Source organism: Lactuca sativa, chromosome 7 (genome assembly GCF_002870075.4).
Source record: "Lactuca sativa cultivar Salinas chromosome 7, Lsat_Salinas_v11, whole genome shotgun sequence".
Lineage (NCBI taxonomy): Eukaryota > Viridiplantae > Streptophyta > Magnoliopsida > Asterales > Asteraceae > Lactuca > Lactuca sativa.
In genome coordinates, this window is record NC_056629.2 from 152,252,986 (window position 1) to 152,308,505 (window position 55,520).

General features: G+C 36.3%; 1 protein-coding gene across 1 annotated transcript; it reads right to left on the reverse strand.

The window, feature by feature from the left end:
* Window positions 1–25,339: 25,339 nt before the first annotated feature.
* On the reverse strand, window positions 25,340–28,589 carry LOC111904239 (amino acid permease 6). Its single transcript, XM_023900019.2, has 6 exons — window positions 28,459–28,589; window positions 28,149–28,382; window positions 27,825–27,918; window positions 27,380–27,737; window positions 26,627–26,854; window positions 25,340–25,847 (listed from the first exon to the last, which is right to left on the reverse strand). Exons 1-6 carry the CDS (start codon window positions 28,544–28,546, stop codon window positions 25,437–25,439), a joined length of 1,413 nt encoding a protein of 470 aa, XP_023755787.1. The 5' UTR covers window positions 28,547–28,589; the 3' UTR covers window positions 25,340–25,436.
* Window positions 28,590–55,520: the final 26,931 nt, after the last annotated feature.

The following is a 55,520-nucleotide window of genomic DNA, read 5'->3' on the forward strand; positions in this document are numbered from 1 at the left end:
ACTGCACTATTGTTGTCACATAAAATCTCTATTGGCTCCTTTATAGATGGTACAACTCCAAGGTCTCCAATGAAGTTCTTTAGCCATATAGCCTCCTTTGTTATCTCGCTTGCTGCTATATACACTGATTCACAAGTGGAATCAGCCACTGTATCTTGCTTGGAACTTTTCCAAGTAATTTCCCCTCCATTTAGGGTAAAGACCCAGTCCGACTGAGAACGGATGGTATCCCTATCAATTTGAAAGCTAGCATCACTATACCCTACTACTTTCAAGTCATCTCTCCCACCAAGGGTAAGGACCCAGTCTTTAGTCCTTCACAGGTACTTGAGAATGTTCTTTACCACTCTCTAGTGAGCCTTTCCAGGATTCCCCTGATATCTGGTGATCATGCTCAAAGCAAAGGCAACATCAGGACGAGTATAAGTCATAGCATACAAGATCGAGCCTACAGCGGAAGCATATGGTACTCGACTCATCTCAGCTATCTCAGCCTCTGTACTCGGACTCTGAGTTTTACTCAGTCTGGCATTACACTGGATAGGTAACTCACCTTTCTTGGAGTTGTGTTGTTTAACCTTTTCAACACTTTGTCCACATAGGTGCTTTGACTAAGTCCAGTTAATCTTTTTCTCATGTTTCTCCAAATCCTTATCCCTAGGATATAGGCAGCTTCTCCAAGGTCCTTAATAGAGAAACACTTCCTAGGCCAGGACTTGACTTCCTACAGAGTTGGGATGTCATTTCCTATGAGTAGTATGTCATCCACATACAGTACCAAAAAGCTAACTATACTCCTACTAGCCTTGACATATACACAAGATTCATCTTTGCATCTCGAAAAGCCAAACTCTTTGACTTTCTCATCGAAACAAAGATTCCATCTGCGAGGTTCTTGTTTTAATCCATAGATGGATTTCTCAAGCTTACACACTCTATTAGGGTACTCTGTACTGACAAAAACCTCTGGCTGAACCATGTAAATATCTTCAGCCAGCTTTCCATTAAGGAAAGCGGTTTTGACATCCATTTGCCATATTTCATAGTCATGAAATGCAACAAAGGCTAACAGAACCCTAATAGACTTAATATTGGCCACTGGTGAAAAGGTCTCATCATAATCAACTCCTGGAGTTTGAGAATAACTATTTGCAACCAATCGTGCCTTGTAAGTGAGTACACTACCATCCATGTCGGTCTTCTTCTTAAAGATCCATTTGCACCCAACTGTCTTACGATCAGGTACATTGTCAACCAAGTTCCGAACTTGATTGTCATACATGGACTGTATCTCGCTATCCATAGACTCTTTTCATTTAGCAGCCTCAGGGCCTACCATGGCTTCCGTGTAGCTGTTAGGCTCGTCCAGATTTACCACTGTGTTATCACTGATACGTGTATCACCTTCTGTAGTAATATGAAAACCATAATAACGCTCAGGTGCATTCCAAACTCTGGTGGAACGCCTCAGAGGTATAGATTTTTCAGTCGGCCCAACAGGAGTTTCCTCCTCAGGTTGAGGGCTAGGGGTTAAGGTTCCTTCACCACTTCACTCTTGAATTTCCTAAAGGTCAATTTGCCTCCCACTGTCTCCTTGGCTTATGGATTCTCTCTCTCGAAAGCTTCCTCTTCTTGCAACAAAGACCACATTATCATTGGGTCTGTAGAAGATGTAACCAAAGGATTTCTGTGGGTAGCCGACGAAAATACACCTCTCACTTCGAGGTTCGAGCTTATCGTGAGTCTCGCGTTTCACAAAAGCCTCACAAACCCAAATCTTGATGTGGTCAAGATTGGGAACTTTTCCAGTCCACATCTCGTGAGGTGTTTTGGCAAGCTTCTTTGTAGGGACTAGATTAAGGATATGGGAGGCAGTCTCTAAGGCATACCCCCAAAATGAGTTTGGTAGCGAAGCTCGACTCATCATGGAACGAACCATGTCCAACAAGGTCTGATTGCGCCTCTCAGCTACACCCTTCAACTGTGGTGTCATAGGAGGTGTCAATTGTGAGAAAATCCCACATTCATTAAGATAGTCAAGGAACTCAATACTAAGATACTCACCACCTCGATCGGATCGAAGCATCTTAATGTTCATGCACAACTAATTCTCCACATATTGCTTAAACTCTTTGAATTTTTCAAAGGTTTCTGACTTATGCTTGATTAAGTACGCATATCCATATCTACTAAAATCATCAATAAAAGTCACATAGAAGCGATTAGCATCTCTTATGGTGGTTCTGAAGGGTCCACACACATCTGTGTGTATGAGGTCCAACAAACCTTCACCCCTAGCACAACTTCCAGTAAAAGGTGACTTTGTCATTTTACCAAGCAAGCAAGATTCACAACTATCATCCGACTTTAGGTCAAATGACTCCAATAATCCATCCTTTTGGAGTTGGCCTATGCGTTTCTTGCTTACATGTCCAAGACGACAATGCCATAAAGATGCTTTATGTAAGCTAGTGGAAGAGTCAATACACAATACATTATTTCCTAGGTTATCTACAACATATACAATTTCATACACACCATCAGAAGGTAATCCTTTAAAATAAAGAACATTATTAAAGAAAGCATCAATACCACCATTATTATTATCAAAATAAAAGGTAAAACCTTGTTTATACAATGCATGAAAGGAAATAACATTTCTTTCCATTTCTGGCAAATAATAACATTTATTCAAATCTAATGTAAACCCGCTATTTAGCAATAAGGAATAAACTCCTATCTTGGTGACAGGTGAAGCTTTCCTATTCCCCATGATCAAGTTTATCTTTCCATGCTCCACATTCTCACTTCTTTTTAGTCCCTGCAAATCAGAACATATGAGAATACCACAACGTGTATCAAGGACCCAAGACATAGAATGAGGTGAGTTATTAGACAATATAGTGTGTATACCTGCATGGTTGGGTTTTACTTTCCCATCCTTAACATCTTGCTGGTACTTTCGGCAATTTCGCTTCCAGTGTGACTTTTCATGGCAATAGAAGCATTCAGCCTCATTAGGGTTAGCAGAAGGAGTGACAAAAGCTTTCTTGGTTTTGCTTGAAGAGGAGCCTTCAATGTTCTTACCCTTGGTACCCTTAGAAGGGTTCTTTCTCTTCTTCCCTTTGCCATGCCCGATTGCCAAGACATTGGCCGCAGTTGGAGTAGGAGGAGTAGTAACACCCGACTTGCCTTTAAGACTACTTTCTGCAGTCTTTAAAAGCCATTGAAGTTTACTAAGTGTAACTTCTTCCTTGTTCATGTATTATGTCATTCTAAATTGATCATAACATGAAGGTAAGGAGTGCAAAATGATATCTATTTCCATCTCCTCAGGAAATTCAACATTTAGTTTCTTCAAACGATCCACAAACCTTTGCATTTTCTGCATGTGGATCGTGATGGTCTCACCATCCTTCATTTGGGTAGTTATCATGGAGGAGATAATTTCATACCTTTCTTGACGAGAACTTTGATGGTATCGGTCCATCAAATCCATGTACATCTTAAAAGGGTAGTGGTCCTCATGGGACTTTTGGAGCTCAACTGTCATAGTGGCCATCATGATGCATGCTACTTTAGTAGCATCCCTTTCATGTGCCTGAAATACAGCAATATCCTCTGGAGTAGTAGTTGACTCATCAATCTCCTTTAGCTCCTTATCAAGGACATATTCTTTGTCCTCATAACGAGTGACCATCCTGATGTTTCTGATCCAATCCATCAAGTTGGATCCATCACAGATGACTCTCCTACAAAGATTCATAAGAGAGAAGGAGCCACTTGGGTTTTAGCCAAAAGCATTGTTATTGGAAGACATCTGAAAGGAAGAAAGAATAAGTTAGATTAGATATAAAGATAGTCCTTAATAAAACACCCAAATGTAATATTAAGGCTAGCACCCAACAAAATATTTTATAACTTAGAAGAGGGATGCCGTAATCTAAGCTATAAGATATTTGAAGGTAGGTGAATGACGATTCACCAATTTCCACAATGAAAAATGAAATATTTAATTAGGTTTTAATTGGTTTAGAAACTCCTAGATTCTTTGAGATTCATTGAACTTTTCAATAACATGTTTCGATCTCGAGTGTGCCCTTCAAGTTTTGTGACTGGGATGCCGAGGATCACAAAACAAAGTGTGAAGTAACCATGCAAATTACTTGGTACCCTTAATGTAATACCCCTCAATTGATGTTTCAGTTACCCACACACGCTCCATTGATACTATGATAAACATTAAGTCACCCTTTTCCTACCTTGATAAGTCCATGTTAGTGTGCCGGTTAACCACGCTCCACTAACGAGTTAATCAAAGTGCAAAGTTTAATTTCATGGATTAGTACCTTATTCACATTTTCCTAAAGTAACTAAGATTGGGAATTTAATAAAGGTTTAGTTACTTTAGTATATTCATCATACTTAAATGAGAATTATAGTCCTTGTCCTACCTTTTCGGCTAATGACCCTCCACTGATCAAGGAAACGGTGGGTGAGAATGGACACCCATTAAGTTGACATTTTATAAGCAACAACCTTATACCCCCTTATAGACTGGGTTCGTGAATAAGGCCTACTAATGGTAAGAAGACTTTGTTCTTATATATATATATATATATATATATATATATATATATATATATATATATATGTATGTATGTATGTCACACCCCAAATCCAAGAACGGCGGAAACGTTCCGGGGTGGAGGACGTCATGTATAGTATCACGACAGCGTAAAGTAGTAAACAAGCAACAACATCATCCATTGCATTATAAGTAAAGTTTTAATACATGTGTGTTCTTTCATTGTAATAAGACACCAAAATATACAATCAAAATAAAAGACGAGACTTGTATGTGCTCCGTCTTCTCAAAACTTGGCCATCGTACCTGTCTACTGGTGACCTGAGTACAAGTTATTTTGAAAGCGAGTATCAGCCTAAAGCTGGTGAATTCATAAGTATTTAAGTGTCATTTTCATGTTTTGGAAAGCTGTTATGAATGCCATGTAAATCTTTCAATAAGCAGTTGATATAAGTATGAAAAACCCTAGAAAATCACTTATTTCCTACTAGTATGAAATGTAGTCTTCCACCAAGACCTGAATGTTTTGCTATAAAAATGATAGTTTTTCCTTTTGACTATTGCAAACAATACTTAATCTAACTCATCGTTTATGTGAATGTATCACAAAATAAAGTAATAGGAAGAATGTAATAATGTAAGTGTTATCCTTTTGTATTAGGATTAACACGACATCACGGTAAGCGAAATGTATAAACTTTGAACATTTGTAGATTGTTCAATTTTCCTCTGTAGCTGCAGCAGGTGGGAGGAAGGGTTAGTCACATAAAGGTACTCACAGTATAAGTATTAACCGTAGGCATTCGTAGATGTTCATCAACCTCTATAGCAAATAGTAGGCCCAAGGAATGGTTAGTCCCGTAAAGGTACTCCTAATATAAATAATAACTGTAGGCATCCGTAGATGTTCATGAACCACTGGTGCTAACAGCTGCGATTCGGAATGGTTAATCCCGTCTAGACATCCTGTTGAACTGGGATATGCAGGACAATTTACACAGAAGGTACTAATAAATCATCCTTGTAAATCGAGATACAAGCATTCATGTAAGTGTATACAAATAATTGTATATATGTAAATGTATTCATGTAAGTGTATCGATGTAGACGTATTCATGTAACTTGTAATGTATAGTATAGACTCATGAATGAACTAACTCTGGTGTGATTCCTTGCAATAGGAATTATGTTTTGTATCTTCTAACTATCCCTATAATAGTTAACTGGAAGGTATTTGGTTGTCCAAACAGGTTTATACACCCTTGCTACACAAGAGTGTGGGAAAACTGAATGAAGGATGAAAACTATAAACATCAATACATATAACGAAACATAAGTGTATAGATCTAGTTTTGTTCAAGAAGGTAAAAATGGTTTTGTAAGACATCTAAGAGTTTTGAACAATAATTAAGAGTGACTTGATGTCATTTTAAATAAACATTTCAAAAGTAATACATTTGATAACAAAGTATTTTTAAGATAGAAAACCATTTCATGCATCACATTTTGTAGTATGTGAAATCTGCTGGATGAAAACACAGTTATAAAATACATATGACTGATTTAATAACATGTTGTTTTCTACTTGTATTCCCCCCCCCCCCCCATTAAAGCATTTAAAATCATTTAAAACATTGATTAAGGGGTATGAACTCACCTGTAGATGGTGGTTTTGATGTACTGAATGATGTAGGATGGCTAGGTGACAAGTGAAGACTTCTTCACACTCAATGATCCTAGTTAACATATAATCACACATATATGTACCCAATTAGACTTTAAACCACTAATTGACAAAGTTAAGACATCCCAAGGCATGTAAAACACCTTATATAAGTGCTACATGCCATTAGGATTGCATCTATGTGCTAAAGGACCTTGCTAATGTGTTTGGGGTTCAAGGGTAAACTCCCTTGGAGTTTACGGTTTTGATGGTCGTAACCTAGGGAGTTTACGGCAGTAAACTCTAGAGTTTACAGTCGTAAACTCTACTCCTATTGATCATGTGTTGTTTTGTGGTTTAACAAGCCTATTGAAGCATTTCTACTAAGTGATTTGGCCTTTGGAAAGGACTAGGGCATCAAAAACACTCCTTGGAGGAGTTTACGGCCTCATGGACTTTTCCCTTTGGGTTTACTACCGTAAACCGTCATGGAGAAGGGTATTGCCATGTTTTCAAGTCCTTGAAACAATTAGGTAAGTGTATAAACTAGTTTCTAAGCCTAAGGAAGGAAAATGACCAACTTAAACACACTTTAGGGTCTTTACGGTTTTGGGAGATCCCCAAACCGTGAACACCTATAAATGTTGGTTTTTGATGTTTTTCAAGGCTTAAACACAATAAGGAAAGGTTTAAACATGTCAAGGATGGTTTAAACATCCAACTAGGTCTTAGATTTGTGACTTAGCACACTTTGGTGCCTTATATGGTGTTTACGGCCCAAGAACCTTCTTGGACCGTGAACACCTTGTTCCATGTGTTCTTGGCATATTTTCTTGATGCTAACTTGTAATACTAACTCAATAGGATTCAAGGAGTGAAGTACTTACTATAAGGAAGCTTGAAGTATGCTAAAAGTCCAAGAACACTTAGTGTGTGTTCTTGGTGTTTTTGGAAATCTAATCAAAAACACAAAAGTGAATGAATGAATAGATGCACAAACACTAGATTAAGTGTTTAATCAACTTGAAATGGATAGAACACTTACAACTTAGGAGATCTTGAATTGTTTCTAGTTTGCTACTTGAGAGTGTTTCTTGAGTTTACTCTTTTGGGAGTTTACTCTTTTGGATAAATGGGGAGTAAACTCATATTAACTAGACTTAGGGAGTAAACTCATGGATAAGCATGAGTTTACGGATTTTGGTATGATTTTTCGACCCAAACGAAATAGTTTGGCCGGGAACTTCTAAGACACGAGGTGTTTGCGGTTTTCGAAAATTCAAAACCCGAGACGGCATTTTCTCACACTCGTTCGTTTAAAGAATAATATTAAAATAATCAAACGAACTCTAAATTTGTTAAAATAAGAAATGATAACATTAAATTATAATAAGAAGTGATTTACTTCTAGGGTTTGACCGAATGAAAATTCCGGGTTGTCACAATATATATATATATATATATATATATATATATATATATATATATATATATATATATATATATATATATATATATATATATATATAATTAACTTATAATGTTATAAAGTATAAGGGTTTAATTTTAATAATCAAAATTCTAAAGGTTGGAACTAAAGTTTTAATATGACTTTACTTATTCCAAAACTTGAGGGCAAGTTTTGTAAACTTTCAAAACTTTACATTTCTCATAACTTATGAGTTAATTGAGTATTAAAACGAAGAGTCTTCATTTTTATAACTCACGTGTTCTTATAATTGTTTTTAATTAAAGTGTGACATTCGGTTTTCCATAACTTGAGGACAAGTTATGGACTCCATTAAAACACATAATGATCAAGAATTAAACTACCAAGGAGGTTACAAATAATTGCTATGATCATCTAATCTCATAAGCTCAAGAACATGATTATCAATAATTCAAGAATCAAAAATAACTTATATAAAACTTGTAATTTTTGATAATATCCATTGTAAATAGATTAGCATAAAAATTACACCATCTAAAACAAGTTTTATAACACCAAAATAGTTTAGGGTAATGTTTCTAGTCCATTTCCAACAACAAAACTCGAAAATTTGGACACTACAGCCTCTACTCGTCGAGTGCATGAACAAACTCGACGAGTAGCATGCATTTCTTCATGGACTCGTCGAGTCCCCCCATGGACTCAGCGAGTTTATATGAGCAGTGAACAAAAATTTCGATTTTCAAGCTATTTGCATCAAGTATCAAGTAAACAAGCCTTGGCTTTGATACCACTGATGAGTTTTGAGCATTCTAACACTCCAATGGTGTACACGTAACCCTAGAAACCTTGGATCTATGTTTGACTAAGATACATGCACATAATTATTTTTCCAACGTTCTTATCCTAACTAGCATGGCATGGGGTACTTGAATCAAATAAAGCTAGTAGAATTACTTACCTTGTAGTAGTAGTTGATTGCTTGGAGTTTAAGAGTCTAGCACCAATAATGTGGATGCCTCAAATGGAAGTCACAAATCACCACAAACTTGGAAACTTGAGAGAATAGCTACAACCTTCTTGAAATCGGCCCTCTTAGTTTACACACATCAACTAGTGCAATTTCAAGAACCAAAGCCTCCTTTATATAGTGTGGTGGATTAGGGTTACATCCATGTAAACCCTAATACCCATGTCTTTTCATTTCCATGAGATCCATGGGTTAAATCTCCATGGAGTATCCATGCAAGGCTAGCCGATTCCAAATAAGCATTAGCCCACACTATATAAATACAAGAGCCCATATTTAATTAGTCATACATTTGATCTCTAAATTAATTCTTAATTAATTATAGATCAACACTAATTAAATAATATGATTTTATATTAATATATATTAGAACTTATAATATATTAATCAATCATAACTTATACTATTCTCAAAAGATTATCCATAAATTGTTCGGTGAAGTGCAACCCAAATGGACCATGCCGGGTCGGATCAAGTACATACCAAATATAGTTATGGACTTAGAAACTATATCCAACACATGCCATCTATGGTTCTTGTGGAAACTATACTGAGAAAGTAGTGAATATTACCAAGTTCTATCATGGAAAACTTTGAGACGAGCTAATGTAATGTGCATCAAAAGCTGACGTTGAGACCGTATAGAGATCCCTGAAGAAGATATACATGATTGAAGAATTTAAACTAGGCAAACAAAACTCAAATCCAAGTAACATCTTCAATTTGTCTTCAAGTTTAGTTTGGTTACATAGTTGAAACAACTTTCTGGTAATCGGATTTTATTCATGGTTGAAGAAGTTGAATTAGTCTTCCATGGATACCTAAATAGATTAACAAAGCATTATATTGGGATTCAAAAATTGGATCTGGCTTTAAAATGTATTGAAACAGCTGCAACAGAAGCTGAAAACACTAACTACTTTCCCCACATTGACAATATTGATGTGTTCATAGAATATTTTGAGAGAGAGAGAGATAAATGTATTGAGTGCTGAGAAGGTAACAAAGATTTTAAACAGAATGAAATGTCTTGAACATACAAAAATAACATGAAGTAGTTTCATTTCTACATGGTAAATCCTCTTATTGACAAAACGAGATGAATATCCTTTCCTAATTTAAGTTGATTTTATTTCCTTTTGTATATTAATTGTAATTGTATTTATAACATTGTAATTTTTTGTATAATGCATAACAAGATTCGGTTATACCTCTTATATGGTATCAGCCTAGCAGATCCAATTTTTTCTCTCAAACCTACCCACGCTTCCCTTCTTCTTGTTCTTCATCCTGATCTCGATTTCCATGGCTGCCGACTCAGGTATCTTTATGACCACTCTTCTTCATAATCTCACAATCAAATTATCATCTTCCAATTACATGTTATGGAAGAATCAAGTTTATCCACTCCTTTCTCATCAAAAACTTCTATCCCATATCGACGGTTATACTTCTCCCCCCTCTCACACCATCACTGTCGAAGGAAAGGAGTCTTCTAATCATGCTTATACCTCTTGGCTTGAAAAGACCAAACACTCATGCTTCTCCTTCAATCCTATTTAACAAGGAATCCATGGCCGAAGTCACAAGAGTTCAAACCTCTCAAGACTTTTGGAAAACTCTCGAGCGAGTGTACAACCATTACTCCGTCGAACGCACCCAGAATCTGTGTGATTCTTTGTGTCAACTAAATAAAGGTAACTTATTTGTATCCGATTATGCCAAGAAATTTAAATCTCTCTTTGATCATCTGCAAGCAATTGGCTATCTCGTTGACCTTATCAGCAAACTCACTGGTTCCTATGTGGTCTTGGTCTCGCTTTTGAAATATTCTCCATTGTGCAGCGTGCTGTTCACTCGTTGCCTTCCTTTATCAATCTTGTTTCTAGGGCTGAAGGGCATGATCTCTTCTTTGTTTCTGTTCATGGATCTACCCCACCTATCGTTTCCTTTAATGCTCAACAACAGTCCTCTACAGGATGTGGATCTGGTTCTAGAGGTCGACATGGTCGAGGTTTCTCCGGTGGACGAGGACGTGGTCATCGTCCTCCTTACTACCATTTAAGAAGAATCGATGGCCATTATGCATCTTCCAGGTCCTAAAATTGCCACATTTAAAAACATGCTTCCTCACAAATCGATGTTAATCTTTCCCGGGCCTTCAAATCCACCTGCAATATTTCTGATCAATCTCTCGATTGGTATGTTGAATCTAGAGCTATGGCTCATATGGCTCCCTCAACATATCATTTAGATCATGCACAACCATATACATATTATCACATGGTCGTTTTCGGTAATGGTAATGTTCTCCATATTTCTCATATTGAAACTACTCATATTTCTCCTAATATTCCTTTGAAAAATATTCTTTTGGTTCCACACCTTTCCAGGAAACTTCTTTCTATCAGTCAACTAACAAATGATTACCTAATTGATGTCTTGTTCTCTCGCAACTTATTTAATCTTTAGGACTGAATGACAAAGAAAGCACTCGGCCACGACAGACGAGCATGGGCTTTACATTCTCAGCCCAACATTTCAAGCACTTTTGACTACTACCTACAAGGTATGGACATCTTTTGAAGTATGGCATATGAGACTAGGTCATGCAAATTATGATACTATTTATATTTTGAATAAGACTGGATGTTTATTAGTCACTTCTATTTTGCCTAAACCGGGTATTTGTTCTTATTGTCAACTTTATAAATATCTCTTACCTTTTTGTGTTGAATGCAAAATGGGCTTTACATGCTTTAGATATGGTTCATTGTGATTTACGGGGACCCGCACTAGTTTTATCTAATGATGGTTATCGATATTATTTTATATTTATTAATAACTTCTCACGTTTTACTTGGTTTTATCATCTTAAAGCTAAAAGTAGTTTTTAGCAAGCTCTAAAATCCTTTTTGGCATTTGTCCAAACTCAATTTTCCATCAAACTCAAATTTTTTCAAAGGGATGGTGGTGGCGAATTTCTCAGTCATCAAGTTCAAGCTTTATTTAATGAGAATGGTACTCTTCAACAAATTTATGGTCCTTACACACCTTAGTAAAACGGTAGAGCTAAAAGAAAGCACTGACATGTTACCGAAACATGCCTTGCTATGTTATTTGGTGCTCATATTCCTGCATCTTTTTGGGTTGAGGCTTTTGCTTCTGCAACCTATGTTATTAATCGCTTACCATCTCGGGTCCTCAACAACAAATCTCCTTTTGAGCTACTTCATTGCGTTCTTCCAAACAATGATAATTTAATGGATTTTGGGTGTTGAGTCTATCCTTATTTGATAGATTATTTTGATCTTAAACTTGCACCAAGAGTATTTCGCGTGTCTTTCTTGGCTATGATACATGTTACTAAGTATATCGATGCATGGATCCTACAACTTCGTATATCTTTATTACTCGCAATGAAACTTTTAATGAGGCTTGTTTTCCTTACTCATCCATCGTTACCTCTTTGGCACTTGACCAACTTTCAACCATTATCTATACTGAAGTTTTACCATCCATGTCTTCCACTCCTCCTGTCAACTCGTCAATCTCGCAAAACGCCACTAATTCGTCATGTTCTGTTTGTGTTGACTCTCTGCTTCATCAGCCTCCATTTCTTGACCCATCATCCCAACTTGAGGAAGCCCATAACGAAGAAGCTCATTCTGATGATGAACTTCCAGTCGCACCTCAACATCAACCCGCGGAGGCCCATATCCCCGAGGCCATTATACCTGACACTAATATTTTACCTACACATTCCATTCAAACCCGTTCCAAATCTAGGAATTTTCATCCCAAATATCGTGCAAACATCTCCATACTCAATACATCTAATTTGCATCATGCTCTTTTCATAAGAAAAGAACCCAGTGGTTTTAAAACATCCTCCAAATAAATCCCTCATGGTTTCAAGGAATGCATGATGAAATTCAATCACTTCATAATCAACAAACTTGGGATCAAGTTGATGGGTTTTAGCCTTAAGAACATCCTATGTGCTCATACAAACCCTAATGCTTGGATCTAGGTTTCTTTATTGTACATGCAATTCATCCAAGACTATAAACCCTAGATCTAGTATATGATAATCAATATAGCATATAAATTAGGGTTTAGATCATACCTTGATTGTTATGTAGCAATAACAATCTCAAATCCTCCTTGTAATGACTTTAGAAAGCTTAGAGTCACAAATGTCACTCCTCTAATGGTTCACAAACACCAAGAGCAAGAGGATGAAGAAGAGAAGAGAAGGAGGCTGCCCAAAACGTGTGGAAACCCTAATCAACAAGTTCACCACGTTTTTGGGGCTTAAGGGTCTTATATATACATGTAGGCTATTAGGGTTTTAAACTAGGAAACCCTAAACTAACTGCTTAAGCCCTAAGCAGCCCATGAACCCTTCTCTAATAAGCCTTGGACGATTTCTAATGGGTTTCCCCATAGAATTCGTCCAACCTTATATTATAAGGTAATCCATAGCCCAGTTGCAATTATTTTATAATTACAATTCCAGTACCTTAAGTTTAATTAATCTCTGTTAGTCACAAAAATTAATTATCAATTAATTCTTGACTAATATTAATCAAACAATATGATTTCTCCTTTAATATATTATTCTCATAATATATTAATAAATCATATTTAATCCTTTCTCTCCATAATTCATCCTATCAAGTTGCTTTGGTGAAGGCAACCCAAAAGGACCATGCACCATCGGGTCAAGTACATACCAAAATAGTTATGGACTTAGACTCTAATCCAAATGTCTCCCACTTGGATAAGTCTAATAACTATTCTGCGTATGACTTCAGATCCTGATCTGCAACCGTAGCTTTCCAAAACCGCTGTCAACTCTGATCTTATCAGATACGCGTGTCCTTTTGATAAGGGATCATATATTCCTCCATTCTAGATATCGTATAGATATGAGACATGAATTCTAATCATTTTCTCTATACTATTTCCCGACTTCCGATTTATGACGACTGACAACAGACTACAATTGAACACATCAATTTAGTCCCGGCTTGGCCAAGCGCTTAGGTGCCATCACTAAATCATCGAGGGGCCCAAAGATATTGCTTTTATCCTACTTTGGATAAAAGGAACGGATAAACTTTGATTCAATGCTTGCTTGCACTTACTCACCGAATCACACACAACAATATGTTTTACAACACCAAGTTACTGGTGTGTTTGTAACAGCCCGGATTTCCAGGTATCTTTATTGTTTATGATTTTGGTGTTTTGAGAGGGGACTCGGCGAGTTGGAGCTCAGACTCGCCGAGTAGGGACGCGATTCTGGACGCGGGATTCGCCTGGACTCGGCGAGTCCAGGATATGGACTCGACGAGTCCGCGCTATTTAATGAAACCCTAATTTCTCGGGTTTGGGACCTATTTAAAGGGCCTTATGGCCGTTATTTGTACCCAGCAGTCCATAGAGAGAAACCCTAGAGTGCTTTAGCGATTTGAGAGAGAGAGGAAGCATTTCTTGACCTTTGTGTGTTGTTTAGCAAAGAAGAGGGAGGTTCTAGCCAAGAGGAAGTAAAGGAGGTTGCTATTCTGTGGATTTGAAGCTTAGATCATCGATCTAAAGGTATGATTTCGGCTCATCTTCTGTTTTGTGAAGTATATTTGGATTTAGGGTTTCTTGTGGCCTTTGTTGGGTTGATTTGATGGCCAAATAGTCCCTTGCTAGTGATGAGGCTTTGGATCTGGATCCATAGAGGTCCAGAGAGCTTCATTCATCAAGCTTTATGAAGAACAATGGAGGTTATGACCTTGAGTTGTGATATTTGTTGATAATTCTTCATATATGGACATATAGAGGTTGTATGTACACCAAGTTTGGGGCTTTACGTGGTGAATCAGTCTAGGAAGGCCAGATCTATTAATTGATGGAACAGATCTGACCTTAGAAGCGAGTTTGTGTGATTGCATGGCATGGACTCGCCGAGTCCGATCAGCAGACTCGGCGAGTAGCTTGAAGATTGCCTTGGATCGGCCAGTGAGTGGTCCAGTCGAGTCATGGGTTGACTCAGTGAGTCAGGGCGAGTAGGGAAGGGTGGTCAAGAGGACTGAGTCGAGCTGGGACTCGCCGAGTTGTTCTTGAGACTCGGCGAGTTGAGTCGGGGTGGCCCCGCGATTCTTCCAGGTGGAACTCGTCGAGTCAGGGGTAGTACTCGACGTGTAAGAAGGGAATCCTAGAGAGTTGGTGAAAACGTCTAGACTCGCCAAGTTGCCCTCGTGCACTCGCCGAGTCCGGTCAAAGTTGACCGTTGACCGTTGACTAGAGTTGACCTGTGTTGACTTCTTAGGGATAGTTAAACTTAGAGATAAAAAGTGTTAATTAGAGACATATGATGTTATAGGAGGATTATAGCTCGGAGGATCGGGCACGAGGGATTTCAGGATTTGTGAGTCATCGAGATACGCGAGGTGAGTCTTCTCACTATACTTTACCTTGACTAGGTAACCAGAGTTATGTGACAGAGTATTGTATGCTATATGTTGTACTGCATTATTTCTATGTGATTATGCTGTGCATGTTTACAGAGTTGGAACCGGAAGGTTCCTAGAGTTAGAACCTGAGGGTTCACAGAGTTTGGGTGTATGGACCCATAGAGTTATAGCCTCGAGTGGCTAATATGTGTTTTATGTGTGGTATTTTAGGGAACTCACTAAGCTTTGTGCTTACAGTGTTAGTGTTGTTGTTTCAGGTACTAGCGATGACCGTGGGAAGGCGCTGGCTTGATCCGTACACACGCATGGGATTTTGTTATACTTGTGATCTTGGGATTTTGTATAATGTAAATTGGGATTTAAACTTGATGATTTTATGAAAATTTAATGGGAAATGTTTTTATATATTATGAAAAATTATTTTGTAATTTACGGTGTTACAGCGTTTACATATTATCAATGTGCAACCGACTCGTAAGATACAACTCACACATCTCGGTTTCAAGAATATAAGATGTTATCGTCTCACCAATCACTTGTGATACAATTCATGAAGTGATCCAAGTGAGCGTGGGTTTAATCCAATGCTCAAATCATATTTATAAGCACTCATGAACGTTGCAGCAAACATTTGCTTATGTCTAATGCTCTTTAGACAATCCACACACCAATTCACGACAGTCTTCATTCATATCTACTTCCAACATATGAACGACTGTGGCCCGTTTGAATAATTTGACTGTTCTGAACCAATTAAATTATTCAGGAAGTCAAAACATGAAAAGTGAAACACAATAGTAATACTAATCCCATATGGCCTCAAACCTTTGAGTATAAATAAAACACCTTTTATTTATCACCATATTGATTACTCATTATTTGTTGTTTCGGGTAATCAACTTCTTACTTTACTTATTACAACGCTTGTCCCATGGTCTCGGCGTGCACACAATATTTACCTACGGTTCTTACTTTGTGAAATAGATCAAATGAACACATTTCCAATCATACTCATTTCATAATTCCCAATCCTTATTACAAGTGTAAGAATATCAAATTCTTGCCACTTATAGAATATGTTAGATTCTAACATTTTATGCAATGATCCTTTCGTAATTTCACTACACTAAAGTCACAATGACTATTGCCAATGAAATTATAAAGTCCTCTATCGGAGATTGTTACAAGACAATTCCATAGATGTGATGTCTCTCACTCAAAGTACATTCCTTTGAACATCCTTTTGCATAAAAGTTTCTAATCTAGACATTGATTCTTAATATCCAACTCCCAATATGGAAACCTTTCCATACTTACCATATGACAACTCATTCTCAATAGAATCTTATCTATTCATAATAATGTCGATATGGTCCATCCAATATTATGCTTCCAACTACTTACAAGCGACCAATCCTCGGCGAACTTTGGATTGTCCTTTGATAGTTGTTTAATGATCTTAGTCAAAACCGATTCTTGTCCTTTTCCCTCTAAATGTGCTAGACATTTGGAAAATTTTAGAATGGTCAAATAATATAGCATTTGCAATCGATACTATACCCGAAGCATATGGGACACGATGCATAATGTCTTACATAAAGATTTGATACTTTATCAATCTTTTGCCATAATATTTTATGTGCTACGTTCTAACAATTCGAACTATGAAGAGGAATGCTGTAATCATAATCGAAATTTAAGAACACACTATGTATCCTTGACTAAATTTATTAACATTCCACAACCTAAGTCTTTATATTTGAAATGAAGCATAATATTCTCTCCCTTAATTATGGAAAAAACAACTATTCCATCCTTACAACTTTACAAAGTATGACTCTTGTTTTCTATAATTAATATTGCTAACTTGTAATACTTTCCTTAATAATCATACAATCATAACATTTATGTTCCCAATATCATGATGATTATTATAAACATAACACTTATGCTCCCATTAGCTTTGACATGTATTCAGAAACAGTTTAACTTTCAGAAAAACAATACCTATTCAATTTCTTAAGTCCATGTTTCTAATACCTAATGCTTTGATAATCCTTTATCTAAGCTCATACACCTTTGCCTTAGATAGCTCTATGTGTGTCTAAACAATTCAGACTAATTGCCAAATCTCACAATTCAAATTATGGAAAGGGATACCATAACCATAATTGAATTCGAGAACCCAATTTTCACAATCACTATCTTCTTAAAATCTCTCTTAGTGGAAGCATTTCCTCACAGTCATTTTAATGAAGGAGGGAATCTTATGACACTTAGATTTTAATGGTGTATGTGTTCCTATTCATGTGAATTTGTCGAAACCGAAGTTTGCGACAAATCCAAACTCATATGGACTGAACTTCTAAATCTTGATTTCTTGCCTTATGGTAACACGGCTACCCACCATGTCTTCCAAGTAGTTAAGCAGCTCACCCTTTCCTATCAATGTACTTTTCATTGATTAAAGTCCTTGCCTTTTATGCATTCAAATGAGAACTCATAGGGCTTACATGCATAATTAACTCAATTGGAACGACACAGAAACAAGATAATGTCAACACGATAGGTTGTAAACCTCAAGTCGTGTGCTAGTGATGATCGATAAGGTTTATTCTTGATTAGTTCTTGAAACTTTTCGAGATCATTAAGACTCCCACTGACTCCTTGACATATAAGATTCTTTTGTCAATAAATATTTCTTGACAAACAAATATTCAAGAGTTAGTGTAGCTTTTATCAAAACATTTCATAAAATTGGTCCTAGCTGGTCTTTGTCTAATCCAAGACATCACAACTTTCCAATTTCAAATGTGCGAGAATAAAAGTTTTTCAATTCCACATTTGCTGAATGTTATAAACCTTCTTAAGACTTGTCACTCAATGTCACAATCTTAACTTTAAGACATGTTTTTGGAACAAAGTATGATTGACTTCTTGATTTAACCATTTCTTCAATTCTTGATTCCTCTTCTCAGACATACAATTGTACTAAGACTCACTTGGAGGATCAATTGAGATATGGTTCTTAATCATTAAGACCTATCATAAAACATGATAAAAGGTACTTTCCCTTCTTCTTAGAATAGAGAAACTTTTATCTTTCTGCCTTCTTGATTCTTCTTATTCGTTCTGTTATTGATTTAAACCTTATCCAATCAATTCAGAATTACACTTAATCTTATAAGTATAATCATATTTACTAAACCTTTAGTAAATCATGAAGAATATCTTTGTTACTCTTGTGGTGGACTTGATCAACACGTAACTTTGTGTACTCGATCTCCTAGTCCTTCACTTGACACTTTGTCAACGAATTAGTGTAATTTCCAAATATGAAATTTCTCATTCATCGTGCAACCAAGTTTCTGTCCAATTGAAACTTGGGTGATGAGAAACTCTCCCTATTTGGTGAATTCTCGACATTTCCACAAACAACATAATTAAGAATCACATCCACTCGTTGTAGAAATATATGAACATCAATTTTTCATAACGATTTCATTGCAAGGAAATAAATAAATAAATAAATGAGTCAAACTAAAATTTATTTTATTCATAAAAAACAGCGGAAAACATTTGTCCTTACAATGCAAAATCAATTGAAAAACTATGTAGTCAAAAAATTCCAAACAATTCTATCATAACTTTCTAAGCTCAAAAATCTAATCTTCAAGTCCATGCGATCGAGATCCATTTCTTTGTGATTAGACTCATCTTGCTTTTCCATCAAGCTTCATCTCTTTTCACTGATCCTGCAAAACATTCAAATGAAATCTTCTCACATCATGTATTAAGAATCAACGAATAGGAACTTAATGGAGTTAGATAGTGGATTTTACCTGAAGCACAGCCATACTCTTTGACTCTCCCATCTTCTGGACTCTTCAGGCTCTTAGGGCAGACTTGTATCCAACGCCCTTTCTCTTGGCAGCATACGCAGGTCGATTCTCCTAGAACGTCCTTGGAAGCATGGTGTGTTGACTTTCCCAACAAATATGCTCCATTGCTTTGCCAAATCATTTCTAATTCAGTAGCAATGAGCATGTAGGTTAGGTCAATGAGGTTTTCGTCATGATCCATCATATAATACTTTCTTTTGAACTCATTATATGATTCAGGGAGTGACTGCAAAACCCAGTTCACAGCCAACTTATCAGGGAATGACGCACCCAACATTATCAACCTATCGATGTGTGATTTCATTCCTAGAACGTGGGCACACACAGGTTTACCATCTTCATGTTTCATTTCCAATAGGGCTTTAGTGACATTGAACCTTTCAATTCTTCGATCTTGTTGGTTAGGGAGAATAATTGGAGGAGGTGGAGGAAGTGAAGCATGATTTCTTGTTCCTCGATCGAATCGTGGAATATCATCTTCATGTGGAATGCTTGTTCCACGGGATTTGGGAAGACCATAGTTGTCGTACTTTGACATCTACAAAACGGGAGAAAAATAAATTCAAGTTAGTTGATAGATTGTGTCCTTAATAAATCACCCAAATGAGATATTAAGACTAGGACCCAACACAATATTCCACAACTCGGGAGAGGGATGCCGTAACCCAAATTGCAGAACATTTGAAGGTAAGTGAACGACGATTTACTAATTTTCCACCATGAAAAACGAAAAACTAATTAAGTTTTAAATGTATTGAAAAATCCTAGATCCTTTGAAATTCATTGAACTTTTCAATGGCATGTTTAAATCTCGATATGCCCCTCTAGTTTGTGACTGGGATACCGAGGATCACAAAGCGGGTGTGAATAACCATGCAAACTTACATGGTGCCCCCACATGTTACAGTCACCTATTCGATGTGCCGGTAAACCACACACGCTCCACCGAACTATGACAAACATTGAGTCACCATTTGCTACCTTTGCTTAGAACCATTTAGTGTGCCGGTTAACCACACACGCTCCACTAACGTCTTCGCAAGGCTACAAAGTGTAATTTCATGGAATTGCATCAATTCACTTTTGCCTAAAGTAACTAAGATTGGGAATTTGTAAAACATTTAGTTACTTTTCTACTTCATTATACTTATAAAGGAAGGTTTCTGTCCTATCCTACCCGTTCGGCTAACGACCCTTATAGACCAGCTTTATAGGCAATTTCCTTAAACACCCCTTATAGACCAGCTTCGTGAATGAGGCCTACTAACGGTAAGACTGACCTTTACTCATACATATATATAATGTTAGACCTTTAATGTTATATATAGTATAGGGTGTATTTTACACTTTTAAAATACTAGATGGTCAAATTTAACAATTATACTTTTAATTCAATTATATTGAAAACCAAAACTTTATGGGTTTATTAAACCTCTTTTAATTATACACCTTAATTAATTAATAAAACCATAAGGTGTATAATTCCAAAACTTGAGGGCAAGTTTTGAAACATTTCAAAACATTCGGGTTTAGAATTTAAATATTTCAAAATCAAACCTTTTAATCAAAATTTAAATTCCAAAACTTGAGGGCAAGTTTTGAAACTTTTCAAAACACAAGGATCAAATAGCAAATAACTTAAATTAAACAATTAATCTAATTATTATCTAATTTGACCTAAAATCAATTTCTTGTAAAATAAGTTACCCAATTAATACAAATAATCAAACTTTAATCAAATAAGGAAGTTATTATCTAATCAATTGGTAATTATCTTTTGTTTAATCAAGGATACACTCAAAATATGATTAAAATTCGAATTTTAATGACCCATAACAGTTAAGGCAAGTATCCATGAGAAAATCAGCAAGAAATCCCGAAATCCCCTCTTTCTGACGCTCGAACTCGCCGAGTCCCCCTATGGACTCGCCGAGTAGGAGCCTAATCGCCGAGTCCACAATAGGACTCGCCGAGTTCATCAGGCAGGGAGCCCAAAACTCAATTTTACAGCTTGAACAAACATACAAGGCATCAATACAATAGAAACCAATCTAGGCTCTGATACCACTGATGGGTTTTAGCCATAAGAACATCCTATGTGCTCATACAAACCCTAATGCTTGGATCTAGGTTTCTCTATTGTACATGCAATTCATCCAAGACTATAAACCCTAGATCTAGTATATGATAATCAATATAGCATATAAATTAGGGTTTAGATCATACCTTGATTGTTATGTAGCAATAACAATCTCAAATCCTCATTGTAATGACTTTAGAAAGCTTAGAGTCACAAATCTCACTCCTCTAATTGTTCACAAACACCAAGAGCAAGAGGATGAAGAAGAGAAGAGAAGGAGGCTGCCTAAAACGTGTGGAAACCCTAATCAACAAGTTCACCACGTTTTTGGGGCTTAAGGGTCTTATATATATACATGTAGGCTATTAGGGTTTGAACTAGGAAACCCTAAACTGACTGCTTAAGCCCTAAGCAGCCCATGGACCCTTCTCTAATAAGCCTTGGACGATTTCTAATGGGTTTCCCCATAGAATTCGTCCAACCTTATATTATAAGGTAATCCATAGCCTAATTGCAATTATCTTATAATTACAATTCCAGTCCCTTAAGTTTAATTAATCTCTTTTAGTCACAAAAATTAATTATCAATTAATTCTTGACTAATATTAATCAAACAATATGATTTCTCCTTTAATATATTATTCTTATAATATATTAATAAATCATATTTAATCCTTTCTCTCCATAATTCATCCTATCAAGTTGCTTTGGTGAAGGCAACCCAAAAGGACCATGCACCATCGGATCAAGTACATACCAAAATAGTTATGGACTTAGACACTAATCCAACACAAGTCCCACGACCATCATCCTCTAATGTTGTCGGTTCAAAATGGGTTTTTCATACCAAGTATAAAGCCGATGGAACAGTTCATCGTTTAAAAGCACGTCTTGTTGCTCACGGTTTTAACCAAATATCGGGGTTTGATTTTTCTTATTAGTTTAGTCCGGTGGTAAAGCCTCCACGGTACTCATTGTCTTATATATTGCGGTTACACACAAATGGCATCTTCATCAACTTGATGTTAAAAATTCTTTCTTAAATAGGTTTGTAAATGAAACTGTCTATATGGAGAAGCCTCCGGGTTTTACAAATTCGACATATCCCAATCATGTTTGTCATCATAAAAAAGGTTTATATGGTTTATAACAAGCACCTTTTTCTTGGTTTCAAAGATTAAGAACATTTCTTCTACAACAAGGATTTCATTGCAGCCAATTTGATACATCACTTATTGTGTTTCACAAAAACTCATGTATCTCATACTTGGTTGTTTATGTAGATGATATCATTCTCACCAGTAATGATCAGTCATCTATTGGGAAATTTATTGCTCAACTACATGCCAAATTCTCCATTAAAGACATGGGTCATCTCAACTATTTTTTAGGTCTTGAAGTTTCTTATACTGAAACTAGTTTATTTCTTAACCAATCTAAGTATGTTCATGATACCCTCATACGTACTAGCTTGTTAGACTCAAAACATATAGCCACTCCATTGAGCATGAATGATGTCTTTGTTTCTACTAACACTCCTTATCTTGATCCTACTCACTATCACTCTTTAGTTGGTGCTTTCCAGTATTTAACAATTACACGTTCTCATCTTTCATATGTTGTGAATAAAGCCAATCATTTTTTGCATGCTCTAACTATTGATCATTTTCAGATAGGGAAACGTATTTTGCGTTATGTCAAGGGTACTCTTACATATGGTCTTACCTTTTCAAACGTACCCATGAGATCCTTAATTAGTTATTCAGATACGGATTGGGCTAAATGTATTGAAACTCGACATTCTACGTATGGTAATTCAATTTTTCTCGGAGGTAATCTTGTTTCATGGAGTACTAAGAAACAACCAAAGGTTTCTCGATCAAGTTGTGAATCTAAATATTGTGCTATGGCCAACACTACTGTTGAGCTCATTTGGGTCACTCATCTTCTGTGTGATTTGCATGCTTTACCATCGGGACATCCTACCTTATTATGTCATAACCTCAGTGCTGTCTTTTGAAGCCAAAACCTTGTTTCTCACAAACGAGCAAAACATATTTATATTGACTATCATTTTGTTCATGAATTAGTTTCTTCTGGAAAACTTCATACAAAATTTGTTCCTATCAAGCTCGAGGTGGCTGGCATCTTCACTAAACCGCTACCAAGACCTCTATTTCAGGAATTTCGAGATATGTTGCATGTGTCATCTCCACCGGTTCGCTTGAGGGGGTTATTGACAAAAAAGGATGAATATCCTTTTCTAATTTAAGTTGATTTTATTTCCTTTTGTATATTCATTGTGATTCTATTTATACAATTTTAATTCTTTGTATAATGCATAACAAGAATCGGTTTATACCTCTTATAGCTCCTTCATGCTAAAATCACAAAAAAAAAATATCACATCATATAGGAAAGGAGGGAGGTGGAGCTTGATCTACAAAAAAGCATCTTCCACATGGCATCTTAAGCAAGAACAAAAAATCAAGTGAAGATATCATTAAAAATTTCGGAGAGGTTAGAAGACGAGCTTGATCAATTAGTTGAGGTGTCAAATCAACTTGACATCAAGATAAAGGTAATTTTGTGATCAAGTGTCTTCTTTTTAATCTTGGTGTAAATCAAATTCACTCAATAGGGATAGTAATGGTAATCCGTTTTATATAGGGGTATTTTTGGTAATTTGTTGGATTGTTCACCCAACAAAAGCTGGTATATTTCTCTTTCTAAATCGTCATTAATCATTTAATCTAATTATGTGTGTTTCTTAAAGAAATTAAAGGGTTTTTAATTGTGGTTGAGTATGAGCATGTCTCAAAAGATGTGGGAAGAGTTGTAGGTTGAGATGGCTAAACTATTTGCAACTTAATATCATGAGACTCAATATTAGACATGGTGAATTCTCTGATGAAGAAGATAGGATTATCTATAGTTTGTATGCCAACATCGGTAGCAGGTTTGCATTCGGACCTTTTTCTTTTTACTAACTTTGTACTTGTAAATTAATGACCACTCTCACTGATATACTTAGATCTCTTCCACCCTATTGCATAGATACTCTAGAATGGCGAATCTTGTTGTTAGCAACATAGAAATCTAGTAAAGCCAAAACTAATAGAGACTAATGGTGATGAAGGACAAAATGGTCAAAAAAATATTGAAGGAATCTTCGGTCAATGATTCTTGATGATGATGGCAATGGTGTTTTTCCTTTACTAAATAGAAACTAATCATTCTACCTAAATTTCCCTCATTTCTAGATTCATAAGAATAAGAATTACCCACCAATTGTTCAATTTGTTGGCACTGTTTCACAACTTCAGAGAATATTTCATGTAAGAATTGGATTGTTACTTGGTTCTTTTTATAATCATTTAATGACATCAATTTCTTTTGGAACTCATTTAATACAAAAAAGCACAACATAATCTTCACCATTTTACTGATTTCACTACTTAAATATTTTACATGATGAATAAACTATTTGTGCTTTTTTGTATTTTTTTTTTCCCGACATCAGGTAACCAGAAAAATGTTATCAGGCAACCACATGTTGCATGTGTTCTGGAATTTTGCCTCAGGGGTTAGGAATCAATAGCAGATTGAAGATAATCGATATCCCAAAGAACGGATTCACAAATATTTTATAGAAAATACACATGGATTTGTTAAAAAATAGGATGGGTATTATGGGTGTTCTATATTTTCTTATAATTATAATTGTATTAAATTACAGAATTGATTATAAATTTATTAAAAGATGTTAAAAGTAAAATTTCGATAAATGAACTTGGGATTTTTTGGTGAATAGATTTGGATATCAGGAGGTCCACCAAATAGCAAAATACTTTCACATCTTTACGTATTATAACAACATGCTTTCATTTCTTTGACTTCTTGCTTTTTTTTTTTAAAATGGCATAGTCGTCAAATTACATAAAATTTGATTTTTTTTAGGGTTTTCAATAATAGTTGCCCTAAGGGAGACTACTAATTTGTGAAACTGGAGTATGAGCTAACCCCTAGTTTTAATTAAACGAATCATGTTAAATATTTGTATTATTTATTTTTCTTTACATCTTTATTGTCGTGTTTGTGTTTGTCAAAGTTGTTAATCTTAACACTTACATGTTACACAAACTCGCCCATATAAAAAAGATTTTTTTATATAAATAACTCTTCACAATTACTTCATGTTTTTGAGTAATCATTACTACAACATTCATGAAAACAAACACAGACAACAACTATGACACAGACCCAAGCGGCTTGAAGATTTTAAGAGAAGCAATGAGCCCTCGAGTTGATCCAGCCCCAGCTAAGAGCGATACCAATAAGCACCCTAGACTCAATAGCTGCATGAAGATCCACGTGAAGGATAACTTGCGAATCTTTGTTTGCGAAATGTACATCTCTATGGGGAAATAAACAGATAGGGGCCAGAATGTGCATGCACCAAGCAAACCCATGAACTCATTGAAGAAAGGGAATATCATGGCTATTGTTGTCATCAATGTAACGTAAGTAGATCTCAAAATCAATCTGAATAAATTAATCTTCACATTCCCCAAAGTGTAGTACTTCGTTATAAGGGCACTTTGTGGCCATCTTTTTCGGCTCCAATCTTCCAGAAGCCTGAAAATTGGTTGTGCTAAGACCTGCAGAACGAAATTATGGTGATCATTTCGTGATCGATGAACAAGATTTCTAAAATCTTGGTTTTATTTACGATTTTCTGGATGGCTGAATAATCGATATTATCCGACATCCTTGAAAGGACATTTTCTAGAGCATCCACCTCTTTTATACCAAATGCATATCATCCCCTTTGTTTTACATTAAACTTTCTACTAGAGCCCTTTTTAATTTTATATAAATATGTGCATATAGCAAATAATAAATATTTGATTTACTTAATCACACCTTTATAAAGCTAATCAGTACGATCAAAATATGTTTTGACAAAAAAATTAATATAATTTTATTTTTAATTGTATTGACAAATAAATATTCAATATGTAATATCAAAATACATAATGAAAATTAAAAAGGATATTTTTTTTGTATTATGTATTTATATTAATTTTTTTGATTAGGGAATAAAAGATTTAAAACCGACTTATTTACGTAATTCTTAAAGAGAGTAACAGACATTTTCGATTCTCATGTAATTTTGCTCTGCTTAACTATGTGAAAGAGTGGGTGTTAATGAGAATAGATTAGGAGATTTGTAGTGAGTTTTCACTTCTATTTGTTTCACATAATAAAAGTTGGTTTCACTTTTTCTGTACACCAAGGAAAATATTGTGATCATTTTGTGATCCAGGAACACATTTTCCTAATGCTAACTATTTTACAAAATCACATTAAAATAGGAAAAATATGTTTTAGATAGGTAAATTCACTTTTGTGGCTAATATGAGGTATGTGATGTTACCTGATAAGCACCTATAAGATGAATAACGAGGCATAAATTAGCTAGGTCGACAAGCCAAAAGGGATCGAAAAAGCCAAATCCAGTTAAGAAATTCCCGGGTGCATTATTTCCAAATGCCGCATATCCGAGTGCACCACACATCATGTAAAATACGGTGGATGCCAAAATTCCAACCGTTGTCGCCTTCTTCATAGATTTGTTCTCCGGAGGACTTGATTTCAATGTATCCTGCAAAAAAAATGACTCAAATTTCCATACACTCTACAACACAAAACATCACAATTGTTTCTAATTTGAGTGTCATCAATCTTTTTACTATAGGCATAGTGGAAATTTTTTGAACTTTTTTCGTTACACCAAATTTTTTGGATGTGTTGCCCCTAAAACTTACATGTTCTACCCCTTATAAGTTATAACATTTTGTTTTGGCTCTACCACTATTTACCTTTAGCTATAATACAAATTTGGAGGTGCGAAGTGCACGTTTAGATAAACTGGAAAGATATACCTAAAATCCAAGTTAATTCTTGGATTATCACAAGTCTAAATTTGTGAAACCCCAGGCAATAGAGTCGAATTACACATTCGTGAAAGTGTTTCTAACACGATCCTTAAAATTATCTAAGCCGTATTTATATAACTATATTCAATGCATGTTTTTCGAAAACAATTGCCATATATATAGCAAAATTTGTTCACAATAGAAGATCATAAACGACAAAGAGCAACCCATTTTCACATAAAATGTTTTACCTGAATCTCGAGGAGGACAAAACTGAAGGAGAAAGCAACAGCAACATCGCCGAGAGCCAAAAACATTTTCCACATTTTTTCCTCGCCGGTGAAGTCTTTGCCAACAGGTATTCCGGTCAAACTTGTCTTCGCCATCCCTTCTCTAATAAGTTTACTAATGGAAAGACCAATGCCGATGGTGCAATACATAAAGGACATGATAGCAGCGATGATGGACAACGGCGCCAGTTTCTGGAAGTTGGGCACTTGGCTTAAAATGATCTGAATAATTGCAAAAGTTACCATGAATGGATTGTTGCCAACGTGGCAATCCGCGTGGTGGCCATGCTTATGGAAACAATTTGATTTTTTTATTGCCCTGATAAACACAAGTAGCTATATAATATTATATTGGTGTTTATGAAATAGAGAATAAATGGTATAATTAAGTAGTAATTAAACTTACGCCATGCTGATAGCCGTAGTGGTCGTGTAGGCTATGGTGACTCCGATAAGAACACCATATTGAGCAATCCCACAAATCTTGTATTGAAGCATTCCTGTGTACACATAGAGATCATAAAATTTGTTACAAGAGTATGGAAAACTTGAGTGGACCAAAATCCATATTACAAAATTTTGATCAATCTTTTTTCATGGTTGTTTCCGATTACACGAAAATGAACTTGATTTATAATTAAATCTACCATATACGATATTGTTTACCTAAAAATCTTTCACTTGGTTACATTTGGACATTGTTGAAATGATTACATTTAAACTAAATTACCAAGGTTGGCTTTAACGGCGTTCATGTATGTGTAGTTTCTGGTTCCATTAACAGGATCTGGTGATCGGTAACAATCCACTAAAAGAAATGAAGTGAATAACATGATGATGCCGAAGAGTATGAGAGTGATGATCCCTGCTATCCAACCCAACTGGGCAAAACACCAAGAGAGTGATAGCACCCCTGACCCAACTATGGTCGTTATTATATGGGCAGTTGCACTCTGCCATGTTCCTTAATTCAGATGAAAAGAAACACTAGTAAATATAAGGAAATTGTAAGGAAATTGGATACATGAAAAGTAACATACCGGTCCGTTTAATTCGACCATCATCGTCAAACTTTTCATCAGGAAGAAACTCGTTTGACACGATAGAGATGCTGGATGCATTGTGCATTGGTGAGGGTTAATGGAGGTAAGGACTCAAAGGGGGTAGAGAGTGAAGATGTTAATATATATATATACACATTGTGGGTTTAAATACAAAGTTTCTAAAATTAAAATTCAAAGCGCACATGTTTCATCAAGTTTCCTTGTTTTAATTTTTTCTTAATTATTTGCACTTTTCTTGTTTTTATTTTGACAAAACTGCAAAAATGGTCCCTGTGGTTTTTTATTTTATGTAGTTATGGTCCAAACGTTTGAAAAGTTGCAGATTTGGTCCTTTTCAGCAAGTTTTGTTGTGGTTTTGGTCCCTCATCCGTTAAGTTCCTTAAAATGACAATTTTACCCCCAGGGACCATTTTCACAGTTTTGTCTTTTACTATACTATAAGGACCATTTTTGCATATATTCTTTTTTATTTTAATAAAGTATTATATATTAATAGATATTATTTTTAATATATAATATTATATATTAATAAATATTTTTTATTGAATTATTAATTTATTTTAGTTGATTTTTTTTAAAAACAAATTGTTGGAGTAATTCTTTTCTATTAAATTATTATATATCAATACATATAGTTTTTAATATATAATATTTATATCGTAATAAATATTATATTATTGGATTATTAATTTTTAGTTAATTTTTATAATTTTTAAACATTTTTCATTGTATTATTACGTTTAATTTATTATTTTCTTCATATACTAAATGTTGTTTTATTGGATTATTAATTTATTTTATCTAATTATTTTTTTTATTTTTTTTTTGTTGAAGTAATTCTTTTTTATTGAATTATTATGTATCAGTACATATAGTTTTGAATATATAATATTTATATCATAATAAATATTATATTATGGGGTTATTACATATTACGAAACAGTATTTTATTGGATTATTAATTTCTTTTACTTGACTCTTTTTATAATTTCATTTAGTTGGAGCAATTCTTTTTTATTAGATTATTATATATCAACAAATATTATTTTTAATATATAATATTTACATCATAGTAAATAATATATTATTGGATTATTAATTTTTGTAATTTTTTTGAATTATTAATTTATTGAAATATTACTTTTAATTTATTATTTTTTTAATATAGTAAATATTATCTTATTGGATTATTATTTTTTTTTGAATGTATACTATTAACTGTTTTTAAATTTATTAGTTTCACCACAAAGTCGTCGAAATACGTAAAAGTGTCGATTATCATCGTCAAAAATTATCAGGATCACCTCCAAACACCTTCATCGGAGGTTCCATAGATATTATATCTTATTCCACCCAGTGTTGTTGGTAGCCACCTACGACAACCTCTTCATAATCCAATGAAATCCTTCATATCCCACATAATGCGCAACAAACCCCAATAACATTTATAAGTGGTGGTGGTGACCGAGTGATGGTGGTGGTATTTTTTCCAATGGTTTCTCATCATAAGCTAGATGAAATGAAAGTGTTTGGCAACGATCCTAACGATTTCGATGATGAGAGACCATGATTTTGCGTATCCCATGACTTTGTGGTGGAACCAATAAAATTAACAAGAACTACTATTATAATCCGATAAAATAATATTTAGTATATGAAGAAAATAATAAATTAAAAGTAATAATCCAACAAAAATTAGTTAAAAAAAAAAGAAATTACAAAAATTAACTAGAAGATAATAATAATACAATAATATAATATTTTATATTAAAAACTATATGTATTGATATACAATAATTCAATAAAAAATAATTACGTCAATTTTTTTTAAAAGAATTAACTAAAATAAATTAATAATCCAATAAAACAATATTTAGTATATGAAGAAAATAATAAATTAAAAGAAATAAAAGAAATAATCCAATAAAAATAATTAAAAAAAGAATTAAAAATATTAACTAAAAGAAATTAATAATCCAATAATATAATATTTATTATGATATAAATTATATATATTAAAAACTATATATATTTATATATAATAACTCAATAAAAAGAATTACTCAAACAAAAAAAATTTAAAAAAAAAAATCAACTATAGTCGTTCCCCCAAAAAAAACAACTATAATAAATTAATAATCCCATAAAAAATTATTTATTAATATATAATATTATATATTAAAAATAATATTTATTAATATATAATACTTCAATAAAATAAAAAAGAACTTATGTAAAAATGGTCCTTATGGTATGGTAAAAGACAAAACTGCAAAAATGGTCCCTGAGGGTAAAATTGTCATTTTAAAAAAGTTAACAGCCAACCAGTTAAACTTAACGGATGAGGGACCAAAACCACAATAAAACTTGTTGAAAAGGACCAAATCTGCAATTTTTCAAACGTTTGGACCATAACCACATAAAATAAGAAACCACAGGGACCATTTTTGCAATTTTGTCTTTTATTTTTTCTAGACTAGATTATATTTTTGGCCCTTGTACTTATAGCAATACTAGTTTATACCCCTGAAAACCAAGATTGACAAAGAAAAACAACATTAAAATTTAAAAAAAATAAAATAATAATAATAATAATAATAATAATAATAATAATAATAATAATAAAAGAAAGAAAGAAAAACTTAATCATTCATAAAGTGGTGTAATAGATAACACCAAACATGATAAATACAAATATTTTTAAAAGTTTGGCTCAGTTGTTGTCAGATTCAAAGCAAATTGTCATGTTTACTTATCTTCCTAAAGCACGTTGCTAAATATGATTTATTAATAGAGTTTTTTCAAGTATGAAAAAGAGAAATGAGGATCATGAGTAGAAACATGAATTGCATTGGACCCTTTGGTTTATTATTATTACCTTGTTTTGTTGCCTAACCATCTTTGAACAATAAGAGCATCATGGAGAAGAATAGATCAATATCACACTTACCTAGCATAGTTAAAAGGAAATAATGGCTAAAGAAAACTAAGTTCTTGTTACCTAAACTAAAAATGGTTTTTAAGTAGTGAAAGACAATATACAAAACATTTCATATAAAAATAAGTCTAAAAATCTTAAAGTAATAGGATTAGAAGTTTTATTATACCAATTTGCAGTGAAAGGTGACAAAAATAGGATTAGAATTTTTTTCTTACACCAAAGTTTTGATCCATCAAAATCCATAAAAGGACCGAAATACCATTTAATATTTTAATTGCACCAATATTTAAAATCAGATCATTCCTTCCTATTCTTGCTACAACCATGGTCACCGTTTTTGCCACAAATATCAAAAAACTTGATAAAATCTACATATCCCCAAAAGGACCATTTTGACATTTAATCTTATTTCTGCACCAGATCATCTAATCTTGTTTTAAAATTTTCACCATAAAAAGACTTTATGCCCTTTGGTTCTCCTTTTGACTTTCTTTTTACAGCAAGAAACCCAACTAGATACAAACACCAGCAAGCATCCAATTTTACTTTTAATAAAAAGGTCTTTTTGCCCTTTATTATATTAATCACACCAGACAATGCCATCATTGATTGTTCCACATTCATTTCCTCTTCGTCTTCAATTAAATAATCAGAAGCACCGGTAAATCCTAAAAACAACAAAAATATGGAAATCTTGACAATCAATTAAAAAAATTAAACCTTCCCTTTTTCAATGGGAAATCCTCATTTTCTTTGTCAAACCCCAAAAACTCAACTTTAAGCCCAATCAACTTAAGTCAAATATCTTTAAAAATGTTTAAAATCACTTAAAACAATAAAAGTATGTCTTGTTAAAAACAATTATTTATAAGTCGGAATATGTGTTAATACATATTGTCTGATAAAATTTCATTATTTGATGTTAAATACAATTTAAAATTTTCAATTAATTAGATGAAACAAAGAATGCATAGTTCCTAATGGTATGATTGATCTGGTTTCATTAAAATCATTGTCTCGTAAATACAAGTGTCACTAAAATTACCTTGTAAGCATTCTAAATAACTAAAGATCATGGTTTCATTTTCATGACAGTCAACCGTTGATTTCCATACAGTTAGACTCTAAAGATTTTCTTGTGGTAAAAAGATTAGAACCAAAACAACAATCGCTACTAACACGATATATACAGAAACAATGTCATAAGTAAATTATAAGTACAATAAGGAAGTATAAAAGACCAATCAACAAAAATAGCAGTAGGGTTAGTTCCTAATCAATGATTTACTTCCAAAATCGCATCAGTATATTGTGAGTTCATGGGATGAAATGTTTTTTTACTTCTAATTGGACATAAACAGAAATTTACTTTATATTCTTGTTTTGATGCAAAAGCTGATGACAATAAAGTAGTATGCCAAAATCTATAACAGTAAATCAAGTTGTATGACAAAATAAAAACTTAATGGAGCTATGTGCCAAAATTGCTTGTATCATCCTGTTTCAGATCGTCTGTGATTTAGGGTTCATGGGCTACAACCCGGGCATGAGAAAGCCTTGAGGCTGCGACGAGTTACTAGAAGTGTAGGGCTTCTCGCCATCTTTCCATGGATATGAGGATTCGTTGGAAACAGACTTATAACAAAGAAACTATGATAGTTTGAAGTTTTGGAAAGTTTAGTCCTTATTGAGAAAAAGGTGGTAGCTGAGTACACATGGCGTACGCGTGTGTACGCTCAGCGTACTCATGAGCGTGATTTGGACGTAGAGGCCACCTAGTACGTTGGGCGTACCAGAGGGTATGCTGGGCGTACTAGGCTCAGAATGAAAACCCTAATTGTGGGGTGAGTCCCTATTTTAGGAACATAATGACCTCATTTCTAGCCACCATTTCTAGCCTACAACCCTCTCAAAACCATAATTTCGATCCCTTGAGCTTGAGTGACCAATTGTGATCTTCTAACTGTTCTTGTAGTATCCTTGGAGTGAAGAAGCAGCATTGAAGAGAATATATTTAGAGTCCAGGCTTTGGATCTGAGCCTTTTTGTGGTTGGATAATCATTTAAAGGTATAAAGCTCAAAGCTTTCTCATCCTTTTGATTTGTGCATAATAAGGTCTATTTTAGGGTTTTTGGCCCCAAAGCTTGAAGCTTTATGAGTTGTTGAACTCCACAGCCTACTATCTGTCCCTTTGAGTGTTTTTAATGGAGTGGATTCATAAAAATGGAGTCTTGGACGTCAAAACCACTCCATGTATGAGATATGAGCATTTTTGGGAGAAACGAGTGAGAGTTCTTGGGTTTGGGACTTTCTCAGTCACGCAAAGGCTTAAAGTCACGAACTATATGGAGTATGAGCCTTTAGGGAGACCAGATCTGAGAGTATAGCTATGGTCATAATGGGTTTAGACCAAGAGAGTTGGAAAAGCAAGTATGGACATACACCAAGTGTAATCCTAGTACGCCCCACGTACTGATCTGGTGTCCGTGATCAAGAGTCATGTGTACGCTGAGTGTACCAAGGGAGGTACGCCCTGTGTAATCTCGTCGTGAGCTTTTTGGCTAAGTCTCATATTGGGCCTTAAGTGTTGGGCCAGGATTTTTGGGCTTATTGCACTGGAGTTTTGATCAGAGGAATATATATATATATATATATATATATATATATATATATATATATATACATACATACATATATATATATATATATACATATATGTCTTGGGCCCTTGTGTTGGGCTTGCCATTTGGACTTAAGTTTATGAGTTGGGCCTTAGGAGAGCCCACTTAGTATTGGGCCTTGGTGGGCCCAATGGGCTTGGGTTATTTATGGGCCAGTTAGTGGACTATCTTTAGACCTAATGAGCGAGGGTTTTGTTAGGTCATAAATTGTGGTTTATACTTTGATTTTCATAAGCTTTTAGAGTTCTCTGTCTAGGATAGAAAACACCATGTTTTGGTGTTGTTTGGACCAAAATCACATGTGATTTTGGTTAGGCTTAATATTGTTTTGTTTGGATTTTGGGTTTGGGCTTGGTTATTAGGTCTAGGTATAAATAGTATCATTTGAACATTGTAAAGGGTGTTGGACGTTCTTGGGGGCTACCATATGCTAAGGACATGTTCTAGAGAGAAACAGAGAGAAAACAATGTGTAATCGGAATCTTATGTACCGAACGATTAATCAATATATCGTGTACATTGAAGATTCATTTTGTGTTCTTATTCATCTTATATCTTGCATTATACACTTTGACTGGGATTCTGCACCATCAAAGTGAATCCGATTGATACATAGGAGAATTTGGGACTTATAAGTGGTATCAGCGCTTGGATATCAATTGAATTAGCAAGATTTTAAGAGTTTATTGGATTTTTCTTGGATTTCTTGGTGTTTTTTTATTTATATTTTATGAATTTTTGGCCATTGTTCTTCGTGTTCTTAATATTTTCAAGTATTTGATCGAGTTTGGCATTAGAAAATTGAAAATCCTAAGTTTTTAGCAAGATTTGTGTGTTTTTGGTTAAGATTTGCGGGATCCTGGTGTCAGACATCGGATCTCGGTCAATCTAAGAAGATCTCGGTGGCCAGCAGGTTCTCGTTCAGTAGCTTCAATTCTCGGTCCGAAGTTCTCGCATCGCAGGTTCTCGTTTCGGAGTTTACAGTCTCGCAAGTCCCGGTTCGAAGTCCTTGCCTCGCTAGTTTTCGGTTCAGCTGCTTTCAGTCTTCGCTTCTCGGCCATGTAATTTCGGTTCGGATCTCGATTCAGAGATTTCGATTCGAGATTTCAGGCTCACTTCTCGGTTAAGATATTACCCCTCGCATCCTCGGCTAGAATTTCAGAATTTCCATATTTCGGCTTGTTTTCGGTCAAAAAGCCATATATTCGATCCAATAACTTCGTTTTGGGACATAAAGCTTCATAATTGATCAAAAAGGCACATTTTCGGTCAAATACTCTCATTTTTGGTCAAATACCCTCGTTTTTGGTCTAGAAATTTTCGATTTTCGTCTAGAAACCTTGGTTTTTGGTCAAGGTTATTTTTTGAATAAAAGGTTTGATTTTCATTTTTGACTTTCACCATTGACTTTCAAAGTTGACTTTTGACTTTCAAGTTTGACATTTGACCATTAACTTTGACTTTCTCGTTTAACTTTCAAGTTTTCAAAATTTGACTTTTAGGTTTGACTTTTAAGTTTGACTTTTTTAAGTTTGACTTTCGAGGTTTCAAGTCAAAGGGCATTTTTCTTGGTTTCACAATCAGTTTTATTTTTGGTAAATTACTCTTTTTGGTGAATAATGAGTTCTTCAATCACCAAGGTTAATGAAACTTCCTGTTTCTCAAGCCTGTAGTAATACAATTAAATTCTTCATGATCAAATTTATATATTATGTAGAGAAAATAAGGACCTTAAATATGAACGATATACTATCAAAAAGGACCAAAACCCTTAAAAATCAATTAGAGGCCAAAACCAAGGACTTTAGAAAACTTCAAGCAGAATACAGCGATAAATGTGAACATGATGATTATGCTCAAGTGAGGTAGTTGTGTCCATGATAGAAAAACAATTAAGATTTAAAGATAATCAGTATAAGGTTCTACGGTATCACAATGTTCCACCACCATTCAATGACAATTATACCCCGCCCCTTGAAACCAATGAGGTAGAGATACCTGCTAGTATGGCGAAACCCATGTACCATCTTCAGTTAAGACTGAACAATCTAACCCACCTGAGAATATTGACGTGAATAATACTAATGTTTCTACCTCGTATGCAGAGCAGGTCACAGTGCAAGATAGGCATGAGCAGAACATAAATAACTCTTGTTTTGCTGAAAATGATTCAAAAATTTGTGATAAGGTGAGCGATTCTAATGCTTCTACTTCTTGTGAAGATAAAGAAGCAATGCAAGATGGGAGTAAGCAAAATAAAATCAATTCTGAGTCTACTGAAAATGATTCAAAATCTTGTGATGCTGATGCTCCTACTGTGGAAAAACCCAAGCCACAAAAGTTTGTTAAACAATCTGTTAAATGTTCTTGTGCTTGTGCTTGTGGAAGTCCCTTTAAACAAAATTCTTTTGGACATGGACCAAGTCACAATCTCATCTATACGAAAAGACAGACTTACTTTAACTATGGGACTCCAGGTCAAATTGCCAGAAATTGCTCATATCGTGTATATGTTCCTTACTATGCACAAGGTTGGCAGAACGTGCCAAGAGGGAGATCTTTCAAAAGAAACCCTTCGAGGTCATGTTCAAACAATGGTGACTGGAACGCGAAAAGGGCCAAGAATCAAACTCCCAAGGACAAGAAGGGAATGCCGGCTAAGAAGCCAAATTCAAGAGATAGTCCGGTTATACCAAGATCAGTTAGGACAAAGACATCTCGGAGTTCGATTTCAAGTTCTAAATCGAGTGATAAAGCATCCATCAAATCAACCAAGAAATGGGTTAAACCCTGTTGGATAAGGTGTCTAAGTCCATAACTATTTCTGGTATGTACTTGACCCGACCCGGCATGGTCCATTTGGGTTACATGGCACCATGCAATTGGATAGACTAAATGAGAGAAATAAAACTTGTGGTTTATTAATATATTACAAGTTCTAATATATTAATAATATTATTTAATTAGTTTGATCTAGAATTAATTAAGTGATCAAAAGATAACTAATTAAATATATGGGTTGATTATGTAAATCATCCATAACTTATATAGTGGGCTAAGAGGCTCCATGGATAATCAAGTTTGGTTGAACCCATTCGATGCTCCATGGAGGCTCCATGGGAGTTACAAACCCATGGGTCATGGAAATGAAGAGTCATGACACATTAGGGTTTACATGGAGTAACCCTAAATGTGTCAACACTATATAAAGCTCATGTTTTCTCCCAAAATCGGTTAGACAAAAGAAACAATAGGGCTAGAGCCGATTTTAGTGTGTTATACTTTCTCTCCAAGTCTACTCCATAACATTTGGTGTTGTGTGAAGCATTTGAGGCATCACACTTGGGATGCTATGCTCACAAGGTCTCAAGGATCAAAACCAACATCAAGGTATGTAGTTCTATCTTTTATTCAAGTTAAAATTGTTCCCCATGTATGCTAGATAGGATCATAGTCTTGGAAATCAACTTTGCATGATAATTAGACAAACATAGATCCAAGGTTATTAGGGTTGCATGTACACTTAGGAAGTGTTAGAATGCTCAAAACCCATCAGTGGTATCAGAGCCTAGGCTTGTTTGTTTGTTATTTGTGCTAAATAGTTGAAAAAAGTCGACTTTGTGCAATCTGCCTGATGAACTCGCCGAGTCCATGGGGGGACTCGCCGAGTTCATGTGTATCTTCATCCTACTCGCCGAGTAGGTTCGTGCACTCGGCGAGTAGAAGCCTCAGAATGCAGATTTTCGACTTTAGTTGCTGGAAAAGGACTAGAAACATTACCCTAAACTGTTTTGGTACTTCAAAACTCATTTTAGATGGTGTAATGTGTTTACTAATCCATTTACAACAACAAGTTATCAAAATTACAAAGTTTTAAGTGTAAGTTTTGATTCATGAAAGTGTTCATATTCATGTTCTTGATCCTATGATGTTTAGATGATCATAGGAATTATTTGTAACCTATGTGGTAGATTAATTCATGATCATTATGTGTTTTAATGGAGTCCATAACTTGTCCTCAAGTTATGGAAAACCAAAAGTCACTTAGTTTTAAACAACCATTAAAAGATCACATGGGTTATAAAATGAAGAGTCTTCATTTTTAATACCCTAATAAACTCATAAGTTACAAGAAATGAAAAGTTTTGAAAGTTTACAAAACTTGCCCTCAAGTTTTGGAACAAGTAAAGTCTTGATTAAAACTTTAGTTACAACCCTTAGAATTTTAAAAGTTAAAATTCAACCCTTATACTTATAATATTATAAGTTAATAATAATAATAATAATATATATGTATAAGATCAAAGTCGTCTTACCGCTAGTACGCCTCATTCATGAAGCCGGTCTATAAAGTGGGTATAAGCTTGTTGCCTATAAAATGGAAACTTAATGGGTGTCCACTCTCACCCACCGCTTGCTTGACTGGTGGAGGGTCGTTAGCCGAACGGGTAAGACAAGGACTTATAACTTCTCATTAAAAGTATAATGATTATTATAAAGTAACTAAATATTTTATAAATTCCCAATCTTAGTTACTTTAGGAAAAATGTGAATAAGGTGCTAATCCATGAAATTACACTTTGCACCTTGTTTAAGTCGTTGGTGGAGCGTCTGTGGTTTACCGGCACACTAACTTGGACTTAACAAGGAAGGCAAAGGGTGACTTAAGGTTTTTCATGAGGTCGGAAGGAGCGTGTGTGGTTTACCGGCACAACGATTAAAGTGAAAAACATTAAGGGTACCAAGTAATTTGCATGGTTACTTCACACCTTGTTTTGTGATCCTCGGTATCCCAGTCACAAAACATGAAGGGCACACTCGAGATTGAAACATGCCATTGAAAAGTTCAATGAATCTCAAAGAATCTAGGAATTTCTAAAAGCCAAATAAAACCTAATAATTTATATTTCGTTTTCATGGTGGAAATTGGTGAATCGTCATTCACCTACCTTTCAAATATGTTATAACTTGGATTACGGCATCCCTCTTCTAGGTTATAATATATTGTGATTGGATCCTAGCCTTAATAATACATTTGGGTGTTTTATTAAGGACTATCCCTATATCTAAACTAAACTTACTTTCTTCTTTTCAGATGTTTTCCAACAATGCTACTCCTGGCTCAAACCCTACAAGCTCCTTCTCTCTCCTAAACCTTTGTGGGAGAGTCATCTTTGATGGATCCAACATTACTGACTGGATCAGAAACATCAGGATGGTCACTCGTTATGAGAATAAGGAATATGTTCTTGACAAGGAGCTCAAGGTGCCAGAGCCAACTGCTACTCCTGAGGAGTTTGCTGAATATGAGGCACATGAAAGAGATGCAACCAAAGTGACATGCATCATGATGGCCACCATGACAGCTGAGCTCCAAAAGTACTATGAGGACTACTATCCTTTTGAGATGCACCAGGATTTGATGGACTGCTACCATCAGAGTGCTCGTCAAGAGCGATATGAAATCATCTCCTCTATGATCACAACCCGAATGAAAGATGGCGAACCCATCACAAGCCATATGCAGAAAATGAAAAGGTATGTGGATCGATTGATGAAGTTGAATGTGAACTTCCCTGAGGAGTTAGCAATAGATATTATTTTTCACTCCTTACCTTCGTGTTATGATCAATTCCGCATGACATACGACATGAATAAGGAGGAAGTTACACTTAGCAAACTTCAGGGACTCCTAAAGACCGCAGAATCAGGTCTTAAAGGTAAGTCGGTTGTGACCACTCCTGCTACTACTCCAAACTCAGCACTTGTCCTCACAATCGGGAAAGGTAGAGGGAAGAAGAGAAAGAACCCTTCGAAGGGTACCAAGGGTAAGACCCTTAATGGCTCCTCTTCTGGCGGAACCAAGAAAGATTTCGTTACACCTTCTTCCGATCCCAAAGAGGCTGAATGCTTCTACTGCCACGAAAAGGCGCTCTGGAAGCGTAACTGCCCAAAGTACCAGCAAGATTTGAAGGATGGGAAGGTTAAACCCAACCATGCAGGTATTTACACTATCTCATCTAATAATTCACTCTATTCTACCTCTTGGGTCCTTGATACTGGTTGCAGTATTCATATTTGTTCTGAATTGCAGGGACTAAGAAGAAGTGAGAATGTGGAGCATGGAAAGATAAACTTAATCATGGGGAATAGGAAAGTTTCACTTGTCACCAAGATTGGAGTTTATACTTTGTTGCTTAGTAGTGGATTTACTTTAGATTTGAATAAATGTTGTTATTCGCCAGAAATGGCGAGAAATGTTATTTCTTTTCATGCTTTGTATAAACAAGGTTTTACCTTTTCTATTGATAATGAAACTGGTGGAATAAATGCTTTCTTTAATAATGTGTTTTATTTTAAAAGCATTACCTTGTGATGGTGTGTATGAAGCTGTGTCTATTGTAGATAACATAGGAAATAATGTATTGTGTATTGATTCTAATAATGATAATAACTTGGATAAAGCATCATTATGGCATTGTCGTCTTGGATATATAAGCAAGAAACGCATAGGCCAACTCCAAAAGGATGGAGTCTTGGAGTCATTTGACCTAAAGTCAGATGATAGTTGCGAATCATGCTTACTTGGAAAAATGACAAAGTCACCCTTCACAGGTTCTTGTGAAAAGGGGTGAAGGTTTGTTGGATCTTATACACACGGATGTGTGTGGACCCTTCAAACATGTCACAAGGGATGCTAATCGCTATTATGTGACTTTTACAGATGATTATAGTACATATGGATATGTCTACTTAATCAAGCATAAGTCAGAGACTTTTGAAAGGTTTAAAGAGTTTAAACAGGAAGTCGAGAATCAATTGGGCAGGAACATTAAGATGCTTCGATCCGATCGTGGTGGTGAGTATCTTAGTACTGAGTTCCTCGACTATCTAAGGGAATGTGGGATTATCTCACAATTGACACCTCCCAGGACACCACAGTTGAATGGTGTAGCTGAGAGGCGTAATCGAACCTTGTTGGACATGGTTCGTTCCATGATGAGTCGAGCTATGCTACCAATCTCATTTTGGGGGTATGCCTTCGAGACTGCCACCCATATCCTTAATCTGGTCCCCACAAAGAAGGTTGCCAAAACACCTCACGAGATGTGGACAGGAAAAGTTCCTAGTCTAGCCCACATCAAGGTTTGGGGTTGCGAGGCTTTCATGAGACGCGAGACTCATGACAAGCTCGAACCTCGAAGCGAGAAGTGTATTTTCATCGGCTACCCACAAAAATCCTTTGGTTACCTCTTCTACAGACCTAGTGAGAATGTGGTCTTTGTAGCAAGGAGGGCTATCTTTCGAGAGAGAGAGTTCATAAGCCAAGGAGACAGTGGGAGGCTAATTGACCTTGAAGAACTTCAAGAGTCAAGTGGTGAAGGAACCTCAAACCCTAGCAGTCAACTTGAGGAGGAACCTCCTGTTGATCCAATTATACCTCCAGTTGTACCGCTGAGGCATTCCACAAGGGTTAGGAATGTACCTGAGCATTACTATGGTTTCCATATTACTGCAGAAGGTGAGACACTTATTAGTGATGAGACACTAGTAGGTCTGGATAAACCTAACAGTTACGTGGAAGCCATGGCAGGCCCTGAGTCTGCTAAATGGAAAGAGGCAATGGATAGCGGGATACAATCCATGTATGACAAGCAGGTCTGGGACTTGGTTGACAATGTGCTAGGTCGTAAGACAGTTGGTTGCAAATGGATCTTCAAGAAGAAGACCGACATGGATGGTAATGTACAAACTTATAAGGCACGACTGGTTGCAAAGGGCTTTTCTCAAACTCCAAGAGTTGATTATGATGTGACCTTTTCACCAGTAGCCAAGATTAAGTCCATTAGGGTATTGTTAGCCATAGCTGCATTTCATGACTATGAAATATGGAAAATGGATGTCAAAACCACTTTCCTTAATGGAAAGTTGGCTGAGGATGTCTACATGAATCAGCCAGACGGTTTTGTCAGCACAGAGTACCCTAATAGAGTGTGTAAGCTTGAGAAATCCATCTATGGATTAAAGCAAGCACCTCGCAGATGGAATCTTTGCTTTGATGAGAAGGTCAAAGAGTTTGGCTTCTCTAGGAATGAAGACGAATCTTGTGTATATGTCAAGGCTAGTGGGAGTATAGTTAGCTTTTTGGTACTGTATGTGGATGACATACTACTCATAGGAAATGACATCCCAACTCTGCAGGAAATTAAGTCCTGGCTTGGTAAGTGTTTCGTTATGAAGGACCTAGGAGAAGCCGCCTATATTCTAGGAATAAGGATTGTGAGAAACCGGAGTAAAAGACTAATTGGACTTAGTCAGAGCACATACTTGGATAAAGTGCTAAAGAGATTCAACATGCAAGATTCCAAGAAAGGAGAGTTACCCATCCAGAGTAACACTAGACTGAGTAAGACTCAGAGCCCGAGTACTGAGGGTGAGATAGCAGAAATGAGTCGGATACCTTATGCTTCGGCAGTAGGCTCGATCATGTATGTTATGACCTATACTCGTCCTGAGGTAGCCTTTGCTTTAAGCATGGTTAGCAGATATCAGGGGAATCCTGGTAAGGCTCACTGGACAGCGGTAAAGAACCTTCTCAAGTACCTGCGGAGGACTAAGGACTGGGTCCTTACCCTTGGTGGGAGTGATGACTTGAGAGTTGTAGGGTTATAGTGATGCTAGCTTCCAGACTGATAGGGATAATTTCCGCTATCAGTCGGGCTGGGTCTTTACCTTAAATGTAAGAGCAATCTCTTGGAAAAGTTCCAAGTAGGAGATTTTGGCTGATTCAACTTGCGAATCAAAGTATATAGCGGCAAGCGAGGCGGCAAAAGAGGCTATGTGGCTAAAGAACTTCATTGGAGACCTTGGACTTGTGCCAGCTATATCGAAGCCTATAGAGATTTTCTGTGATAGTGAAAGTGCAGTTGCCTTAGCAAAGGAACCAAGGGATCATGGGAGATCCAGACACATCGACAGAAAATATCATTTTATCAGACATCGCATAGAAGAAGGACTTCCCATGGCAAAGAGGGTATCATCGGATGAGAACCCGACAGATCCCCTCACGAAGGGACTGGGTAGGGTTAAGCATCTCCAGCATGCTAGGAGCATAGGGCTGAAGGATGATATTAGTTTTAGTAGTTAGATAATTTTGAAATTTGTAAAATGTAGCTGACATTTGATGATGAATAAAAGGTGTGTTTATTTATGAGTAAAGTGTTTCTATCCCTTGTCAATCGTTTACTATTATTTCTTTTGCATGTTTTGACTTCCAGAATATTTATGTTGTTTTACATATTATTGAAATTATCCACAGTCAGTCATATGTTGGAAGTAGATATGAAGTAAGACTATCATGAGTTGGTTATAGAGGTCTAAGATGTTAGACATGGCTTCAACACTCATGAGTGCTCATAAGTTCTGAGTATTGGATTCAACCCACGCTCGCTGGTATCACTTCATGGAATTTATCTTGAGTGATCGCGAGACGGTAATATCATATAAGTCTTCAAACCTAGAGATATGACTTGTTAACTATGAGTTAGTTATGCATTGAACGTACGAAACCACATTGGTAACTCGATGTTATAAAACGTGCGTTTGTGTGTAATTTAACAAGTAGTAGAACAAGCATATGAGTCGAAGTTTATATGTTCCTTCTTGGATTAGAAGTTGATATCTGGGCCCCTCGATGATTTTGTTTTGACCTATGTACCGGGCCCGGTCAGAACTAAGTTGACGTGTTCAATTAAGTTCTATGTCAAACAAATCGGAAATCGGGAAACAAACTGTTGGACAATAAGCAAGACTATGTTCCATGTGGTTGTCCGGCTGATATCTAGAATAGAGGATTATATGATCCCTTATCTGAAATGGCGTACCATCATCTTCTCAGTTCCGAGAAACCTTGAAAAGAGCTACGATTGTCGATCGGTTCCTGAAGTCATACTTGCAGTTATAGTTATTAGACTTATCCAAGTGGGAGACTGTTGGATAAGGTGTCTAAGTCCATAACTATTTCTGGTATGTACTTGACCCGACCCGGCATGGTCCATTTGGGTTGCATGGCACCATGCAATTGGATAGACTAAACGAGAGAAATAACACTTGTGGTTTATTAATATATTACAAGTTCTAATATATTAATAATATTATTTAATTAGTTTGATCTAGAATTAATTAAGTGACCAATAGATAACTAATTAAATATATGGGTTGATTATGTAAATCATCCATAACTTATATAGTGGGCTAAGAGGCTCCATGGATAATCAAGTTGGGTTAAACCCATTGGATGCTCCATGGAGGCTCCATGGGAGTTACAAACCCATGGTTCATGGAAATGAAGAGTCATGACACATTAAGGTTTACATGGTGTAACCTTAAATGTGTCAACACTATATAAAGCTTATGTTTTCTCCCAAAATCGGTTTGACAAAAGAAACAATAGGGCTAGAGCCGATTTTAGTGTGTTATACTTTCTCTCCAAGTCTACTCCATAGCATTTGGTGTTGTGTGAAGCATTTGAGGCATCACACTTGGGGTGCTAGGCTTACAAGGTTTCAAGGATCAAAACCAACATCAAGGTATGTAGTTCTATCTTCTATTTAAGTTAAAACTGTTCCCCATGTATGCTAGATAGGATCATAGCCTTGGAAATCAACTTTGCATGATAATTAGACAAACATAGATCCAAGGTTATTAGGATTGCATGTATACTTAGGAAGTGTTAGAATGCTCAAAACCCATCAAACCCAACTACAGATGGGTACCAATGGTTCATACTCCCAAATCATTTAATGATTCTAACATTTCTTCATCTTTTGTGTGTGACAAACATGATATGTCATGGGAGAGAGTAAATTGTGTAGATGATAATGGTCAACCTAGCTTCAGAATGGACTTGGTTCCAAAAGCTAACTAATCTCGCACTCTGTGTCGGAGTAGCTATGGAGGAATATCATCAGACTCCGGTTTGTAAGATAGTGCTATTCCAGGCACATGATAGGAGACATCTCTCAACTACATTACATTCAGAACTTTAATTGAGAGAATGTATCCTTTGTGGGATGGAAGACAGAAAGGATCACAAATGGGGATCATGTTTATAGGCGTGTTGAAAATCTTAACTTCGTTCTGGAGTTGAAAGACAGCCGAGGCTGAACATGTTGCTACATCTACGTGTTTTTCTCAGATCATCTGGATGCAATTTCAATTTTTGAATTATGGTTTAAGTTTTCTTTTCGATACTTTTACGTTTTTTATAAAATGATTCGTTTTGAAGACAATTTTATGTTTATCATTTGGAATTGTGGCTCAATATTTCTTCGGCATATGGACTTATGTCCTTAATTCTGGTGCTGATAGGGTGATTGGGGGTTCTGATAAAGTAGGTCTGTGTGAAATTGTTTTTTTCTTATCCTCTATGTCAATAATATGTTTCCCCTTCTGCGTGATTGGAAGATCCGACCTGGGACGCAACATATGCACCTCGATTTCTATGCATTTTTATCTATGCTTCTCTCTATCTATCTATGTCAGTCATATGTGGTCCCCTCTGCGTGATTGGAAGATCCGACCTGGGGCACAACATAAACTTTTTGTCAATCTATCCCCCTGTCTATGTTAGTCATATGTTATTCCCTCTGCTTGATTGGAAGACATCCAACCTTGGATACAACATATGCATTTCAATATTTATGTTCTCTCTCAAATAATTGAACACTCACCTAAAGTAAAGAGCTCTTTGGAATTCCTTGATTGCTAGGGTATGTGGTGAAATGGGGAACACATTTTAGTGCACTTAAAATTGAATTAACTAAAGGTTGTCTGTAGATCTCGCTGCTGAATTTAAGTGGACAATGTTATCCTTGGTCGTCGTCAGCAAAATGGTCTATTTAGGAATAAGATCACACTGACTTGTCACTTATGATATGTCTAACTTGTCAATATCCTTTGTGTTTAAGTGGATCACAATATTGGATATTTACCAGAGCTAAACATGCAGGTGTGTATTGATACACGATATTGAATTGCTTGACAACTTTGATCCCAAAAGTTTTAAATTTAGTTATTATTTTTGTTAAATTTGTTCATATTTTACCTCTATGCACAAATTTTGGGGGAGAATTAAAAAATCAAACAAAAAATCATAAAATTAAAAAAATATATATATACAAAAATATGTTTATTTCTATTTTTATTTCTTTTTCAGAAAAATCAAAAATCCAAAAAATATTTTATTTTTACTTTTGAGTGTATTTTTAATTTTACTTTTATTTCTTAGTTATTTCTATCGTGTGCAAAGTTTATTTTTATTTTTATATTTTTATCTCAAAGTTTCGTTTGTCTTAAAAAGCGAATTCAAAAAGTAGAAGAGACTCATGGAGACTGTATCGGAATTTTCTGAGTAAAAAGAAGAAACCTGGAAAGGAGTTGATGCTTATTATTCTTCACTCCATTTTAACAAGGAATTGAAGGATTGAAACTGTACAAATTGTCAGTTAGGCGGTATCTTTCTAAGAACTGTCGTATTTAAGGATTTAAAGGTCTGAAACTGAATAGATGTCAGGGCACCAGGGCGATGCACGTCGCAAGGCACGATTATCGTTGAACGTCTCGCCAAGGGCCAAGTTAACTTGTTTAACTTGAAAAACTGTATTGAGATCATTGATCTAGGATATACAAGGTCTAACATCAAAAAGGTCATGAGTAGTTCTCCGATACTAAACAAATCGTAGTGTGTTCCTCCGTGTTCACACATATACTGCAAGTAGTCTCCTTCTGAGCCAAGGCTGGGTCCTTAAACAACTGTGGTGAGAAGGGTCTTTATGATTCTGTGATGGTGATCGTTAAAGAATACTTATTCAAAGGAACAAGAAGTGTAGATTACTTTTCAGTACTCAAATTTTCAACCCCAGAAGCAAGGCGAAGCTGTACTTGAAGTTATATGATAGATTGCATTGAAGCCTCCTCAATTAATTTGCTGCTATCTATGAACTTGCTGAAGTGATCCAGAAGAATCGGTATCTCTGTTATTATCTCTGCAGTATTTCAAAGCTAAAAGTGATGATTTTTAAGAGCCATAACAAGAAGCCTCTACACCCAATGTGCGTTCAAAGTCAAATTCTTAAAAGGAAGTCCAACTACTCAAGGTGAAGTCATTCATGCAGAAATTCAAATGTTCATCTTAAAGTTATGAAGATGTGACACCCGGTTCCTGGTACGTATTTTAATTAAATTCAACTCATGTTTTGCTTTGGGACTCGGTGAGTTGGAGGCCTAACTCGTCGAGTAGACTCGACTTTGGATCGGCATGATAACTGACCTACTCGATGAGTCGGGAGACCGACTCAACGAGTAGGACTGTCTGGATGAAACCCTAATATTTGGGGTTTGCACCCTATTTAAACAACTTATAATGCCCCAACCCTGCCTCCATTGTTCCTCCCAACCCAAAGAAAGCCCTAACTCGAATCCTAAGCTATTTTTAGTGTTCTTAAGCTTGTTGGTGACTTTTGTGTGCATGTGAAGTTGGAAGAGGAGAACGAAGCTTGGGAGTTCAAGTGGAAGCTAGTGGATCCAGAGGTTTTTCTTCATTCTCAGTTCATTCAAGTTAAAAACCTTGAACCTTGACCATCTATCTCTTAGATATTGTTTTGGGGCTATTTTCTACCCCTTTTATAAGTCTGTGAAGTTATATTCGGATTTTGTGAGGGAGTTACACTTAAGATCTAGAACCATTGACGGTTCCCATGGCATAAAGGTGCCATCTTTATGGCCATGTGAGACCCATGCATCATATAAACCTCTTTTTATGGCTTTTTGAGCCAAAAACCCCATGTTTGGATGTCAAGATTGGAACTTTATGTATAAAATGGACCTTAGAAGGTCAGATCTGTGATTTTGATGCATAAAGACCCATTATAATCGCCTGTATTGTTTTGAACAAAGATGGACTCGACCAGTCGTTCATGGGACATGGTGAGCCGGGAGGTATTTTCCATCAAATCCTTTCCATTGATGGACCAGACGCTACGATTGAAGGTCCCTCGGTTGTTTGGACTCATTAGGGACCTGGAAGTCATAGATATCGGCGAGTGTATGAGTCGACTCGACGAGTTCAAGGCAATGTCCCAACCACATGAAGACGGACTCGACGAGTTCTGGGAGAACTCGGCAAGTCATAGACCAAATACCTTCAACGAATGAAGATGGACTCGATGAGTTCAAGTAGGAACTCAGCGAGTAGGGACGAGGTTGTAGCTCTTACTAGACTCGACGAGTAGGGACGAGGTTGTAGCTTTTCGTGGACGAGGGGACTCGACGACTTGGTGAACCAACTTGGCGAGTCTGGTCAACCAGATGTTAACTTTGACCAAGGTTTTGACCTTGACTTTGGCTTGGACTTGAGTTGACCCTTGTAAGCGTTATGAGCATGAAATGGTAATTTGGAAACGATGTTGTGTAGGAATTGAGGAGTCGTAAAGAGTCAATTTTCACACCGAGGATAGTGCAGACACTACACGGAATTGAGGTTAGTTACCTTCCAATAGAAATGGGTCTAAGGCACCAAGGCCGACCCATTAGCAGTGGTACATACTAAAGATGATTGTCTTTGTGATAATCATCTAGCATGTTGAGTCTGTTATTATGTGCTAGGATGTTATGATATATGTGTAGTATTGATAGGGATGGGATAGTCATCGGTTACCGGTTGAAAGATACCGAAGGGGTGGAAAGTACCCATGGATGCCTAGCCGTATTGTCATGTTACATTATTATGCGATAGCAGTAGGAGATGAAATAGTCCCCGGTTACCAGTTGAAAGATACCGAGGGGGAGGTTAGCTCTCGGTTACTGGTTGAAACTCGGTTACCGATTGAAAGATATCGAAGGGGAGGTTAGTTCCCGGGTATCGGTTTAATCATACCGAGTAATAGCCACTATTATGTGGTATGTGGTATGACAAGGGAACACACCAAGATTTGTGCTTACGGTTTTCAGTTTTGGTTTCAGGTACCTCTTTGTCTAAGGGGAAGGAGCCGACGAGGTAGCATCGCATCGCACACACATGATTCCGCATTTGAGATTTCTGTTATTGTACTCTGACATTATTACTATTTGATGATATGGTTTTAAGACATGTAACTATGGTTTATGAATTCATATGATATCAGTAATTTTTTTTCTTAAACAATTTTACAAGTAATATAATTAAAAATGAAAAAAATTTGGTCTCGATTTTTGGGATATTACAAGTTGGTATCAGAGCCTTGGTTTGAGGGATTCGGACACACCTTAGGAGGTGTCTGGACCCATACATGATATGTTATGTTATATGATATGATTATGATAACTGCATGCTAGATTAGGGATAAGGATCTAGGAAGGATGCCTTAAAAGATTTTTGTATGAGTTTATTGAGCTATATGCTAGGGTTGTTTAGTCAACAGTATGATAGCCTGATTAGGTAATGCCTGATAATGGTTAATCAATGCACGAATGTTGCTTGCTTTGTGCTTATAGGGGTTCCAGCTAGTTTTAATTAACTAGTGAATGAATATGTAATAGTATTCGCAAGCTAGTTAGGGAAAGATGGTAGGGACTCCTTGTACAGCTGATGGCAGAGAGTAGGTCGGAAAGTACCCTAGGATAAGCCTAGGATGAGATTAGTTTGGAAAGCTTTACTAGTAGAAGGGACTTGGTGAATTCGAAGAAATCCTTGAGGAAAGTACGGATAGATGTGGAAGGTAGTATGGGCCCGTACTACTGGAAACAGAGGATCTGTACTAGAATCAAGGAGGGCTAAGATAGAATCAGGAAACTTGGAGAGTGTGTGAGACCTCTCGAGAATAAGTATGACCCTGACATTTATGTGTTTATTTCAGTATGGCGATTACATGACATGAAGCACGAGGTTCAGGGTCTTGATCAGGATCAGGATCAGGCTCAGGTGCGGGATCTGAGCAGGTTTATGACGGGCTACGCGAGTTCATCGCGTCTGAGATCTCGAGAGATATCCTTAAAGCGACCCTAGTCATTTTCAGGTCGACCAAGGAGGGGATTATTGAGCTGATGGAGGATCACCACCGGACATTCAAGAGTGACTTGGCATCCAGCCAGTCGGGTACAGGCATACTGTCCTTCAAGTACTTTAGGGGGAATGGTGCGCCAGACTTTCATGGAGCGAAGGATCCCATTGCTGCCAGGAGATGGATCGCAGACGTTGAGTCTGCGCAGCTGACGAGCTTCTGCCTGGAAGAGTCGAAGGTCGGCTTTTCTGCAGGTTGTTTGAGGGACAGAGCTAGGGATTGGTGGGAGTCAGTTGGTGACTCACTGGGAGCCCCAGCCATCGAGGCTATGACTTGGTCAGATATTGTGACCAGGTTCAAGACTGAGTTTGTGCCAGTTGTGGAGCTTCAGCAGTTGGCCAGGGAGTTTCTTAACATGACGTAGACTATGGAGTCAGTGGTGGAGATCACCGCAAAGTTCCGAGAGAGGGCCTTGTTGGTACCTCAGTATGCAGGGGATGAGGAGATGCAGAAGACCCGCTATCATGACATGTTGAGGGATGATATTCAGGAACATGTCAGCTACTCAGCTTGCCCGACTCTGGACTCTATGATTGCCAGGGCGAAGGCGAGGGAGATTGACTTGGAGCACATCCAGAAGAGGAAGGCAGAGGTGTGCCATCCCCATTTTCGCAGCCAGAAAAGAACGATTTGTTTATGCTTTTTCTTATAAAATTAGAGTAATCTTTTGGTTAAAAGAGTTGCGGAATTTGTTCCCAAAACAAAATATGATAAAATTTATCAAAACGTTTCTCAAAGAGAATGTATTTTCATTAAATAATAAAACCTCAGGATGTCATGTTCCGATACAGACACATAAGCATAAACAGAGCTTACATTTATTTACACTAATGATTTTCATCTCCTTAAATCTCTTAGTGAAATATGTCTTCGTATTGATACCTGTGATGCAAAGAAAACTGAGTGGGTCAAGCTTGGGAGCCTGGTGAGCATATAGGGTTTTCAACCCACAATAATACATTTATTATTCAATCATCAAACAATCAACCCAAATACCAATCCCCATAACTCCTTTATTTCTTAAGGGTCTACCCTAAGAACCAACTATCCCTCATTCATTCATTCATTCCTAAGGATTTACCTATGGAACTGGCACAAAGTCCATTTTCTACCAAGGTTTATACAACAAGCACTATGTCACATAGTCACCAGGGTTCATACAATTGACACTACGTCTCATAGTCACCAAGGTTTACACAATAGGCACTACGTCTCATAGTCACCAAGGTTTACACAATAGGAACTACGTCTCATAGTCACCAGGATTTACACAAAAGGCACGAAGTCACCTCCTCACCAAGGTTTATCAAATAGCATGAAGTCGCATTGTCAGCAACTATTCCATCTACCCATGTTCTACCAAAAAATTTTGTAGATATAAATACAAACACAGTTTAAATCATTTAACACCCGTATAAAAACCTCAATTCCAAGTCCATCTCAAATAGACAAATAATATATAACACATAGCACGTATTTCATAGCTAATACTTTATATTTATGTGTTAGAAGAAAGTAACTATACACTCACTTGATCAAAAGATGATCGGACAGTAGTACAGCCTGTAAAAGTAGTATTCTTCGGTAGATCTGGAAGATCTTCACAAAAACCGGCTTCTCGCAGGCAGAGCTTCGACTCGGAAAGTATTTTCTTCTCGGGATCTTCGGTCTTCGGGACTTGCTTCATGTCTCGGGATGATATCGGGGCTTCGGGGGTTAAAATAGGGCTTAGAGAGTGTATCAGGAGTGGGAGCGTTAGAGATGAGCAACCAAACTCGGCTGCCCCTTGAATTCTATTTTTAGGGTGAATTTTGTAGGTTCACCTCATGAGCCACACATGTTCACCTCGTTACCTACATATGCTAACCTCGTGAGCTCAATACGTCATTTTGTTCGTCATGGCCAGTTGCCCTGGAAGACGTCCATCGTCTGTTCACCTCGTGAGCTAGGCTCACCTCGTGAACTACATATGTTCACCTCGTGAGCTCTGACACAACCTTGGGGTTCACACCCCGAACTTCAGAAATTCATAACTTTCGCATACGAGCTCCGTTTTTAACGTTCTTTATATCCACACGTAGGTGAGATTATGCTCTAAAACTCTCGTATAGACTCCGTTGGCTAATTTTGACTTTATTTTTAATATATTATAAATATGTTATTTTTAGTAGGCCGGAACAGGAAAACTCTGTTATAAATTCATAACTTCTTCATCTGACGTCCGTTTTCGTCTGTCTTTTTACCGTTGCACTACCATTGAAGAGATCTTCGAGTCTTATTTAGATTGTTTTGGCTAAAAACTGCTCGATCTCAAAGTCGACCTTCCGGCTGCATACTACTAAGCTGAAACTTAGAAAAATCATAACTTCCTCATACGATGTCAGATTTTGACATTATTTTTATGTACGCTTTCGGTTTAACGTATTCTACGACTTTCGTTTAGATTGCTAAGGCTAAATATCTCTCTATCGTAAATTTACTATTTATGTCGCGCTGTGTCGTGTCAGTTCTGTCACTAAACTTCGACTGGTCATAACTTCTTCGCTACAACTCAGATTTCGTCGTTATTTATATGCATGGAAACCTTGTGACATATACTAAAACTTGGTTATGATTATTCATTCTAAACACTCTTCTATCAAAAATTCATTTTTGATGCTTATCGTCTCTAAATTTACTAACCCTAATCTACGGGCGTTACAAGAGGAGGGAACTTGGATCTATGGTGTACATGCAACTCTAGAAACCTTGACTAAGATACATGTAAATAATTATTTTTCCTATCTACTTGGCATGGGGAACTTGAATCAAATAAAGCTAGTATAATTACTTACCTTGTAGTTGTAGTTGATTGCTTGGAGTTTTAGAGCCTAGCACCAATAGTGTGGATGCCTCAAATGGAAATCACAAATCACCACAAACTTTGGAACCTTGAGAGAATAGTCACAACTATCTTGAAATCGGCCCTCTTACTTTACTCACCACAACTATTGTGATTTCAAGAACCAAAGCCTCCATCATATAGTGTGGTCGATTAGGGTTACATCCATGTAAACCCTAATACCTGTCTTTTCATTTCCATGAGATCCATGGGTTAAAGCTCCATGGAGTATACATGAACTTTCCAAGCAAGCCTAGCCCATTCCAAATAAGCATTAGCCCACACTATATAAATATAGGAGCCCATATTTAATTAGTAATACTTTTGATCTCTTAATTAATCCTAGATTAATTATAGATCAATACTAATTAAATAATGTGATTTTATATTAATATATTAGAACTTATAATATATTAATAAATCATGCCTTATACTATTCTCAAAAGATTATCCATAAATTGTTCAGGTGAAGTGCAACCCAAATGGACCATGCCGGGTCGGGTCAAGTACATACCAAATATAGTTATGAACTTAGACACTATGTCCAATATTCTCCCACTTAGATAAGTCTAATAACTATAGTTGCAAGTATGACTTCAGCAACCGATCAGCAATCATAGCTCTTTAAACTATGTTGAACTAGAACGCGCCATTTTAGATAAGTGATCATATAATCCTCTGTTGTAGATATCAGCTGGAAAAATACATGGAACATGGTCTTGCTTATTGTCCAGCATTTGTTTCCCGATTTCTAATTTGTTTGACATAGAACTTAACTGAACACATCAATTTAGTTCTGACCGGGCCCGATACATAGGTCAAAACAAAATCATCGAGGGGCCCAGATATCGCTTCTAATCCTAGAAGGAACAGATAAACTTCGACTCATATGTTTGCTCTACAACTTGTTGAATTACACACAAAGGTACGTTTTATAACATCGAGTTACCAATGCGTTTTCGTACAATCAATGCATAACCAACTCATAGGCAACAAATCATATCTCTAGGTTTGAAGACTTATATGATATTACCGTCTCACGATAATTCAAGATAAATTCCATGAAGTGATACAAGTGAGCGTGGGTTGAATCCAATACTCAGAACTTATGAGCACTCATGAGTGTTGTAGCCCTGCTTTGTCTAACATCTTAGACCTCTACTAGCCAACCCATGATAGTCTTGATTCATATCTATTTCCAACATATGACCGACTGTGGAGAGTTTGAATAATATGATATAAACCATAACATAATAATTCTGGAAGTCAAAACATGCAAAAAGAAATAATAGTAAACGATTGACAAGTGATAGCAACACTTTACTCATAAATAACAACTTTTATTTATCATCAAATGTCAATTACATTTTACAAATTTCAAGATTATCTAACTACTAAAACTAATATCATCCTTCAGCCCTATGCTCCAAGCATGTTGGAGATGCTTAGCCCAAGTCAGTCCCTTCGTAAGGGGATCTGCTGGGTTCTCATCCGATGATACCCTCTTTGCCATGAGGATTCCTTCTTCTATTCGATGTCTGATGAAGTGATATTTTCTATCAATGTGTCTGGATCTCCCATGATCTCTTGGTTCCTTGGCTAAGGCAACCGCACTATTGTTGTCACAGAAAATCTCCATTGGCTCCTTTATAGCTGGTACAACTCCAAGGTCTCCAATGAAGTTCTTTAGCCATATAGCCTACTTTGCTGCCTCGCTAGCTGCTATATACTCTGATTTACAAGTGGAATCAGCCACTGTCTCCTACTTGGAACTTTTCCAAGTAATTGCCCCTCCGTTTAGGGTAAAGACCCAGCCCGACTGAAAGCGGAAATTATCCTTGTCAGTCTGGAAGCTAGCATCACGGTACCCTACAACTCTCAAGTCATCACTCCTATCGGGGTTAAGGGCCCAATCCTTAGTCCTTCGTAGGTACTTGAGGATATTCTTTACAGAAGTCCAGTGTGCCTTGCTAGGGTTCCCCTGATACCTGCTAACCATGCTCAAAGCAAAGGCTACATCAGGTCGACTACACGTCATAGCATACATGATCAATCCTACAGCTGAAGCATAAGGTATTCAACTCATTTCTGCTATCTCAGCCTCAGTACTAGGGCTTTGTGTCTTACTCAATCTGGCGTTACTCTGGATGAGTAACTCACATTTCTTGGAGTTATGCATGTTGAACCTTTTCAACACTTTGTCCACATAGGTGCTTTGACTAAGTCCAATTAGTCTTTTACTCATGTTTCCCAAAATCCATATCCCTAGGATATAGGCAGCTTCACCAAGGTCCTTCATAGCGAAACACTTCCCAAGCCAGGACTTTACTTCTTGCAGGGTTGGGATGTCATTTCCTATGAGTAGTATGTCATCCACATACAACACCAGAAATGTAACGACCCAATTTTCACGCCCAAAAATTTCATTTTAAATAGGT

Bases quoted from the DNA above. Each gene is read 5' to 3' on its own strand.
- LOC111904239 (XM_023900019.2), bottom strand. From the start codon at position 28,546: ATGCACAATGCATCCAGCATCTCTATCGTGTCAAACGAGTTTCTTCCT. The intron at 27,919-28,148 runs GTAATTTAGTTT...ATGTGTACACAG, and splicing joins CGCCGTTAAAGCCAACCTTG to GAATGCTTCAATACAAGATT. The intron at 27,738-27,824 runs GTAAGTTTAATT...TGTGTTTATCAG, and splicing joins ACTACGGCTATCAGCATGGC to GGCAATAAAAAAATCAAATT.